General features: G+C 44.2%; 1 protein-coding gene across 1 annotated transcript; it reads right to left on the minus strand.

The window, feature by feature from the left end:
• Window positions 1-215: 215 nt before the first annotated feature.
• Window positions 216-35,673, minus strand: IQSEC3 (IQ motif and Sec7 domain ArfGEF 3). Its single transcript, XM_054988950.1, has 11 exons — window positions 34,586-35,673; window positions 26,890-27,051; window positions 15,980-16,102; window positions 13,344-13,510; window positions 11,134-11,273; window positions 9,868-9,993; window positions 6,542-6,641; window positions 5,868-6,029; window positions 1,895-1,987; window positions 374-417; window positions 216-290 (listed from the first exon to the last, which is right to left on the minus strand). Exons 1-11 carry the CDS (start codon window positions 35,671-35,673, stop codon window positions 216-218), a joined length of 2,280 nt encoding a protein of 759 aa, XP_054844925.1.
• Between the last annotated feature and the right edge of the window lie 36,416 nt (window positions 35,674-72,089).

Genomic DNA, 72,089 nt, shown 5'->3' on the forward strand with positions numbered 1-72,089 from the left:
AAGGGGTTCTGCTGTGGTGGAGGCCTCTCAGGGGAGCTCATCTCGGCTGCGTCTCTGATTTCTCCTGAAAGTGTGTTGGGTGGGGGATGAGGACGGAGCAGGTTAGTCTCCAGAGTTCGGGCGCTTGCTCCATGAAGGATGTGTTAACAATTATAGAAACGGCTTGAAAAAAAGCTTTGAAGTTTAATCTGGATTTGAAAGTTGTATTACCCGTCCTAGCAGTAACTTTTTATTGTATCTCTGGAAATTGGTAAAATTGTCAGTCTGGCTGGGGAGGCATTGATTAAAACCTGAGAAAAGAAACAACAGAGAATGTAAGAAGAGCTGAAGTGAGGGAGAATTACTTACCTCAGCTGCTCTGCATTCTACTTACCTCCACTGTGCTGTCCGGGATCTTTTCCCCCAAGTCTTTTTTGGCTGTCAAAAATAAAACAAATCCCCTTTTCAGTGATGAAAAATGTTTCTCATGTCAAGAGTTTCCTATGAAATAGGGCTTTCACCCAACAACGAAAGAAACAGAAAATCTTTGTATGAGTTTTATCAATTAACCAATAATTAATTGATGAAATCTACATCAATCTGCATGTGAATAAACCAATACCACTGAAGAGAAAAAGCATGCTTTTCTTGCTATTAGAAGACACACAAGTCCCTGCACTTTTTAGAAGAGGCTTCCCTCATGTCTGAACACATGAAATAATTAACAGGATTTTATAATATCTACTCCCCTATCAATCATAAGGCCCTGATCTGGATGGTCCAGACTAGCCCGATCTTGTTAGATCATGGAAGCTAAACAGGATCAGCCATGGTTGTTAGGTGAGAGACCACCAAGGAAGTCCAGGGTCACTATGCTGAGGTAAACAAAAGCAAACCACCTCTGCTCATCTCTTGCCTTGAAAGCCCAAACTATAGGGCACCTTACGCAACACACGAGTCATGGAAATTTGGAGACCTTCTGCCAGCACCTGTACTTGTCTGCCAAAGTTCCAAGCTGGAAACTCTATGGCTCTACCATAGAGTTTCTGGTAATTCCTGGAGCTACCCTTCATTCTCTTTGGGTTTTCCCTTGAAGTGGTGTAGCAGTGCAGACAATGTGCCCCCCCCCCACCATGACCCTGACAATGGGTGCCAGGCAAAGCAAAAAAATCTAAACTGAGAGCCAGTTTGGTGTAGTGGTTAAGAGCGCAGGACTCTAATCTTTTTGCCTAAAATAGATATACCCACTGAGGCTATAGAAGTCAGACTCTGTCCCTGTTGGCTTCCCTAGTTTATTCACTACAATATTGAAAGGTACATACAGATTTGCCCGAATAAATATGCATGATATTTTCAACTTTTGAATTCTGAACCACCAGGCAGCCAAAGGATAAGCCAGAGGCCTTCCAGGTCACATTTCAGACCTGGAAAAAGTACTGACTCTGAGGAAGTGGTCTAAGAACACATAGTCGTGTTGAATATATTCCTTGGCAAATAAGTTTTTTTAAAGAAAGGAAGGAAGGAAGGAAGTCTTCTACTTAGGCATAAATCAAATATTATATCTATAGGAGTATCCTTCAAAGTGATTGAACACACCTAGCCCTTCCTGTTTTCATCCAATTCTCCTATGCACCAAATCCAATCGTCCAAGACAATTAACTAATCAAGTGTGGCATAGTGGTTAGAAAGTTAGACTAGGATCTGAAGATGCAGGTTTGAATCCCCACTATTCTGTGTAAGACTGCTGGTGACCTTAGGCCAGACACACTATCACAGCCTCACAGGGTTGTCATGACGATAGAACAGAAGAGAGGGAAATGATATAAACTGCTTTGAGTCTCCAATGGGGAAAAATGAAGTAAATAAATAAATAAATCTTCTGGGTAGGAAATGAAGACCCAGAGAAACCTCTCACCTGTAGGAGATCCTTGCTTGGATTGTGTTTCCATCTGAGACCCATTGCTCCTTAAGGAAAGATGCTTTGCCCCATGCTGTTTTTCCAGCTCCCCTGGAAGCAGGGGGGAAACATCAAATGAATGGAGAGAGAAAGTCAAACAAAGTACAGCAAAAGGAGAGAAGGAAAGGGGAACATGAAAGCAAGGTAAAAGGCAAAAGAAGCAACTGGGTAGAGAAATAGGTTAGAGAATGCACACACCCTGTGCATGCGCATGCCATGCACATGTACACATATACACATATTACAAAAGTCAATAATGCCGGGAAAAGTGGAAGGCAGTAGGAAAAGAGAAAGACCCAAAATGAGATGGCTTGACTCAATAAATGAAGCCACGACCTCCAGTTTGCAAGATCTGAGCAAGTCTGTTAATGATAGGACAATTTGGAGGTCTTTCGTTCGTAGGCACCTTTAAGACTAACCAACTCATTTGTAGCATAAGCTTTTGAGAACCACAGCTCTCTTCAGTGAGGAGAGCTGTGGTTCTCGAAAGCTTATGCTACAAATAAGTTGGTTAGTCTTAAACGTGCTACTGGACTCTTTACTATTTTGCAACTACAGACTAACATGGCTAACTCCTCTGGATCTTCCTTCATAGGGTCACCATAGGTCAGAGGTGACTTGTCAGCACATAATGCACACACATATATTGAAATATCTAGTAGTAACTGGGGAGGCCTCTTTGGTGGCAGGCAGCAGAATCAGGCCACCAGCAGGCAAGGCAGGGGCTTTATACTCAGAGGATTTGTGAAGTATGCAGGAAAATATGCCTTAGTAAAGAGACCAAAAGGGAGGGGGAAGTCATTTAAAATGGTCTGATGAAAATGCTCCAAGGGGCCAGGACAGCTGCTGAGATTCAGTTAAGGGAGGAAAAACCAGAAGGGAGGGATGAGAGCTTACAAAATTGGGGGTGGGGGGGGGAATGAGAGGGTTCCTCTCGTGCAATTCTTCACGGGCCTCCGGCTTACGAAACGTAATTTCAGCATTATGTGGATCTACTGCAACCAGGGATGTGTTTATGATTTGGAAGATATCAAAAATTTATGCCTAATATCTATCTTCTATGCTAAGGAAATACAAATCCTGAAACCTGCTTAAATTATACACAAGCATATTTAGGAGCATTTGCTTGATTAGAATGCTTGATTCTGTATCTGCTGAACAAAGCAGCAGATCTAGAACGAGAAGGATAGCTGGGGAGCTCTGCGCATTCATGAAAACCAAAAGTATGTTTTTCAAATTAAAGTTGAGTTTCTCAAGGTAATGGCCATTTTCACACGGCCAGGTGCCGGGAAGATCGCGCGAAACTCATGCCATAAAAGTGCCTTCCTAGCGCAATTTCTCAGCACGATCCCATTTAATGGCCCTTTTTCTGACCATCATCGGGCCATTAAAGGGGATCCGCAGGGAGATCGTGCTAGAAAGATGCTTCATGCTGTGAGTTTGCGCGATCTCCAAGGGCGCATGTGAAAACGGCCAAGATGTTTGGAATGGTGCTCAGTTTGGGCTGAGCCACACTGCACGAGTGCTTTTAATGAACATTTCCCCATTCTGTCAAAAGTGCCCTCTTTCAGGAGATTTTTCATGGAGGTCACAATGAACATTTGCATACAGCTGTGCTCCTCTCTTCCCAGTACCTGTTCAGGGTGAGCGCAACGCCTCCTGCTGACACTCTGAATTGACTGTAGTATACCACTGCTAAGCCAATTCAGAATGAGGACAAGAGGTATTGGCCTCACTCTGGATTGGTTTTCTGTTGATAACATGTAGGCAAATCTGATTGGTTACATGGCATATCCCAAAGACTACACAATCCTCAATTGACTAGGATAATTTTTCTAGGGAGCTTTTGAACCCTTAAAAGCTCTAATTTCTCCATGAAAATCTACAGATGTAAACTCTCACTGCAAATTTAAAAATTGTGTTCATTCTCAATATTTACTATTTTTCCTATTTTACAGATAGGAAACTGAGAAAAATAATGAGTTGTCTAACACTGTAACATATCAACTCCATGACAGAGGTCAAACTGGAATTCAAATACTTTTTTCTGTTTCTTGAATGACACTAGTTTTTTACAGACACTAATTTTAAGAGAATGTTTTTAAAAAACAGGTAAATGTTGCTTTTGAACAGCTGGATGGATAAAAACTTCATGTCCGTATATTCCTGCTTTTTTCCAGCTGTCCTGCAGCTTCCTTCCTAAATATTTTCCAGGTAATCTGGACAAAAAAAGTCTGCATCTCTCCCCTTATACCTTCACAATGAAAAGAGCTAGAGACTTTTAAAAACAGAAGCTGGGAATTCAGAGGAACTAGTACATCATGACAATAGATCATTATTAACATCATTGTGTTATAGCACAATAGCAACTTCTGATTTTTAAAAAAGCCCCCAGAAAGCCTTCCAGTGGTACAGTGAAAACATTGGCTGTGAGGGACTGACAAATGATGTCAATGTGAGCAGGACCTCTGAAAACGTGCTTGGTCTTTCAAACAAGACCGTAGCAAAGAAGACTTGGCAAACCAGCGGAAAACCCAGAAAGGGGATGATTAGAGGATGACCTTGTAGATGCTCAAAACTAAAGCGCTTTGAGATAGAAGCAAAGGTGGAGCAAAACATCTGAGTGCAAGTAGCCTGATAAACACCTAGCAAGGGCATGAGGCACAGTCCCTTATTTAGGGCTGTAATTCCCTCCCACCTCCGGCCACCTTCTCCTTGTTTTGCAAGCAGATTCCGATACGAGGTTCTTTCAGACTAGTGGTCTCTTGCATGCAATCTGCAATGGTCCTGTAAGGCCCCTAAGCATTGCGTCTTAATCCCCTGTGACATGACTGTTTCCCTGATCCAAAGCCAATTATTATATATTTGTATTACTATTAAATTCCATATTTTTGAATATCTAACACACTGTGCTTCATGTTATCATTAAAAAATTAACGCAACAAGCACAAATGGGTTTCTGGTCACGTGGCCATTATTGAAAAAACATGGGTGCCCTGAGTTAGACGTGCAATGGAACATAGAATAGTTAGATTAAAGGTGGAAAGGGGCCACAGTATTTTCACCCTCTGCTCTAAGACAGTACTGTATATCAGTGGTCAGCAAGAAAGAAGCATCTGTACAATACTTAATTTTTGCACACTCCTAATTCAGAGCATTAGCTGAAGCGCCAGGAACTGCTGTGGTCCTGCCCCCTGATCTCCAGACAGAGGGCAATCTAAACTCCCCTCTGTCTGGAGATCAGGGGGTGGGGCCACCAGCCATGTGACCATTTTCAAGAGGTTCCGGAACTCCGTTCCACCGCGTTCCTGCTGAAAAAAAGCCCTGGCCTTTCCTGAGATACAAATAGCTTCTGAATGGCACTATATGTACCCTCATATCACAAACACACAGAATATTGTTGATTATATTTTTTTTCAAGAATAACTTCTAGTCAAATGAGTTAAGAACTTTCTTTTACCCAATGACCACATCACAATCAAGGGTGCCATTTTGGAGTGGGAGTTCAGATCACATGAGGCTATTCCTTAGGAGCATTTATTGTTTCTGCATACTGAGGGTTTAGTGGTACAGTCGATAAAGTGGGTCCATTTGGTAGACATGCATGCCAAATGTGTAAAAACCTTCACTTAGAAAACAAAGAGTGCCAGCCAGATTATCCTGTGATGATATTGCTATTGTTATTGTGAAGTATTACAAAGTTTTCAAAGTGGAGATAACAAATGCTGTTCAATTGTTGATTAGGAGATGATTGCAATTTAATATTGAATATATCCCAAATAGAGCCTAGCCAATAATCCTCCCTCTGCCCTCTTTTGAAATCAAAAATGGCACCCCTGCCAACAACAAACAGAAAAAGACCCAAGACACAGACATGTGTACATACAGATAGAATGACTGCATGAAGTCTGGACTGCGCCGGGAGCCTTACATTCAATGCGAATCTGTTCTAGCTCCATCACCTCTGCTATCGATTCTTTTAGGTCTTCCACAAACTTCTGCATTTCCTCTGCACCCAGAGCACAGAAATGGAGGACCTGCTTCTTCTCTGAGCCTGAAACTGGAGTTACCAAAGTGATGCCATGGGGGTAATCTAAGAAAAAGAGGGGCAAGGAGAGGAAACATGCATTTTAAAGTAAGAGGAGATTGACGTGATTCCACTAATTATAGATCAATTAGTAATAGACTTTGTCACCCAACTTTATGCCAAATGTTCCTAAGAATGAAACCTTAAGGTTCAAAAGGAAGTGCGTGGACAGTATTGTTAAGAGGGTTCTTTGAGCTGATTTTAAAAGATTGCAAAGAGACACAGGGGTGGGTGCAGTCAATTAAGTTTGTTGGTCTTAGATTATTTATTATACTTATATCTCACTTTCCCTTTAAGGAATTACAAGGGGCTTACGCACAGCTCCTGGTAGTCTCCCATTCAAGAATCTTCCAGGCCCAAACCTGCTTCTGTTCAGCAACAGAACTATGTCCAAACCATTCTCTGATTAAGCAACAGACTCAGCAGTTCCCCAAGTTTCCAAATGTATGAAAACCCCACAACATCAATCCTGTCCTCTAGTGCCATCTGGCAAATACCCAAGAGGGTGGCAAACTTACATTCATTCTCGAAGAGGTGGAACTGCATCCCTAACAAGCCAACCGATTTGCAAAAGGTGTAGGTGGAGGAGCTTTTCTTCTTGGGGCAAAGCTTAAGAATCTGTTAAAGGACAGAGTGGAAGAAAGAGAATTTCAGAGGCATCAGTGAAGACCTGTCGACAGGAGGGAGGTAAGCACGATACAAATTCCTTAGAAGGCAACTGAAGGGAGGGAGAGAAGCCCCACTAATGCATCACCAGAGTAATTTGGGCTGCTTTCACACATGCTGGATAATGCGCTTTCAATGCACGTTCAATGCACTTTAACGATAGTTTCACACATTGCATGAAAAAGTGCATGGAAAGAGCATTATCCAACGTGCGTGGAAGCAGCCTCAGTATTGTCAGGACAGGAGATCTTTTTGCTTTGACTTGCATTAAGGAATGCAAGGTTGGACTGCAGGTCCATTTTACTAATAGTGATCCTTCTCTCTGAGGCATATCTGCTTTGACCAGGGGAAAGCACAGCTATTAGTAGAATGGATTTATGGATCCAGCCCTCTCTACCTTGGTCCTCTCTAGCTTTTCCAGGTTGGGCCTGAGGTTGTAGAGCTAGATGCACACAAACAAATATGAAGCTGCCTTATACTTGATCAGACCCTTGGCCCATCAAGGTCAGTATTGTCTACTCAGACTGGCAACAGCTCTCCAGGGTCTCAGGCAGAGGTCTTCCACATCACCTACTGCCTGGTCCTTTTAGCTGGCATTGTCAGAGACTGAACCTGGCACCTTGTACATGCAAAGCTGAGGCTCTTCCACTGAACCACAGCACCTCCCTAATTTCTAATGCTGAGCATATCTCAAAGAAGTCCCGTCCTCCATCTTAAGATGTGACTGCAGATGGGTTTGCACATCCAAATGAGAATATAAGATCCCCTGAGAACAATGAAATATTATAGTTTTAAAATGCTACGAGTTAAAAAAAAAACCCACACAGACAGTTTCAAAAGAACTACGCTGCAGGCAGGGTTTTTATGTATACTGCAGGGAGGCCTGTCAAATCTCCTTGTCAATTTCATAGACATTTTTTCTTAGAAAGTTCACCGAGCTGCTCCAAAAAAAGCAGGATAGATTCAGGAGGTCCATGTATATTCTAACTTACAGTGACTTTTGCAGTCACCATGTAGTGGTATCTACACAGCAGTTCCTGGCGCTTCAGCTAATGCTCTGAATTAGGAGTGTGCAAAAATTAAGTATTGTACAGATGCTTCTTTCTTGCTGACCACTGATATACAGTGCTGTCTTAGAGCAGAGGGTGAAAATACTGTGGCCCCTTTCCACCTTTAATCTAACTATTCTATGTTCCATTGCACGTCTAACTCAGGGCACCCATGTTTTTTCAATAATGGCCACGTGACCAGAAACCCATTTGTGCTTGTTGCGTTAATTTTTTAATGATAACATGAAGCACAGTGTGTTAGATATTCAAAAATATGGAATTTAATAGTAATACAAATATATAATAATTGTGTGCCATCCAGTCGCAACCAACTCATGACAACTCTGGGAGCATGAGACTCTCAAGCAAGAGATGCGCAGAGGGGTTTTGCCATTGCCTTCCTCTGCACAGCAAATTCTGTCTTCCTTGGTGGTCTCCCATCCAAACCACGGTGGACCCTACTTGGTTTCACATGCTCTGACAAGATCAGGTTAGTCTGGGCTATTTGGTTGCTGTAATACAAAAACAGCCCCCAAATAGTTTAATCGGCTTTATTCAAAGAGCACAGCTACAGGCCTAGTGGTATTCATTGACCAATTTTGACCAAGTCAATGGGAATACTGGTATTTAACAGGCTAAACCATTATCAAGAATGGGGGGGGGGGGTATTCAGTCAGGGCCCATCTCAATTCTGACAGTGATTTACATCACTGATGGTGACTCTCAGCTTTGATATCAGCAGTTTCATGAAAGGGAAAGTACTTTCATAGAGTCAGATGGGCCCAAACATTGCCTATTGTTTGATCACACAGCCAGAAATTCCAGGATAATTTTGGGATTCGTATACTTGTCTCCACATTTCCAGGTATACTGCGTTTCCTTGGTGGGCATAGTTTGCTTCCACTTCAATCATTTCCTCTTGAAACTGAGACACACTGATAAGGCAGATCAGTGATTGTTCACGATGCCTCAGTTTTGTGATATAATTGTAGTGGAATTAAACTTGAACAGCTAAAAAAAAAGTTGCCACATGTTGGATGCCTGGTTATTAACTGGATGGGAATAACCCAATTCCCCCAAGATGTTTTCTCACACATGCTGTCAGCTGTATTTGTGACTACCAAGTTGTCATTCTTCATGATGGGAGCAGGCCCAGTAAAAGAAAAGACAGAAATCTGCTCTTAGAATTGCTGCTCCAGGGAAACAAATGTATAAACGTTTCATTACTTGTTGAAGCAAATCAATGATATGGCATCAAAGGTGCCATATAACACTGATACACTTGCTTGATGTCTTTACAGGCTTATTATTAAAATCAGTCCTTGGATGCCCCTTCCATGGTCTGTCCTTTTCTGGATAACATGAGTTACTCTGTTTGAAATTTTGGAGTAAAGGATTGTCACTCACGACAGGACACTGGACTAGATTGGGTGCAGTCCTTTTAGCATTCCACAAACCTAGAATATGGGAGGGAGGATTCACAACTGAAAGCTTTCCTGCACCAAAAAATGCTATGCTCGTGAAATGCCATTATGTCAGGGAGACATGGTCTGGAGTAATCTGAGGTATTTGCTTTCTATGTGGAGAAAGTTTTCTAAGAAGGGGAGGCTAAATATGGAATGCCCCACCTGCGACAGGATATGGTAAAATCCAGGGGAGAGACCCTCTGCTTTTTCTGAATGTATTCCACACACTGGAAGGGAAGCTGCTGAACTGGAATTCATATGTAAATTTGACTCAGTCAGATTTGGACTGAATAGTTCTCATTATCAGAAGTAACTGCCTCCAGGCATTCTATTCAGATTCTGCCATGGAGGGGAGGGGTCACACCCAGCCTGGATTGTGCATTCCACCTCTTTCATGAACTTATTTACATTAACATGGCCCTTACTCCTTGCACTCTCTCCCCCCTCCCTCACCACCTATATATCTCTGGCCAGTTTCTTCATACCCTCCATGCATCTGACGAAGAGAGCTGTGGCTCTCAAAAGCTTATGCTACAGTAAAGTTGGTTAGTCTTAAAGGTGCTACTGGACTCTTTGCTATTTTGCTACTGCAGTCTAACACGGCTAACTCCTCTGGATCTATGTTCTACACTCTGTGACCCTCAAAAGCCAAAAGCCACTCACCACCAGCAAGTCATTAAAGAGAAAAACCTCCCTCTGGTGAGCCGCTTGCTTCTGCACTTTGTTCACGTCCGTCACTTCATAAAGGCGGCTGCAGCAAACCAACCGGCGGTGTGGCACTGACAGGACCTAGAAGGCAGAGACTGAATGGGAAAGGTCCCCATCCTTATCCACCATTCCCAAGCCATTGCACACTTACGACCGGCAGGAGCTTGGAGCTGGCTCACAAGGAGATCCCCTCTCTCTCTCCCCTTTGACTGCCCTCACTGACAAACTTGTCAGGAAGGAGGCTGAACTTCACCCCTGTATAAGCTCCTCCTCCTGCATGGGGGGTGGGGGGGTGTTGAGTTTGCCTAGTAGCAGAGCTGCTCCTCTCAGCCACCCAGCTCAACCCTTTAAATCAGGCCTGGCATCCACCAAGCCCTGTCCTGTCCCACCCCCTGTGCATCAAGGCCATGACAATCTGGAAGGGATAAACCTCCCACCACAGATCCAATACAAACTCTTTGTCAAACCAACAACCCGACCCTCTGTAATCTCTTTATGCTTGCAGTCCCACATGTCAGAAAAGCCAGGAGCCCACCCATCCCCTCTGGTGTCACCAGGTATAGTTGGTGGGCTCCACTCAACTTGATGGGCCCACAAGGTGCAAGCCTGCTTCATACAAAGAGTGACACTTCAGGGCTTTCCCTGCTTTGCAACATCTCACCCTACCATAAATCAGAGGATAAGCTAGGAATCTGCACAGCTGCAGTAAAGAAATAGGGGCCTCTGATAGAGAATCTTTCAGTTGACTGGAGTCAAAAAACCAAGTTTCTAATCCTCATGACTGTTGAGAAACTAATGGAGAATATGAGGAATGTTACAAAGCAACATAAACATAAGCTATGTATATCAGGATAGACAAAAGAAAGTACTTCATATAAGATGTAACTAACTTGAGGAACTCTCTGCTATGGGAGATGGTGGTGGCCACTGGCTTAGGTAGTTTTAAAAGGGGCTTGGACAGATTCAGGGAGAATTGTTCCATCCATGATGGCACAACAGGGCCTCCGTACTCGAGGCAGCCTACCTCTGAATGTCTGTTGTTACAGGTCAGTGTCAGAGGAAAGCTTTGGCCCCTCTGCTCCTGCTGTGGGCCTTTCAGGGCACCCAGCTGGCCACCGTGGAGAAACAGGATACTGAACCTTTGGTATGAGTGCTGCTTATCTTAAATTTTGGGCGGAGGGGAACAAACAGGGCAAATACCCACGATGTGTCTGGACTCACCGTTTTCATTCCAACAATGGATTTTTCCACTTTGGTCACATAAGTCACATGATCTTCATTGGATTTGAGCTCTCTTTGCTGGATCCTTTCATAAATACCAACCACCAGTTCCCGGGGGATATCAGCTCCATCATCTACGCCTGCAAAGCATGAAGTAGAGCGAATTAGGCACAGGGAGCTACAAAGGCAGATGAGAGTCTAAGATACTAAAAACCATAATTGGGCAATAATATGCAACATTATGTCTGTTATTAGTTAAAACTCTGTTCCCAAGCCCTGCTCTCTGTGCTCCCGCTCATGGAGGCGAGGCAGGTGTAGACTACAGACAGGGCTTTCTCTGTAGCTGCACCTTGGCACAACAACGAGCTCCCCCTTGTAGCTTGCTTGGCATCTATTTTATTATCTTTTAGGTACCTGCCCCAAACATTTCTCCTTACCCAGGTTTTTAACTGAAGTGTTACCTAGTCCTTTATAGTTACCATTGTTAAGGCCCACATCTAGCCTGACACCTATTTTATGACAGCTATTTTATCAACCTCTAAGTAAAACCTTTAGGAGGAGTCATTCGCAGCTAGGGAGTGCGATGTCATCAATATGCAGATGACGCCCAACTCTATATCTCGCTATCCAGGTCCCCACAGGATGCGGTAGAAATCTTACATCGCTGCCTGACAGCTGTGGTAAAATGGCTGAAAAATAACAAATGGAAATTGAATCCAGACAAGACTGAAGTGATGCTTGTTGGGAAGGCAGAGATCTTGAAAGATATTGTACTCTCCACTTTCGATGGAGTTCATCTGAGCCTTGCAGACTCTGTTAAGAGCCTTGGAGGTCATACTGGATCCAGCGTTATTACTTGAAAAAAATTAAGGCAGCCGCAAAAAATGCTTACTACAATCTCACTTTAGCCTGGAAGATGGCTTCTTACCTTGACATGGCCAATCTGGCAACCTGGATCCATGCTATGGTAACATCAAAACTTGACTATTGTAACGCACTATACATTGGTCTCCCATCTAAGTTAACTAGGAGGCTCCAGTTGGTACAAAATGCCGCAGCTTGACTGTGAGCAGGAGTGAGCAGGAGCATGAACATCACTCCCATCCTACAGTCACTCCACTGGCTACCTATCAGCTACCATGCTCAATTCAAGGTATTGGTTATTACATACAAAACTCTTCAAGGCCTTGGCCCAGCATACCTATGGGACCACCTCCTTTCCTATGTCCCTCCATGGCAGCTTTGCTCATCAGAACAGGGTCTCTTGCAGGTGCCAGCCTGCACATGGGTAAAATCAACAGTAGCTCACACACGGGCTTTCTCTGTGGTGGCCCCTACCCTGTGAAACGGACTACTTGAGGAGGTCAGGAGAGCCCCTGCTCTCCTGGCTTTCCACAAACTATGCAAAACCGAATTAGTCAAAAAGGCTTTTTACTCAGATAGGAGGGAAGAATTGGAGGGAGGGGGTCTCAGATGCTTTGCTAATGAGTTAAGGACCATAGACTTCACCACTATGTTGCCTTGCATATTATCTGTTGCTCTGAATATGTACTCCTATATACTACCTGTGCTTCATTTTATCTAATGTCAGTCCTAGAACTGATTATGTTCTATTTCAGCAATTCTTCAACTCTGTATTGGATCCTTGCTATTGCTATGTCTTTGTAAAATCCTATGTCATTGTTTACAGAAATGTCCTTGACACTGTATGGAAATGTCCTTGATATTGATTGTACTATTCTCACTCTATGTAATCCGCCTTGAGTCTCAGTGAGAAAGGCAAACTATAAATGACATAAATAAATAAATAAAATTACATCTGCCCCTGGAATTATTTTATTGCTGTTTTATGTTGTCATAACAATATATTTAAGTTGCTTCATTTTTTATGCTTTTAGTGAGTTCATTGTTGGTTCCATTGCTATACATTGTAAAGAGAAATTCTACGATCTTGAGGCACTATCAAAAATGTATGAACATGTTTGACACGAGACCACAAGTTTCTTTTTAATTTCTTTGTTCTTTGTAAGGAACTTTAAATGTGGACATATTTACATAATGAACAATGCAAATAGGCATGAGAGGTGTTGACTTTGCTTTCTCTGGCTCAGACACAAAGTCAGCTTTCCCACTGTTGTCTAGATGCACCACTGCCTTGGAGTATGCTTCACATAGGACTTAAAATTTCAGGGGATATACCTCACCCTCACCTCTCAGGTTCCGAATAAAATCCTCCAGCATCATCTTCCTGTCAGGTTTGATGTTAGGGCTGTACATATCTGTGTTGAGAAGGATGATGGCAAAGGCCAGGATGAAAATGGTGTCTGGGTTATGGAACTGCTGGACCATATCTGGGTTACACATGCAGTACCGTTGGCTGCAGGTAGAAAAAGACAAAAGTCACGGTACTGATACATGTTCTGAAAATCAAAGGCCTACCTGCTACTACTATGCAAATATACCTCGCTGGGGATGCTGAGGCCCCTTACACCTTGGCAAGTGATGGGGAAAAATGTAATTGTACCTACAATCCCTGAGCTGTGCCTCCAAATAAAAGAGTGTGTTAGGTGTTGATTCAAAAGAACAGACCACACCTGATAAAATTTTGCCCCAGTTTGTTCATATGTGTTATCCAACCAACAAAAGGGAACCACTTCCTAAAGTACACAAAACCAAGAGAGCACCTGTCCCATCGTGTCATTGTTCTTTCGATATTGGAGGTTAAAATTGTAGAAACAGATATTGATAAGCAACGGCCTGAAGAAGGAAGTGGGCTGAAACGAGTGAAAGTGAAGGAGACCGGTTAAGCTCGTCGCCGTGAACACTGGTTTCAGTGAACTTAATAGCCACTATTGGCCCATTGTGGCATTGCTGCTACCATTGATATTTTATGGACATTTTGATTGTAAATACATCTTGCATTAGCGGTACATATTGAACTTATTCTCTTTCAATGAAACTTAATTCGAACCGGATTTACACTGGATATTGATTTTGTATTTCATCGGTCTGTAAACTGGGCGTTATGGTTTTGTAAGTTCGGGACTGTACGAGATTTAATTATCGGAATTACACTGTAATTATTGTGTGTGGTTGTGACTTCCTTGAGCCTGTGTGCTCTCTTGGTTTTGCATATGTGTTATCCACCAAAACAGATCTATGGTAGAAATTTTTAAATATGACATAGACAAAAACTAACATGTGAAAACAACACATCATCTGAATTTGCCCGCAAGATACATCCATACAGCCATATATTTTTTTCCAGGAAGCTTCTGTCACATGTCAGCATGACCTCATTGGCAAAAGGTTGAGTCAAGAATCTTGCTGTCTGAGTCATTACAAAAACACGGTTTTCCATCACATAATATTTCTCTTCCCTTTGAGCCCATGCGAGCAGCTCCCTTCAGTGGAAAGCTGGATATGCCTGCCATGGGCTCAACATTTAGTTGGTTGGCTGAATTCATTCAAATGTGTCTGGAGTAAACGGATCTCATAAAGGATTGACTGTTCTTCCAGGTCCTATTTAATGGCAGAAGGAAGGCTAACAGGATATATCTTACCTGTTTTAACCTTAACCCAAAGTCAGGAACTCTCTAGTAGTGCACACAACATGATGCAGTCAAACTCATGCAGCTGAGGTGATGCAGAAGTGTGAGATACAAGCACTGAACACAGTACACAGGCTGCTACTATCGCCTGCACTGCGACACAAAGAACAGCAATGAAGAAGCACCCCAGAAATCTCTTTTGAAAGAAACCAGAGGCACGAACATTACCTCAGCTCAGGAAAGTTTGACCTAAGAGATGTCAATAATGCAGGAAGGCAGGATACAGACTCCAATAACTTATGGTCAATTTGATACCAGGAGTGAGGCGAAAAACATCCTTTTATTTTCCATCTCAAAGATCATAAGTATTGAGTGATGAATGGGGTCTCCAGAAGGAAAGGGGACACTCTGATGTGACAGACTTGGCACAGGGACTGATTAGGATAACACGATCAATATGCCCGCAATGGGTAATGACTTCATGATTTTTGCTATGGCAATCAGTTTTTTTAGAATGAAAACTTCATAAACGGGATATACAGATGTATTTTACTAGGAAGTTTCATGTCATTATGACAGTCAATATGGAGTGCAGAAGGAAGGCTTGTTTATTGCAGTACAGTTTATTGTTTATTGGGCAGTACAGTGTATTGATGCCTGCTCTGCACACAAAGATAGACCTCACACACACACAAATGTGCTTATGGGATCTCTCGAGTGGAAGGCAGCCTGCTCCCATGTGCTCTACCCAAGGGAACTGGATATATTTCAAAAGCACAATATTGGAGTATGGGCATCAGAAAAGCATGCATCTTCTAAATATGTGGAACTGTCCCAATGAAGAACGTTTACGGCTTGAAATACATTGGATCTTTTACATTTTAAATATATTGATTTTTTAAAAATTCGTTATCTCCCAATTTTGGATTCCATTTTATAAATATCTCTATGTTGTACCTTGCAATAAAAAGAGTGAGCCAATGGCCTGGAAGATGCCTCCAATACACACTCACAATGTCACGGCTGAGAAGCCTATGACAACAGGGAATGGTGACTTCGTTTCTTTTGAGCTAATCCTTGCAAGTGCCTGCCTTTCTCTGACCACAGAGGACCACGTCATGTGGAAACTTACTATTCCCAGAAACTTACATTCCTGGGCCAGAAACAGTTCTTGTAGCACAGCTGCTTTTCCTCTACCGGGTTTCACAGTCTTGCCATTTGCCCGTTGTCCTTTCTGTTTTCCATCCCCATTTCCTCTTCTCCATTTAGGCAATCTCCAGCATTCTTGCTCTTACCTGAAGGCCTCAATTAGACGTTCCACCTTCTGGGCCTCTCCTTGCACTCGGATGTGGGCCTGAAATTTCCGCAAAGCTTCATCAAGCTCCATGCCAGAGAAGTCCATCTCATCTACAACACAGCTAAGAAAAAGGATAAATAAAATGTTTCACCATCAACCCTGTGCAGAACACTTTCTCAGAACATATCCAACCAAGGCTGGAATGGACTTAGGGTTGCAGCCAGTGGGCAAGCAGGCGTCTGATTAGATGGCGTGTTAAACTCCATGGGAAAACCCCAATCCAATCTGTGTTTAATGCGTGACCCAATGCTCACCTTTAAAGGGGGGGGGAGCACAAATTGACTCCAGAGCTGGAGGCAGGAGGAGCTTTATCATCCCCTCTTTTCCACCCCACATGCTTTAGCTAGCTGCAAACAGCTCTGATGAGAGGGCTGTTTGCCTTACTTCCAGTTCCATGTGTCTACCCAACAGATATATTGAACAGGCATTTAGATAAACAGCCTGCCCCCCACAGCCCTTTTCTGCCAGCAGAAGTGTGCAGAGGAAGGGAGGGAATGATGAAACTCCTACTGCTGTGTGTGCTTGGTAGCTGAAATCTGTCACATACTCTATTTTTAAGATGGGTGTTGAGTCACACATTAAACACAAGTTAGGTTGGTGTTTCCCCAACCCAGCTCACTTTTAACTTATTGTCTAATAAGACCCTGGAAGGGCCCTCTCTAGGAACTGAATGATGTCAGTCCTCTCTAGGAACTACCATAGAGTTTTGGCCAATTCCTAGAGAGTTTGAACTAATTTCTGGAGAGGTAAGACTTCACTTCCAGGTTTACCCAGAAGTGAGGTCACACCGTCTGCCAAAAGCCATTTTTTATTTTTCTCCTGCCACCGCTCTAAGCCCATAGGGGGGCTGGCAATCCTAGCTGGAATTCATCCCGTTTCCTTCCTGTATCTGCTGTTTTGGCTCAGGAAAATGGCACAGGGGAGACAGGAGCCTCTTCTCTTCCTGTGCCATCCCAAGGGCAAGCTGGCAGTATAAGACAAGTAGTTAGAAGTGCTTTGAGAGAAGCTTCACTTCATAGGGTATACACATATATTCTACTGTCACCTCGAGTAAGATACAAAAAGCAGTATCAATTGTTTACCAAAGGCTAAAGGGGAATAACTAAACATACTACAAGTAGCGATACCTGTTTTAAAGCATCTTCAACAGAGATCCTGGTTCTTTCTGTTCCTGGGGAACTGCTGATACTGAACTTAGCTTTAAAAGGGAGAAAAATCAATGTAACTGATCCTCCAAGACAATCTCTATTTTTCCCCTCAAGGGGCAGATCAGAAGAAGTTTGCAGAAGAAGGAGTGCTAAAGTGTTATCCCTCCTCTTTTCTGTTGATTGCTTTTATTTCACTAACACATACGCTTAGTTTTCCCAAGGGGGCATATCAAGGCTTCTTGCTGCTAAATGCTTTGCTTTGATAACAGGCGAATATTTCCTGGTTAATCAATAATAGGCTTATTGTGGCAGTCACCTTTGGAGACTGTAAGGTTTTGAAAAAAGAAATGCATCCAGAGTGTTATGGTTCGTTGCACTAAGGCACTATTGAAGCTTGAAGCCTTGTCAACAGAGCAGAAGCTCAAGATCCCATCTTCTCTCTCAGGGTAAACACTGGAGACTATACTCTCCACGCTACTTACAGGGCATGAATTGAAGATCATAAGATCATCAGGTAAGTCTAATATACACAAATCATTCTCAAGAATTCTTTTTGATTTACTTGCTGGATTATTGGCAGTACCATAGATGGCAAGACAAGTGAGCCAGGCGTATCCCCATTAGAGATGGGCACGAATTGAATTACAACCCAAAAAAACACACGAACCAGACCAGTTCGTGGTTCACGAACCAGTGGTTCATGGAAGCTCGTTTCCACGAACTTCCACAAACTGGTCTACTGGTTCATTGGGTCGTATTTAAAGGGGCAGTTTAAATGGCCATTTCTCCAGGGAAATGGCCATATAAACTTTTCCTGCTGCTTGCAAGTGGCAGGTCCCTTTAAACTATCAGCCAGCAGGCGGCAGGAGGAGATCCCCCCCTCGCCACCGGCCAGCTGATAGTTTAAAGGGACATGCTGCAACAGGGCCCTTTAAACTGCCAAAACCCCAGCTCCCTGCCAGCTGATAGTTTAAAGGGACCTGCTGCTTGCAAGGCAGGAAAGAGCCCTTTAAACTGTTAAATGCCCCCTTTTCCTGCCGCTGCTAAGCGGCCGGAAAGGGGCATTTAAATCCCACAAACCACGAACTGGTTCGTAACTGGCCCCAGTTCCATACCAGTTCATGGTTCCTGGTTCATGAAAACTCACGAACCTCATGGTTCGTTTTTTTTTGGGGGGGGGGGGTTCATGCCCATCTCTAATCCCCATTTGCTGAGTGCCAATAGTGTTGATATACAACTGTTCTTCTAACTGCTGGCCTGTGAGTCAATGGCAAAATACATGCTTTGCATGCAGAAAATTCCTGGTTGGCATCTGCATTTAAAAGGATCTCAAGCAACAGCTGTTGGGAGAGATTTTTTGTGCCTGCAACTCGGGAGAGCTGCTGCCAACAGAGTAGATAATCTAATAGTCTTAAACAGTGTGAGACAGCTTCCTGTGTTGATATGTGTATATTAGCAAGCCAAGTTTGATGGGGTGGTGGTAGGCAGCCACTTTGACTTCCTCTTCTGGCCAACAGAATGGGAGTCTTACTTGAAAAACTGAGGGACACAGAACTAGCATAGGGTTGGTAAGAGAAATTCTCTTAATTCCTCTTTACCAGGTTTCTCCATGAAATACAACAATCCTTTTATTTTCCTTTTTTGGAGTCCGTTTCTAATCAATTCCGTTTTGACCAAATTCAGAAGGAGAAGCAGCAGGAAAGGAAGTTCTGCAAAATTTCAGAATTTCATTCTGTAGATGCTCAGAGGCAGGCAACGTCTTCCCAAGCCTTCCTATCTTCCTGCTAGAGCACCACTCTGGGGTATATAACATAAAACAATGGCAAGGGCTCCAGTTACAAAAGGGCATCTTGATTTCTCTTAAAAGAGAGAATAAGAGGAATCAATGGCTATATCTAAAGAAGTGAATTTCAGAAAAAGAAATTCCCTACCCTATAGCAATCCATGAGCTAAGGACAGATTGGGTTCCCTACCCCTAGCACTTCAACCATGCAGCTACGGCACAGAATCCTGAAATCAGTTTTCTAGAGGCACCTCTCCCTGCGAACAAGAGCAGTTCTACGGAACTGGTGGTGACAGAGGCAGCCAAATAATGTGTAGCTGACTAACTGTTCCAGGAAACATTTTCTCCTATATAACCCCCTCTCCCATTTAAGAAAGCAGCCAGTGCTAAAATTTAGATGTTTGTGGAGGCTAGTTTGGCACCCACTAGGAGCAGGGCCTTTTCAGTAGAGGCCACGTTTTTTTAAAAAGAGCTCCACAGAGAAACTCACATTCATCTCTTCACCAGCTAGTTAGATAACGGTGTATGAATTTATATAGTTGAGGGTTTTTTTAATTATGTGTTATGGGGGTTTTATGGCATTAATGTTTGACTTTATTTTGAAAACAACCTTGTAAGAAAATACTGTAAATAATAATAAAAAATTGAACTGTTTTGGAGACAGATGGAGATGTGAACGATCTGCCAAGAGCTCTGCCTATATATTTCTGCTACCCATTAGTAGTACTGACTGGTGCTTTTTACAGGGCTATTCATCTGATTTTTAATTGGTTTTAGACATGGATTATTATTTTCTAAATTGCCTTGAAAATGACCACTAAAAGGGGGCTTATAAATTTTGTTTAAAAAAAATAAATCAAGCAAATCAGGCAATATTTTACCAATGTAGAATCATGATCATATATCAATGGAACCCATGTTTATGTGGAAGTTTTTGTAAATCAGGAGTTGGCCAATGAAGAGGCAGAGGGTCTCAAAAGGCACTGCAGGACAACATTTGAGTGACAGCTCTTAACCATTTTCTTACACCACCTTTGAGATGGTTCTGTCTTCAGACAATCCTCTGACATTACAGATGGGATGACACATGGGAACCTCAACCCAATACCCTAGATGACAGTGGGAAGACACAGGGAGGGATTCTGCTGGTGCATATTCGGCCCTGAGGCATCTTGATCAGGACTTGTCATGGCAATGAAGACTCATGGCCAAAGGGTTTGGGAAAGGCAGGAAGCAGCTGTACCATCGTGGGGCTGGGATCTGCTCAGCCGAGCGCAATGACCTATTTTCCAGTTTTTCTGCTCAGGTGACAATGCAGCAGGAGGCAGCTTGCAATGAAAAGCATCGGTAATGAACTCACAGCCCACGCTCAGGGAGGGAACAGAGGAGAGGCAGCCAGGTGGAAACACTTAAAACCACAAGACACCAAGGAACAGTCTCTCCCCACCCACCACCAAAGGATTTCGGGCAAGCCGGGAGCAAAGCGCTTCCCTTACACAAGTCAATTAGAAATCATGCTAATCAGTTATTCCCATACTGGAGCCATGATTCTGACTCCGCTCTTTTTGCACGAATCCACTCTGTGAACACTGCTCTCCTCGGGAAGCACGGCGCTTGTAGCTGCTGGTTGGACAACCAGACGCCCGAAAGGACAGGACTTGGGTATCTTCAGCAGTTGGGTAGAAAAGGGACAAGAGCCTGTGATGATGAGGAAAAAATGCCTCCCCACTTCAAGAATTCTCTTTCAAAGGCACAAGATCCTGCCCTTCTGGGCATCTGGTTGCTGTTCTGTTTCTTTTGTAAATGTCTGTTATGGTCTATATGTTCTGCATAGAAGAAGGTGGCATGACTCAGCGATAGAGCATATGCTAGGCAGACAGAACATCTCCAGTGAAATAACCAGGAATAAGATGCCCAGGTGAGTCTCCTTGGGAAAGGAATTCAATTGGGAAGGGACTGCTTAATGAGACCAGGTCTCTCACCTTGTCTTTTCATTGCCTGTTGAGAGCCAGCAGGAGGAAATTTTTTTAAAATAGCGCTGCGACATCACTTCCAGCAAATAACCAGAAGTGATGTTTTACCACAGAATCTTGCCCAAATCCTAGAGCATCATCTCGAAGACGTGACATGATGTCACTTTTGGCATTCATCAGAAGTCACGTTGCACCACCAGAGCAACATTATTTTCCCCTTTACCTTTGCCACTTTGCTGGTTGCCAGCCATTCTCTGGCAAGCCCGGCATTACTACTGAAAAGGACCCGGATCTGGTAGACAATAAGCAGTCTCTGATGTGCTGATCTTGAGACAGAAAATGATGCTCCTTCTTTTCCCCCAGCTCAAGTATCTCCTTTATGCCATCAACTCCTATGCATGGCCTAAAGAAGGCAGCACTTCATATCCATTTTTACCAAGCCTGCTTGATTGCATTCATCCAGTTTTTAAGCAAAGAAATGTACAAAATGTGGACAGTGAGAAAACCAGCTTGCCCTCCAGGATAATGCATCAGAATACACTCAGCATTCCCCATCTAACAAACAACCTGCTACCGTTCACTAGAACGTCTCTTACATTCAGAAGAACAACCCCTGCCTTGCAAACAAATTGAAGAAGACAGCTGTGTCTGACCTTCCCAGAATCTTTCGACCCACAGAACAAATAATTCATACAACCACCACTAGTGCTGCCTGCCCCATTCATGATATGATGTGCCATCCACTGCAGGAAAGCCTATAAATGAACCGAGAATGCGCGACATTCTTGAGACCAAACAAAAGGGAAGGGAATCAGGGTAACATGGGTGGCCATGAATAAAACAATGACATACAAAGAAGCCACAGGAAAGTGCAAAGAAGCACATGTGAACAAAGGTACAAAAGTCATTGTGTAAATACATTGCTCATCTCTTTACCCTGGTAAGGGTAACACGCTCCATTTTTCCTTTCATTTCTTGTGTGGCTTTCTCTTTTCCTTCTGTGTCAACATAAATTGTGTATCAGAATTAGCAGTGATTAAAGCTAACTGGTTCCCATTGTAACCAGAAAATACCAGTTAAGAAAGAATCTAGTTAGCATTAACTATGGTGAATGCCGGTGCAGAGTCGAGATGAAGGCAAATGGGGAAGTGGGGGAGATACAACATGGAAGGAAAGGTAGCACGCACACGTCCATGACCCACAGTTGATGTTTTTAAGAGACTAATGAAGTTGAATCAGACCATTGGTCTATCCTCATCTATACTGTCTGCTTTGACCAGCAGAAGCTCTCCAGGGTCTCAGGCAAAGGCCTTTCACAGCACTTATAACCTGCTCCTTTTTAACTGGAGATGCTGGGGTCCAACCTGGCATCTTCTACACATGAAGCAAACGCTCTACCATTCAGCAGCATGTGGTCCGCAGAAGTTCCGTACACAGATTATCAAGGATGGTAATGAATGGGAAAATTATCCTTTGGGCCTTTTGAGCTTCCAAGTCCTGTTTCATGTCCCTAGCATAGTTCTCCAAGTGATCTTACTGGGAGCTATCCACTCATCCCCAAGTCATTCGAAACCAGTTATTTGGGACTAATGTTTTATTGACAGTGGGTGAGCTTTCATAGGTCATTACCTACTTCATCAGATGACAGCAGAACTGTTGGGGAAACCAGCTGGTCGAATTTATATGAAAGGACTTTCAAACGGGTGTTCACATAGAAGACTTATGTGAACGAAGACAAGATCACAAAAATAAGATTACTCACTGCTCTTCGGAAGCGAGAAAAAAAGTACTTGAATGATTGACACAAAGGATAACAATATTGTTTTTTTGCACCCTTCACTACCCCATATATCACCCTTATTAGTGAATGTTCTTTGAGAGTTCTTGCATACACGTTCCACCATCTGATTTCCCTGGCTTGCAGTTAATCATTCTGCTGGTATCTGAGGAACAAGGTAATAATCCACAGAAGATCACACTCTGTAAATAAAAAAAATTACTGAGTCTAAAAAGTGCAGTGGGATTTCCTTAATATTATTTTCTATAAAGATTAACACGAGAACACTTGCATAGTTGAGTGATATTATAACGTCAAAGGCAAGGATTTATGGTAGAGGCAGGATGGAGAGCTTCTTTTAAAGGTGCTCTATTATTCATTCATTCAGGGGCTGATTAATTTAACAAGACTCCATTAGGAACAATGCTTACAGTTCACATTTCTGACACACAGAGAGACTTTCAGGTGATGATCGTGGGAGGCTAATGCTGGATCGGCACAGGAATAATTACAATTCATTAAAAACAGAGAAAATAGTACCCATCAAGGATTCTGAATCCTGCACATGGGCAATTTGCTAACACTGTTAATACCCTGTTAACCATAGCTGGGGATAAGTGCATGACCAACTATATACTGGGATTCGCTGCATGAGGGCAACTGTAAAACATGCAGTGATTAGCACTCCTCCGTAGCATGCAAGGACACTAGGCGACGGGGCTACTGAAGTTCAGCATCTCAATAAGGCCTTCTCTAGACATTACTTTTCTGCACGAGTTATGCACTCGTTTGAAAGTGCTTCCTGCAGTCACACAGCTGCAGGAATAGCTTCTTTAAAAAAGAGAAAGAGAGCCCAAACAGACCTTGCATGGCACCTTGTGGGTAAGAAGGGCTCCTGCCTTCCTCCCTCCAATCAGTTTTCTCATGGGCAAACTGCAATCAGAGATAGTTATTTCACTCCGTGTGTAGAAACTGTACATATGGATCAGAAAAACTGGCAAACTAGCTCCCTCCTTCCCGTGCATCATTTTTACCTGAGAAAACTGGAAGGGGGACCTTTCCTACTCCCCAGAGCCATTCTGAGCCTGCTGGGGGGGGGTCTCCTTTTATTTTTTATTTTTAGAAGCAACTCCTGCAGCTGCTGTGTGACTACAGGGAGCATGTTAAAACGAGTGCGTGCCCATGCAGAAAAGTAACATCTAGCCAGGATCTAAGAATGAAGACTATTCATACCCAAACGCTGTTTTACTTTCTTCCTCAGATTAATTTTGGATCATATTAGAAGTTCACACTGTTTATGGCAGTGAAACTCCACCACTAATGGGGACCATGAGACAGAGCATCTGGGAGGCATGGCTCTGCGAAGCTTTTGCTATCCTTCCCTCCACCGGCTACTGTACCTTCCACTTGCCCGGCCCACATTTCAACAGTCTGCAGCATTCTTCTGCCCTCTGCAGCCTCTTTGCTCTTCTCTACACAAGTTTAGCACTTCCTTTCGTTAGTACACTTCCCGTCGAGTCTCTCACCAAGGAGCTCCCTCATTATAACAGCGGCACTCTATGCTATTTCCTCCCACATACATATTCCCCACTGCCTATTCAAACACATCCCTCAGCTCTTGGGATGCTAGGAGCTCCTTTTAAATGTGGTGCTTGAGAATACTGGAGTCCACATGTGTTTTGGTGATCACCGGATCAATAGTTTTAAAAAAAAGCCAAAGAAGGATCAATATTCTAGTCTACCTGTTGCAACAAATTAAGCCTGATGAGCGGCAAGAAGCAGTGAGCCCTGAAATTAGGAGGCCTGCTTCAAACCTGCCTTGATAATCACTCCAAGTTCAGGGGTAATTTGCTCAGGTTTTTCCCCCCAGTCAATCGAAACCAACAGCTAGAAGCTGGAGGGCTTATTTCACAGGGCTGTTAAACCAGGGTGGTTTAACAGGCCAACAGGATCCAGGCCTAAGAGTGCTGGGTCTAAAAAAGTCTGGTGTGTGTTAGGTTCTGTTCTAATGGGCTAGGAAATGTTTCCTTTTCTTCCCAGTGAAATAAAATGGTTGTCGTTTTTTTGTACTGAAACTCCGGTGTAGAATAATGGAAATGTAAGCTATTTTTGGTAGACATGATAAAAGGAGCAGCGGGCCTGAGGAACCGCAAAGCTGTCACAAGAAGCGCCTTATAATGAACAATCTTCTGAGACTACACGCACATGAAGACGCCTTACACTGAGTCAGACCACTGCTCTATCAGGTCAGAATGTCTCCTCTGACACTCTCCAAGGTGTCAGAATGAAGGTCTTTCACATCACTTCCTACCTGATCCTTTTAATTGGAGATGTCAAGGACTGAACCTAGGTTCTTCTGCAAGGTGCTCTACCACTGAGCCATGGTGCGTCCCTAAAGAGAGACAGCCACAGCTCCCGATCAACTGTTTCTATGAGGTTTACAAGATAGAACCAGGGCTTTTTTTCAGCTGGAACGCGGTGGAACGGAGTTCCAGAACCTCTTGAAAATGGTCACATGGCTGGTGGCCCTGCCCCCTGATCTCCAGACAGAGGGGAGTTGGGATTACCCTCCGCTCTGCCAAGCGGGCAACCCACTGAGGGCAACCCGAGGGCAACCCACTTTTCTCTGAGGGCAACTCACTGAGTTCCATCACCTCTTTTCCCAGAAAAAAAGCCCTGGATAGAACCATGAAGTGGCTAAATGGTAGCAGAGGAAAGTGATTGATGGGCCTTCACAGGCTTGGCTGAAGGAAGGACTTGTAGGCCCACTAGGGTAAATCACGAAATTCTTTTACTAAGGTGTTCATCTTTCAGAAGTTATATAGAAGTTTCTCTTCAGAAACAGAAAGAGATGAGACTAAAATTGTATCCTCAATTCAAACTTCTGTTGCACCACCTGTGCTCCATGTTGTCTAATGTCAGTCCTAGAATTGATTATGTTCTGTTTCGGTATTTTTTTCTACTCTGTATTGGATTTTTGCTAATACTGTGTCTTTTAAACTTGTATCTATTTACCCTATGGCATTGTTCATGGAAATGTCCTTGATACTGTATTGAAATGTACTTGGATACTGATTGTACTATTCTTATACTGTGTAATCCGCCTTGAGTCTCAGTGAGAAAGGCGGACTATAAATGACCCAAACAAACAAACGTTAATTGCCATGGAGGAGACACCAGTGAACAGAAGGTGGAGCACTATCACAGGACTTCAGCTAATGTCTGACAGTAACGTTTGAAAACAAACTCAGAGCAGGCATGAAGGTCAGGCTCTGAGATCTCTTTGCATGTGCCTCCAGTCTGATTGATGCAGAACCCAGCAGCACCAACCCAGTGCTGAGAACTATGCCTACCATAAGAGCACCGCTTAGGTTCTCCTGGGTGTCTGCTTGCATCCCCTGCAAGGAATGATGGCACCAGTCTTCATTATGCCAATTAGAATGGAATTTTCTGAAACATCTAATCAATTTGGGAGCACAAGTCCCACTGACTTTTATAGGTGGATTCTTACCAGCCTTCTGCATTTTTCCTCAACAAGCTCACATATCCCCTTCTTTGACTCCCCCCCCCTGAACTTTTAATAATAAACCAGAACCCCCAATTGTACAGTCAGGTGTTTTCCCTCCTCCTCACATTTCTCTCCTGCGAGTTATTCCCAGTGTTTCCAAGTTGCAAACAAGATGCAGATACCTATTTTCTTTGCAGACAGATTGCTAGAGAAAGAGTAGCTGGGAAAGTGGAACACTGTTGCCGAGGACGATACTGACTACAATAAAATTTGCAGCCACTGGTGATTAAGGGCAGGGCTTTTTTCAGCTGGAACGCGGTGGAATGGAGTTCTGGCACCTCTTGAAAATGGTCACATGGCCAGTGGCCCCACCCCCTGATCTCCAGACAGAAGGGAGACAGATCTCCAGACATAGCCGAGCGATGTGGAGGGCGATCTAAACTCCCCTCTGGCTGGAGATTAGGGGGCAGGGCCACCAGCCATGTGACCATTTTCAATGAGGGCGATTTAAACTTTAAAACTCTCCCCCCTTGTTCCAGCTGACCCAAAGTGATGTCATTGTGCGGTTCCACCACTGAGTTCCACCACCTCTTTGTCCAGAAAAAAAGCCCTGATCAAGGGTACCTATTGGCTGAGGGATGGAGGGAACATATGCTTACTCTAGGACGTCCCGATTGAACTGCTTCTTGCTATTTCCGAGGAATTCTCCAATCATCTGGCGGCTGAGTCCTTTGCGCTGTAGCAGGAAGTGTGCCACTCCAATTGGTGTGTCTGGGATGAAGCCCCGAGAGATAAGGAATTGGATCCCCTTATCTGGATTTCTGGAATGTAAGGAGAGGTAATGGTGAATTGTATGTTTACATCAGAGTGTAGAACACTACTGTCTTATTTATTTACATTATTTAAAGTCCGTCTTTCTCACTGAGACTCAGATGGATTACACAGTGGAAGTTACTACAGTCATTTTTAACAATATTTCAATAAACAATGGAATAAGGTAGATACATATAAACTTGCGAAGATTTAAAACCAGCAGTAATCCAATACAGAGTTGAGGAAATGCTGAAACAGAGAATAAGCAATTCTAAGACTTACATGTTAAACAACACAGAACAACCCAGTAGGATCACATTTAAAGCAACAGACAGTACATAGTAGTAAAGTCTATGATCCCTATCTCTTTATTGGTGCATCTCTTTGAGATCACTTCCTTATAGTACAGCCCTCCTCTCTGAATAAAAAGCCCTCTTAAATAATTGTGCATCATTTGTGGAAGGTCAGGAGAGCGGGAGTGGGAACTTCTCTGACCTCTTCAGGGAGGCCACTCCATAAGGTGGGGGCCACCACAGAGCATCCCTTGTATTATCAAAAATAGGGTCTTTGGCCTGTTTTCATACCAGTGTTGTAAGGTAGAGTCAGGTGAGACCAGGAAGGAAGAATGAGACCAGGGCGAAAGATATATAACATCACTATGGGGACTCAGTTCCTTTTTTTTTTTTTGAAAAATTTTATTAGGTGAGTACAAATTACACATATAGTTTTCAATTAAAAACCTAAATATCGATTTCCCCCCACCCTTTCCCTCCCCCCTTTTTCAGAGACTTCCAACAGCTTTCCAACCCATATCTTATTCTATAACTTACTTATCTATTCTCTCTATGTGTTATATATTTCCTATTACATTAATAAACTTAATATTATCCCTTAAGATCAAATCTATTCAAAACTTAAACTTAACAATAATTAAAACTTCACTTTAAATGGTAAAGATCCCTATCTCTAGTAATTTCCCCAATTAATAAATTTCAAATTGCCATAATTTCCCCTTCACGTCCCACCTATGGGGACTCAGTTCCTAAAGTGGATCCTTGTCATGAAAGTCGGGATTTTGCTCCTTTGCTTCGATAAATCTGGTTCTGCTGTTATTGTAGCACAGACATGAGACAGGAAGGACCTCTTTCAAAAGACAGAACAATTTAATTCTTATAGCTTCCTCTTCAAAGGAATATCATCAGTTGTTCTTACATCCATCAGAGACTACAGTTCCCAGGATTCCCTGGAGGAAAACATGACATTTAATTTTTGCTTTATTCTGTCTGAGTTGCTGAAACGGCAGCCATAAAAAACTGTCTGAAAGAGTTTAAATGGTTTTGTTTTGGGTTTCAGAGGTTTACTTTTGTAATTGGTGTGGGGCTTTTAATTATTGTTGTATTCTGTTTTCAGCATAAGATCCTTTGAGCATTCATGGGATGGAAAAGTGCCATATACATTGCCTAAAATCAATAAACAATAATAAACAAAAGTAGAGCAGAGCCCTGATTTGTGGTCTGCCACTGAATCTGAACATTTGGTACAATATCTACGTAAAAGGGACCCACTCCTTCAATGAGAGTCCAGTCATTCTATTCTTGTCTGAAGCAGAGTTTCTGTATTACCTCAGCAGGACTCACAAAGCTGCAGTGGGGTATATACCATTTGCTATGGGGTATGTACTATTTGCCAGTATTGTCCTTTGTTTTCCTTTAGCACCATGCACCATACAATTCATACTCTAGTCTGTGCTGTCTCAGAATTTAGCTGGCAATATTCCCTCCTGTTTTTTTGAGGACTTCAGCAAGGTTGGCTGAGTGCTGTGGAATTCCTACAGCTCCCCTGGCTTCCCTTCCGCCTACAGAGATGGTCGCCCACACAGATAACTGCGATGAGAGCAACACTGCATAATGAGGTTTTCTCTATGCCAGGAATCCCACCCACTTGCCGTGGAATATGCTGTTGTTTGAAGTGCTGAGTTACAAATGCATTCCATCAATTCACAGGCGCTTGTCACAATTCAGAATATTACTCAATAATTGCTCATGAGGGGAGTGAGATGATTGACGACACGGAGAAGCAGGCCACAGAACAGACCTCTTGGGCCACATAGACCCAATTTCGTGTTGGGCAGCAGTTATATGATGGTAGGTAAACTACTGGTGTTATTAAATCCTGTCAGGTAGGTTTATGTAACACAGCAGGCCGGCATTTATTAGTGGGAGCAATAAGTATTGTTGTTCTGTGGGGACCATTTCCTATAACTGAGGACTCGTATACACAATCACACAGCGAAAAGGAATCACATTAAAGTCATTTGGCAACCAGGTCATTGTTTTTATTATCACTAAGAGTATTGCACAAGAGGTAATTAATTCCACTGGGGGAAGCTGGAAAGGAAAAAAAAACCAAGCTGTGATTGTGATTCAGAAGGAGGTGTATGGTACTGGGAGGGGGAGGCAGGATGGAATATCACCAGGCTGTAAGGGCTTATCAGAAGCACGGTTTTGCGTGGGCATGGCTGGGCCTCAGGTCAAATCAGAATTATGCAGCATTCAGTAAGCTGGCCATTTCTACATTTTAAGAAAGGTCCCTTTTTATCATTCAGCTTAGAAGTGGGGAGCTTGCTTCATTCACTTCATTTATACCTCTCCTTTTCTCCCCAGTGAGGCAACAACATTCTCCTCTTCTCCATTTTATCCCCACAACAACCCTGAGAGGTAGAACAAGCTAAGAGCATGCAGCTGGCCCAAGGTCACCCAGCTAGCTTCCATGACAAAGAGGGGAACTGAACCTGGGTCTCTCAGATTCTAGTTTGACCCTCTAACCACTACTCCACTCTGGATTTGCAGCAGGTGACCTTTATTCTCAGGATCAGTGCTAGGCAATGGGCAGATGTCAATTCCTATACGTCAGGCAATCAAAGTATATATTCATTACAACTTTCCTTCGTTGCAGGGTTCGAAGCAGATTTGCCATCCGGGGTTGTCTTTTGGACTCCATAGTGCTTCACACAGGCCCAGTAAGAACGATACTAATGTCAGATTGTTGACTCAATGTATAGGATACAGAGAAGTAGTCAGTTGGGTCATACCGTTAAGTACGCCCAGTCCTAGAGGTTGTCAAGCCAGCCTGACTGTTCCAATCCCAGCTTCTCCAGATCTCTCCCCAGTTTTGGCACAGTGCCTAGGACATTTCTGCCTCCCTACTCATTCCTTCACGGGATGGAAGACCAGCATCTACCTGCTTTCTCCAGGGCTTCTCACTCACCTGGAGTAGACTAACTTAACCAGTGCTCATACCTCTCCTCCTCTTTCCTCCTTAGTCCTTCTGCCTTGCCTTTTAAGGAAACATGGAGTGGCACTCCCCCCCCCCCCAATCTGAGACTTCCCACTTGCTCCCCTTCATCCACCAGTTCCTGTTTTCTGGGGAAACAATTCATCTCTAGTTCACCTCCAAAGTGACTTGTACTTTCTCTGAGAAAATAAGGATGATGGTGCCTACTACTTGGAAAAATTTCACTCATCTTATCAAACCCTTTCATTTCCCATCAAAATCCCATGAGTAGTTCACCTGAGGAAGAACTGACAAATTTGCTTTGCATTATTTAAGGGCTGTGTTTCAGTGGCAACTCTAGGCATCCTCAGGGCAACGATATTGGTGCCTGTTACGATCAGTACGGCCACCAGCTCAGGTGAATGTAGCTTGTCTGTCTTCTGACAAGCTCGCTTCAAAGCAAACCAAGCCACAAAGTAGAGGGACTGTCCATTTTGACTCCAGAGGAGGAAATGTTAGGAATACCCAAGCAAACCACAAAGCAAAACATTTCCTTTATGCCCCTTATGCACCTCAGAGCTGTTCCTCATATTATGATATTTAATTTCAAGCAATACTGCTGTAATTCTGTTACATAACTTAAAATCGTAGGCTGAGATCTAAAGAGCTATTTTAGGTACACCCAAGAAATTGGGCAGAAAATCGACCTATTCAAAAAGGACAGTGAAATATGAAAAGCATAAGCAGCGTCATGCATCTCTGAAATCTACTGTCAGTATGATTCCAACTATGCACAGACTAAGAGGGCAGGTATATGTCTGTGATATGTATGCAGTTGCCAAGTTTAGGCTTTTGGGATTAGAAATCAAAGCTAGAGATTATAATTATCATTCTCTTATTACTACATTTAATATGCAAACATTTCTTACAGTGGGCATGACCAAGCAAAGTTACATTACATTTCAGCGGAACTCTTGCAGTGCAATCCTAAAGAGCCAATGGACTTAGAACAGTCAATGGACTTAAAAGGGTGTGACTTTGTCTAGGATTGCACTATTAAGTATGTGTTCTTCTCTCTATCAACTAATAAATGGGACTCCGAAGTGTTCAACCGGGACAGATTTTGGCTGGTGGAGTTAGCCAGCCATTATTTGCTATTGTCACTGACTCCTTCTGTCCCAAAGGGAGGGGTCACTCTCCCTTCACACTGGGCTTTAGAGACACTGGGAAGAAACAAAAATCTGTCCTACTTCCCAAGACTTGGGAAGAGATGTACCCCCTCTTCCCATTCCCCCATGTTTTCTGAACATGCTGGAAAATTTAGAAGGAGGGCAGGGTCTGACTATCCTATCCAGAAGTAAGAGATATCTCTCACATCTAAATTCCCTGTGATGTGTAAATGTGTTGCATAAAAGAAAGGAATTCTTATTTAACAGCAGGTGACCAGAAAGACATTTAGGATTCTTGCTGGTCCCCTAGCAACTGCTTCTGTAGTCTTCTGATAATGCCCAAACTTTTTAGAAAACTTCCCCATGCACAATGTACATAGGTTACACTTCTTTCTAGTATACATTTCATCAAGCATCTAATTAAAATTAAAACCACAATACCATAACCAGAACATGTGTAATTCCATCAATTATCCTATAAAATGGGCAAAATATAATCACATAGGAAAGAAAACTTTACCATGCTAAATATTCCTATTCAGCATATTCTCTTTTTCCTCCCTCCCTTGATAAGGAATCCAGGTGTGTAGGCAAGAAAGAAGGATGTCTCATTCCTTCTAATTTCAAAGAATTCAGAGGAGCGATTGTGATGTATGAATGCAGTTGTTCGCCAGCCTGACTGTGAGAACTGTTGGAACCTCGGAACCTTCCTCAATAGGAACATGAGGCAGAGAGAGAACAGGGCTCCTTCCATCGCTCCACCGGGCCAGCTGTCCCTCATCTCTCAGGCTTGAGGGACATAGGCTGAGTCCACCCAGGGGTGATTCCCATTTCACTCAAACTGTCATTAAAGGCAACGAAATTCGCAGTGGAGCGTCTGTATGGATGTTTTCCCCTGTGCTTTCCTCACCAGCCTGCCATTTACCCCACCCAACCCCACCCCTGCTATCAGCAATGTGCTTTCTTCTATTTTTAAAAAAACATTTTCAGTAAAAACTATAGCAATATACCTACAGCCGATTTTTTTAAAAAATGACAAAAAGCTTACCAGAAACTGAGGAGAATGACGGGAGGGAGGGGAAATGGAGGCAGATATAGCACCAGGTATAGGCAGGAAGATGAGGAAATCTGCTCCCCCTCCACACGTTCTCCAAACCTATTTTCAGTATGGTCTTTCAAAAAAGACTGCACCAGAATAGGTTTTGCAAAATCTACAGTAGGGAGATCCGGAAAGATCATACAGAAAGTGAGTTTCAAGAAAGTGTGGGTGGAAAGCTATAGATCTACAGTGGAGCCAGGGAAAATCCAGAAGGGTGACAGAAGTACAACAATGCCACATGGAAGACAAAATAAAAAACACTCCGGTATGGTGGGATATGTACTGGTTAAAAACATAGTCAAATCTGCTAAAGAGGTTATCTTCCCCCAAAACTCTTTGAAATAAAACCATCTCACATGACTTCCTAAATGCAGAAAGTGAAGGTGCCCCCCATCCAGTCTGGTAGGTCATTCCTAATTCCGGGACCTGTCACAGAAAAAGCCTATAACCTAACTGTTGCATACAGACCATTCTGTGAGAGGATACCCCCAGCAGAAAGATGCCGGAAGAGCATAGCGGGCATTCAAGAGGAGAACCCAAACTCAGGGAATGATTAGCTGATATTTATTTTATGTTTGTATTTTACTTCACTTACTTCTCCCCAGTGAGGACTCAAACTGGCTTACAATCATTCTCCTTTCTTCCATTTTTTTCTTCACAACAAACCCTGTGAGGTAGTTGGGCTCGACATGTGTGACTGGCCCGAGGTCACTCAGCGAGTTTCCATGGCAAAGCGGGGATTTGAACCTGGGTCTCCCAGATCCTAGTCTGTCACTCTACCACTATAAATGTGAGTTGAGTTACCTTAAAAATCCCCAACCCAACTCGCATTTCACATATCATCTAAAGACAGACCCCAGTTTGCAGGGCTGTTGTGAGGGAAGGAAGAACCATATATGAACTTTCAGCTTCTCAAAAAAAGAAACATGTAAAAATATTTACAAGCTGGCAGGGACTAGCAAAAGAGAGGCCAATAAGGTTACATTTTTACTAGGACATTCTGAGCAAAAAAATACTCCACTGCTACTGGGGTTTTGCTGGGCAGCAAGGTCTGTGCATACTGGTGTCTCTTCACATGACTGCCTTCTACTCCTGATAATGGTGGTTCACTGTCGCCGTAAGCAAGTGGTTACCCTGCCCCCTGTAAAGGGGGCCATGGCGTTGCCATATTGCAAGGGTTTCTGGACAGCATGACAACAACACTAACACAGCCCTTGTGTGACTGCAATGCATTTCATATAAAGCCATCCTAACTCTGGTAGAATATATGAGAACAAGCAAACGCCAACATTCCCCGAAGGTTTGTTGAGGTTCAGACAGTCACACCAAGAGCTAACAGATAAATCCAAAGCTCCTTTTACAAATCCAAAATGGGATGTTTTTGACCCCTGCTGACTGGAGTTTCCAGGCTGCTGTGCCTGCAGTTTTTTACACCTACTGCTATTTTTCACAGAACGTTGCCCTTAGCGGAGAAACAAACTAAATTGTCTCTGTCAAGTGCAAAACTCTCCCAAGCCCATGAAAAGAAAAACAGCAGCCAAGATGTTCAGGCCAAAGTAGCAAATCTTTGTATAGTCAGCATGAAAACTGAGGTAATTTTTCTTTTTTTAAAAAAAAACCCAACTCCTTTTGTTTTACAGCCGCAGATGGTAATTGGGATATCTAGCCCTTATTCTCACACAATCCTATTTGGATGGCTACCAGAGATGTCTTCTGTGCTCTAGGAGCGAATCATATAGACATGCATTCTTTTTTCCCTCCCATGTCTGTAGCAGAGGATCAGTGTGGTAGCCGCCAGACCATAACAGAGACTTGGGTTCCCACAGGTTGCTGAACCTCTAAACATGAAAATAATATTACTGGATTGAGTCTACCCAAATTGTTTCTAGTAGACTATTGTTGTCATGAACTGAGGGAAACTCAAGAGGCACTGAACATCACTACTACTACTACTACTACTACTACTACTACTACTACTACTACTACATGTAAGCCACTTACATGTTAAAGAGGTTTAGCCCAATGCGGTACAGCCGTTTCCTCATGGTATCCGTGGAAAGAGTAGGAGATTTGCAGCTGGCTGGATTTTCACAGTGGTATCGTGGAAGGCTCAGGATCATGGCCTGCAGGGCTTCCTTCGAGGACAATTCAGAGGCGGACTTGGCTGAGGTGGAGGTGCTGCTACTGCTGAGCTGCTCTGAATTGTCTACATTTTCAGCCTCTGAGCCCTTGCTCTGCCCTGTCTCATTGTTTGAGTCAAACTGGAGCTTCTGCATCATCATTTGCTCCACCTCTGTCTCTCCTCCCCCCAAGCCATTGGTGTTGACATTCACCTCAGCTACAGTGTGACTGTTCTGGAGGACTGCAGATTCAGGCGGCCTTTCTGGGGCAGATGGAGGCTCTTTGGACTTTTCCCCTTCTTCCTCTGGGATTTCTTCGATTTTGGCAGATTGAGAAATCCCGGCTTGGGTGTTGTTAGCAAGGCAGTTTGCCATAGACACCGAGGTAGATGAGGAGACGGAGATGTTCTTGTTATCAATCTGGACAGTGACATCACGGAAGGCCATCATAAGGGTGCTGCTGCTCTTGGGCAGAGTATCTGGCAGCAACCCTTCCTCCTTCTGTTGGTCCTTCAGTTCAGCTTCTAAGTCTTGGTTTGGCTGCATCGCACTGGTACTAAATGTTTCTCTTATCTGGTAGGAGCTGCCATCTTGAAGGGAACACATTGTCTTTAGGCTCCATGTGCTGAGGGCATCGTCAATAGATTTGGCCAAAGACTGGACTTGCTCTGTGAAAGAGTCCTCCAGTTCAGTCAGTGCCCCACTGATTGTGGCGGGCAAAGATGGAGATCTCACCAAAGGGATGCCAACAAAATTGTATCCTTCGACCAGGGCTTTCTCAGCAGAAAAACTTTCAGAGTTCTGGACTCGGACTTTCCTCAGTGAAATTCGCCGAGGCATGCGGCTCTCCAGGAGCGAGTTCCGTATCTTCTCAAAGTTTTTGCTGAGCTGGTACTGGCGGAAGGCCGTCTGGATCGTGCAGGCTGCCCTCCGAGAGACCAGGTGACCCCCATATTTGTGCTCTAGCATTTCGATCTGAAACACACCAAACAAGATTTTTTTAATTGATTTCTGAAGAGTTTCCATGACCTCAATTTACAAACAGATTACTTCCTAACGATACTCTCAGGGACTCAATATACTGCATTTGTTTTTCCTGCACTGCGGTATTTTGAAAACTATCTGCTCTGCACGCAAATTCAGTAGTGAAGGGAAATTCAAGCTCTCTTCACCTCGGTGCTTTACTTTCTAAACAGGACACTACGAGCTTCAGAATGTTGACTGAGAGTTTGCGTACTCTGTAATTTCAGCTATATTAGTCCTGTAAGCTATTTTAACATATTTATTCAATATATTTTAAACCTAACCCAGCAACTATGCAGTGGGGGTAGTGCACAGTATAATATTAAATACATTAAAGGAGTAAAACAAATAAAAAATGTTAAGTATTCAAATCTCAGCCCCCACCAGCATGATGCCAACTAAAGCAAAGTCTTCTCTTGCTTCCAAATCTTATCTTTCCCAGACCGGTTTTGCTACAATCTTTTTGAGAAGGTGCATATCTTTGAAGACCCTGCCCACATCAACGCCATTTTCCTTCTGTCAGCCCCTCGTAGCTGCCGTCTTAATTACTGTACCACCACAGGGCTCTTGGAGGACTTGACTTTATAAAGGTAATTGCTATTGCATTATACCACGATAATGTTAACCATCTATGGCGATGATCTCCTAGTTCCTCTAAATTCCCAGCTTTCATTTTTTTTTTAAAGAAAAGGTAACTCTCTCTTTTCATTGTAAAGATGTAAGGGGAACTTTTTGTCTTGATTGACTAGAAAGGAAAGGGCGGGAATTAATTTCTTATCCAATTGTGTATATGCTCCGTTCCTACTCTGGATGTCTCTGCACTCTCAGAAGCAATCAAAGCAACGTGAAGCACTGTCACCATGTGGATGCAACCTCCTTCCAGCAAATTCAGCACCATTTAACCACATAACAGAATCTTCAATTAGTAGATGGGGGTCAACATTTTGAGTTGATCCGGATTTATCATGCCTTTCTCAAGAGAGATTGATCCTCTCAGATACTATCCAATCCCATCTGATCAGTATATCCGAAATTGCCGTTGTCCCTTACACCTCTAAGATATAAATAATGTTTCACATACTGATTAACAATGGAAAACCAATCAACCAGAGAAGGTAAAAAAAATAGTGAGGGGCTTATCTCACCCCCCCCCCCAAGATCTGAAAATTTGGTATGAACAAGTGAGAACATGAGATCGATTACAAGAGATGTGAAATTATAAAAGAACCCTAGCCGGGATGCTTAATGATATGCACGCTGTGATAAACCAGGAATTACTGAAAGCAACAATGACCAGACTGGGCACCTTCAACTGGCAGCTTCTGTTGGAAGGTGAACATGATGACTCAAGAGGCACCGGTTTTAATTCTCAGCCTTCTCCAGTTAAAAGGATCATGTAGTAAAGGATATGGAAGATCTACCCAAGACCCAAGAATAAATAATTCTGTCCTTAACAGACCACCAGTCTGACTTCATGTGTTCATGTGCCTCAAAATCCTGCTCAGTTTTTAATATTAATCCTTGTCCATAGCTCCTCTCTCTTCTTACTTGCTTATTAAAACTTAGCAAACAGAGCAGTGGAGGGTGCTTTCTGTCTTTTTCATAGATCATCCCAGCATTGGCCCTAACGAAGGATCACTAGACTGATGGTGGATGGGGTGGTGGTGTTGACGCAGATGATGGATGACGAGTCTGAAGAAAGCTGAGCAGAAGAATGCTAATGATCTCCACAGAGATTTACAGCTGATGTATTGAGATAGGGGCAGGTTCCTTTTTTTGCCTGATGAAGGACTTTGTTATTTTAAGCTTCATTGGAAGCGGGTGTTTGTCAAATTACAATAAAAAGTGAGGGAAGTGGAGAGGGAGGGCCAGGTAATGGAGGTCAGCCTTGCATTAATGAGCATCTTATCACAAGGATATTGAACTGATCGTGCTGCTCTAGGAAAATCGGCCTCTCCTTGCCCTTAATAATGATTCAAGACATCTTGGTACATGACCCTAAAAATTTATCAAGCAACACTTCAGATAGATTTCTTTGCCATCTCCCATCCAATGATTATTTAGTCCCTTCCTGAGTATATCAATTATTGAGAAACATTTTTTTAAAATAGAATTTTGATACCAAAAAGTGGGAAACTTAAGCATTTGTCTCCAGGAGAGCGCATAATGTATTGAATACAGGAAAGGAAAGGAAAGGAAAGGAAAGGAAAGGAAAGGAAAGGAAAGGAAAGGAAAGGAAAGGAAAGGAAAGGCATATCAGAAGCAGGAAAGATTTTTCTCCCCTAGTATGACACTGATCACTTCCAGCTTGACCATATTTACTTCCTAGGGCTGTCATATACCCCGTCACCAGCTGGTGCTTTCTGCCACCACTCAGCTGACTAGCAAGAGGGGGAAGGTGAGAAACTGGGGGAGGATGAACAGCATCCTGATGTGTTGACATCACTCCCTTGGGCCCTGAACTGATAGCAGTGCATCGCGGGGGGATGCTGATGACACTCTGGTATTTGGGCAAAATTCTATGGTTAAACCATAGAGTTTTGCTCACATTCCAGAGACTGCCACAGTGAAGTGCTGACACACATTGCTGCAGCAGTGATGTCAACATGTCATTGGCAAGTAACCTCACAACCCAGTAAGTACTCCCCCCACCCTCCACCAGTTTCCAAGGGGGACCTGGCAACCCTATTACTTCTAATTGATCCATCGATGCCACTGGGCTGATTGGCTCCCACAGGAGTACCACCTCATACAGCCATTTTATTTTTATTTTTATTTTTATTGTTTAAAATATTATATTAGGCAGCGAACAACACAATAATTTGCATCATATGTCCATTAACAAAACAAGAACTGCATACAAATTAAAAACACACAGCCAAATACAGAATCACAGAATCACAGAGTTGGAAGGGGCCATAAGACCTTCTAGTCCAACCCCCTGCCCAATGCAGGATGAGCCTAAAGCATCCCCGACAAATATTCATCCAGCCTCTTTTTGAAAACTGCCAGTGAAGGGTTTGCCATTGCCTGCCTGGTGTTCTTTGAAAGTCTCCCATTCAATTACTAACCAAGGCTGACCCTGCTTAGCTTTCAAGATCTGATGAGATCATGCCAACCTGGGCTGTCCTGGTATGGGTGTCAATCAATATAGTTGTTTTAAAATAGGTGAAGTGTATAGGTGTGTTTCTTTTGACCAGCCCCTGAGAGTGAGCTAGCTGCCACATTTAGAACCAGCTGCAGTTTCTGAGTTCTCTTCATGGCCAGCCCAACATAGAGTGCATTACAGTAATCATAGAATCATAGAGTTGGAAGGGGCCATACAGACCATCTAGTCCAACCCCCTGCCCAGTGCAGGATCAGCCTAAAGCATCTCTGACAAGTATTCATCCAGCCTCTTCTTGAAAACTGCCAGTGAAGGGGAGCTCACCACCTCCCTAGGCAGCTGATTCCACTTTTGAACTACTCTGACCGTGAAAAAGTTTTTCCTAATATCCAGTCGGTACCTTTGTGCATGTAGTTTTAGCCCATTGCTTCGCGTCCTACCCTCTGCTGCCAACTGGAACAGCTCCTTGTCCTCCTCCAAATGACAGCCTTTCAAATATTTAAAGAGAGCAATCATGTCCCCCCCTCAATCTCCTTTTCTCCGTACTAAACATTCCCAAGGCCCAGAAATACACCAGAATAGTTCACCCTTTGACATAAGCCTGTCTTGCATGCCTTCTTAAATGCAGCCAATGAAGGTACTCTATCCACCAACTCTTGTAGGCCATTCCAGGGGACTCAGGCTATCACAGTAAAATCTCGTGGCCTAACTGTTGTCATATGGACAATTTCAGGGGCTCAGTATATGGTATGCCAGATACATGCTGGATCATGGGTGTGCAACCAGACTCACAGTCAGACATACACGGGGGAACTCACCTTAAACAATGGTCATTCACTCAGCACTCCAAGGGGAGCTGTGAGGGGGAAGAAAGGCCTTCTTGTTTCCCTCCCACCCCATTTTTGCCTTCCCAGACAATGTGAAGCCAGAGAATAGGGGTGAAAAGCCCCTCCTAACCATTTCCACTGGCAAAAATGGAGCAGGGGGAAAATTGGAAGCTCATTCTTCCCCCACACAGCTCTCCCTCACAGTATGAGTGAATGAACAGTGTTTAAGGTGAGTTCCCTTGATGTACATCTGACAGTGAGTCTGGTCAAGCACCCATGACCCAACACCTGTCAGCAGGGCTTTTTTTCTGGGAAAAGAGGTGGTGGAACTCAAGACAGCACAATGACATCACTTTGGGTCAGCTGGAACAAGGGGGAGGTTTTTAAAGATTAAATTGCCCTAGGTGAAAATGGTCACATGGCTGGTGGCCCTGCCCCCGATCTCCAGACAGAGGGGAGTTTAGATTGCCCTCCGTGCCGCTGGGCGCAGAGGGCAATCTAAACTCCCCTCTGTCTGGAGATCAGGGGGTGGGGCCACCGGCCATGTGACTATTTTTAAGAGGTGCCAGAACTATGTTCCACCGCGTTCCCGCTGAAAAAAAGCCTTGCCTGTCAGGCGTATTGTATATTTGAGCCCCAAGAGAGGGCACCAAGAAGAGAAGGCTGTCTAAAGAATGCAGCTGGCTTGTGGGAGTATATCACAAGAAGCAGCTCTATGAGGGCCTTAGGGTATGAAGGGCTCGAATGGTAACAACCAGCACTTTAAATTGGGCTTGGAAACAAATAAGTAGCAAAGTGCAGTTAGCAGTGGCACTGCAATGAACAGGAACAAATTCGACCTTATTTTGACTTCATTTATACTGCACTTTTCTCCCCAATAGGGACCCTAAGCAGCTTACATCTTTCTCCTCTCCTCCATTTTATCCTCATAACAACCCTGTCAGGTAGGTTAGACTAAAAGTGTGTGACTGGCCCAAGGTCACCCAGCAAGGCAACCAAGACTTCTCCCTAGCAACAACACTAACCATTGGCCTGTCTTTTCTGTTATCTATTCTGGTAACTCTCCAGGGCCTAAAAAGAGTTTTCATAAAACTCCTATTAGCGATCCTTTATTGAACTTTAGACCTTCCGCATGTTCGGCATGCACTCTACCATTGATCCATGGCCCCCTCCTCTCTTGTCTATTAACAATACTAGAAACAGAGGCAGGCACCCCATTTGAAGAAGGCACATTTCAGTGCAAAAACTGCCCGCCCTCTTTGATTAGAGCTGCACCAGAGCCTGCACACTAAGGGCCACAGGGCAGTGCCTCTTCTCCTTGAATTCCTTTTGGAAAATTTAGTGGATGAGTTTTGCTCATGTTGGAATCTGCTGATATCCTCACTTGGCTGAGGATGGTCTGCATAATTAACACCCATCTCTCTCCAGCATGTACCGAATTAGGACTATGGACATCACGAATATTAACAGTCGAACTTACCCTGCTTGAAGGTGTCGATCAAACATGAGCTGATCACCCAGCCATAAGTGCCCGCCAAACAGGTTTGCCCTGGTTTTTTTGCTCATGCACGAAGATACTGCCAATTCAAACTGATTGCCAGCCGTTAATATCACTGAGAACTACTTAAATGAACACCGATGTAATTTTTTAAAAAAACAACATTTACCTATGACTGATTCGTGCATGTGAGTTGTCTGTTTCAAAGATTGCCTGCTGAATGGAATGGTTATACAGCAAAGATGGGGTGGGATAGTAGAGCTCAATGGGGCTGCGTGAAAATAAGCCAATGGCAGCTACTGTACTGCATGGGGAGGAAGGAATAAAGTGAAGCTACGTGACATACAGCCATGAACCCGGGGATGAAGAGTCAAACTGATCATCAAAAAATCAGTTCCCTGTTCCTGACTGGTGAATAGGACATGAGCCACACTAGCAAGTTTTGAGTATCAGACTGGCCTTTCTCTTTCTTTTCCTATTGATTAAATGTAGGACACCACTTTTATCATCGCAAACCTACTCATTCAGAGAAAGAGTAAGGAAGAAGCAATACATGCACGTTTTTTACATGTTGAGGTTAACAAGTAGCCTTTTCCAGAGATATCATTACTTCAACACATGTCTGGACTATGGCTTACCATATTCTGGGGAAAAAAATGCAGAATGGATCGAATTATATCATGTTGCATCACACTCCTGTAATGTGCTTTAAAAGCTTTGCAAGACTGGTTCACCATTATAAAACCCACTGAAAAGGGCAAGTCATGTTGACCAACGTATCAGGAAGTGGTCATGGGGTGGGGGTGGTTCAAAGGTAGAGAATTTGCTTTGTAGGCAGAAGGTCCCAGGTTCAAGCCTCAACATATCCACTTAAAAGGATTAGGCAGTAGGTGATGTGAAAGATTTCTACCTGAAACTCCAATAATATAGGAGAAGTAAACTGCCCTCATGGGTCCCCGTAGAAGCCTTCAGGACACTGTACTGCTTAGTTGTTACTAAGCTGGACAAAGCATACTTCCGAAATGATCCTGTGCCCAATATAAACTGAAACCAGCAACTATGTAATTACCGGAGGTTTCTAATGAATGGGCAGTTTCCTAGGAGTGTGAAAAAGAAATCGTTCAACCTCTCGTATTAGAAGTAGCGAGATGTAATTACCAGCTTGAAATAAAAGGAAAATTGCTCTTCGATACACAGCTGTGCGCAGAGGCAGGCAACACGACACCGCTGAAGTCGGGTGAGTGGCCCCTCTTGCACCGGACAGATTTCCAATATACAATATTTGAGCAGAACAATCCATGTCAATGTCGCTTGCCAGAAAACTCTCTCTGTGTGCGTCTTGATGAATGCAATGAGATGAGCTTAGAGGACAGAAAACTTTCCCCGGAGATGCTGATCCCCACGGCTCGGAGACAGAACGAATGCTTTGCATGCAAAAAGCCCTATGTTACATCCCCGGCATTTTCAAAGGAAAGGATCTTTTGGGGAAGCCCCACCTCTGCCTAAGAGCCTGAAACGCCACTGTCCATCAATAAGAACACAGGAAGAAGCCTGCTAGATCAGACCAGCGTGTCATCTAGTCCATCATCCTGTCTCACACAGCAGCCAACCAGCTGCCCTGGAGGGCCAAACGAACAGCGCACAGAGGCCAAGGGCTTCCCCAATGCTGCTTCCCAGCACTGCTATTCAGAGGCTTGCTGTCTGTGTATATGGAGTTTCCCTTCATTCAGCATGGCTAGAAGCACTTGATGGATCTTTCCTCCATTGATCTAACCCCCTTTTAAAGCCATCTGTGCTTGCAGCCATCAGTGCCTCCCCTGTAGCGAATTCCACAGTTTTATTACTTGTTGAGCAAAGAAGTACTTCCTTTTGTCTGTCCAGAACCTTCTCCATCAACTTCATTGGGGTGTCCCTGAATTCTACCATTATGGGATAGGGAGAAAAATTTCTCCCTATGGACTATCTTCATCCCGTGTGTGTGTTTTATGAATCTCATTCACATTTCCCCATAGCTATCTTTTTTTTTTAGACTGAGAAGCAGGGCTTTTTTTCAGCTGGAACACGGTAGAACGGAGTTCTGGAACCTCTTGAAAACGGTCACATGGCTAGTGGCCCCGCCCCCTGATCTCCAGACAGAGAGGAGTTTAGATCGCCCTCCACGCCACAGCGCAGAGGGCAATCTAAACTCCCCTCGGTCTGGAGATCAGGGGGCGGGGCCACCAGCCATGTGACCATTTTCTCCAAGGGCAACCCACTGAGTTCCACCACCTCTTTTCCCAGAAAAAAGCCCTGCTGAAAAGTCCTAGACTCTTCATCCTCTCCTCATAGGAAAGATACTCCAATCCCTTAATCATCTTGCTTTCCTCTCCTGTACTTTTTGTACTTCTGTACATTTTCCACTGCATGTATACAATATTGAGCTAGATGAACCAATGGCCTGACTTGATATAAGGCATGTTTGTCCATTCATACCAAGTCCAATGTCTGGATGTGCACTCATGTAAAAATAAAAATCCTCAAAACACACCAGTCATGAAGAAGACAAGACTAGAATCCATGTCACTGGGAAGGTTACTTTGTATGTACGTATTATTTTTATGTATGAGAACAGTGAAACATTTAGGGTTGGATCTTATTGGTGAAAGAGAGAAGAGGGTCACTTTTTGACCTCTGAAAATACTACACCAGGGATTGTGGGACCAATGGGGAAAAAAGCAAAGAAGAATAGGGGCTGCTGTGAGGAGGGGAATTGGGCAAGATTGAATGGGAAAGCTGGTAAAATCCAACCTTACTCCCCTTCCATCTACATTCTTAAGAGATATAGTACAGCAATTAAAAAACAAGCTGTACAGAAAACTTTATTTTAAAAATGAAAATTAGAATAAGGATCAAATACAAATTCAACCAGAAAAAAAACAGACACACACAGACACACAAAATTAATCCACCCCACAGATTCAGAGTGAAGGTTTGTGGTTCTGAAGGCCTGTGCTATGAAAAGAACTTTTGGTATTATCTCTTTGGATGTTCTGAAGCTGCTGTCACTGCTTGATGAGATCCCAATCTGTAGGCCGTTGGCTGAGAACAACAACAACAATAAATGCACCTATATATTTTTCTTCTAGACAAATTAGTGCCCAACTCAGAAGGGTGAACAAAGTCAGGGTTATCATTATCCCCACAGCTTGGACTAAGAAGAATGGCTTACCAAAGCCACCTGCTGAGCTCATGGCAGAGTGGAATTCGAACCAGCAGAGTGCTGATTTGCAACCCAACCACTTCTCTGCTACACTTACATCAAGCTCTGAGTTCTTAAACTTCACCATCTACAAAGGGGAAGGACAAATCCTCATCTCCTGCTCCTGTCAGGTGACTCCAATTCTCCTGACTTAGATATTCTTGTAGCTAGCCAGTCCCATCCTGTCTGGTGTTTGGAAGGATCATAGCTTATTTTCCTGAAATTTCTCTCTTTGGCAAGAGTGTTGACCAAGTTTCTGCCCAGCACCCCCAAAAGTCATCTTTGTTAGCTTAAATCTTCACATTGCTAAGAACTGGCCATTGCTGCCGTCATTGCTTTGTTTCAGTGAACTCCTTCACAAGCAAGGCATGAAAGTGACAACATGCCCTTGTTTTTGGCCTCCTGCAGCAAGTATTCAGTGGTATATTGCCTCTGAATATGGAAGTTTCCATTTGGCTATCATTCTTAATAGCTGCTGAAACACGCATGAACACAAGAAGCTGCCTTATACTGAGTCATCTCACTGGTCTAAGAAGACCAATATTGTCTACTCTGACTGGGAGCAGCTCTTCAGGATCTCAGGAAGAGATCTTTCACATGAAGTTTATGTAGACTGAGTCAGACCATTGGTCTATCCACAACAGCATTGTCTACTCTCCCACTTCCAGTGGCTCTCCCAGATCTCAGACCGAAGTCTATTATCTGACCCTTTCAATTGGGGGTCAAATCTAGGACCTTCCATAGGCAACACAGATGTTCTTCCACCGAACCACGGCCTCTCCCCATGATGGAATTTGTCCATTCCTTTTACAAAGCCAATTAATAATGGTCTGGAATGTCCATTTGTGCTCTGCTGGAGTAGCTATCAATGGAGATGTGTTACTTGCCTGGTTATGGGAGAGCCCTCCTTCTATCCACTTGCATGGAAACAAGGAAGATGACATTGCCTGTCTGTCACTCCTAATAAAATGGCAGACTAATGAATCAGAAGTAATTGCGCCTTCTGCTACTTAATAACTCCTTTCCTTGGAGTTCTCTTCTGAAAAGAATGCTTAAGTCAATACACTTCTGGATCCCAGCATACAAGCGTGACAGTTTTGAGTCTTGCAGTTAAACTAGTGGGAAATAGCTGTAGTCAAGGGAGTCTTCTGTCTTTTTCAAAACCAGAAGCTAATGGGATCAATCACAATAGAATCTGAAACATTTTAATCCCCCAAATCATCTCAAGCAGATCCAATGTGCCTATGGCTTATTGCCATAATGGGAACAATGTTGTGATTCCAGGCAGTTCTAACAGCAGAACATATTCCAGTTTGCCACAAGACACTGGCCCTTTTCAGGCATTATGATCATGCTTGGTCAATCATGAGACGACTCACTGGAAATAATGGCCGAATCCACACTTCCTTTTTGTTTCTGCACCTTTTTCGCAACCGCGGCGCTGTTTAAGCAGATACTCACATGCTTTCCCATTCCGTGTGTTCCCCACCATCACGGCGCCACAATTGCGCCTCCTTTCCATACCACGTGATAATGGCAGAAATCTGTTTTTGACCACCCCCTTTTTTTAAAAAAATGGGCTTTCATAGCGCATTTGCACAATAAAGAAAGGTCGGTATACTACAAAACCTACTTTAGTGAGCACCGGTTTGCGTGGGAAAAGAAACGGTCCCTGGAGCATGCACATGTCACCAACCAATTGTTAGAAAGTGGACTGTGACGAGCAAAAATGGGCCAATCAAAGTTGAGGGGGAGGGAACCCTGCCATTTCTTAAAAGTCGGAATATCGGTATAGCACAAAATTAACTTTTTTTTAAAAAGGGAGGGGAAGTGACCCGTGCCATCAATGCTGACGACAGAGGAGGGAACCGCCCACTATAACGCTTTACTCAGTGGCATGGGGAGAACTGATTGCGCCACAAAGACGCACTGGGAGGGTGAATGTGATGATGCACAGCTTGGTAGCGGAATGAACCCAACTGCCATGACTGCGCAAGATAAGCGGATGGTGAGTGTGTGTGGATTTGGCCAATGCTAGGAAAAGTTGAAGGCAGACCTAACATGAGACGGATTGACTCAATAAAGGAAGCCACAGCCTTCAGTTTGCAAGACCGAAGCAAGGCTGTCAGTGACAGGACACTTTGGAGGTTATCCATTCATAGGGTCACCATGAGTTGGAAGCAACTTGACAACACAAAAAATACATACCAGCTGTGCATATCAGAAGTACATTCACACATATCATGATCTTCCCAATAAGCACCGTTGCCATGTTGTCTGAAAGGGTCAACATGAGGATTTTTCCATGCGTGTACAGCCGCTGCACATGCAGCTGCATGTAACGCTTATTTTTCAGGTTTCTGGTTCACCTGTACCAAAGCTTAAAATCCATGTGTTTCCCTTTCCAAACAGCATGGCAACTGTGCATATCAGGAGGATCACTGCACTGTCACCAGCTTCCCAAGAAGTCCAATCATAGTTTCTGAAAAGTTCGAAAGGAAAAGAGAGAGGCCGTCGTCACACGGGCATCTCTTCCGTTAAATTTACAGCATATAGCGTCCTACCTGTTATCGGCACAGTAACGTTTCTTTGGGTCACCTAACGGCTCTTCGCGCCACCAGCTGTCCACACTGAAGCACTCTGTTCTGTTCTCTCTAACCACGCAGAAGCAGCTCCTCCCCCCCCCCTTTTTTTTATTATTCTGGCGTTTAATTCTGCTATAACGGAATAACAGCATATAAACATTCCGTTAGAGCAAAACATTACGACCCTTTTGTTTTTCCAACTTTGAAATTATATAAATAGCCCTTTGCCCGCAGAAAGCTCCCTGTCTGGCGTGATCCCCATCGCTGAAGACTCTGCCATGGCGATTGAGTCATTTTTACTTCAGCAGAAAGTTTGCATTGTGTTATGTCGTTATGGCGTTATAAGGACATAATAAAATAAAAAAAGGGGAGTCGCAGGAAGAAATGGATTCTGGGATTGAAGGGAGGGCATAGGACGTTGCGAGGCGAAATACATCGATGTGAGGCATTCACACTGAGGCACAAAATAGTGTGATTATCAAGCACAAAGCAGAAGAGAGAAAATCGCTACAGTGTTGGAATAAGGTGGGTGTTTGCCAGGAAATAGCACCATTTTAGCGCTAAATAAAAGCCCGTGTGATGACGGCCAGAGTCTCAATTGCTGTTGGAGAGCTGATGAAAGCAATCTCAAATGGCTTGCCCTGGTAAATAACACACCAAATGGGGATCCCTTTCCTTTATTTACTGGTGCATCAACGCTACACATTTAAACCAGTTTGAAATTAGTTTTGCTGCCCAAGGTCCTTCCAAAGAAACACAGGAATTGTAATTTGTGGAAGTTTGTTCTGTATAAACAAAAATCCCTATTCCACCCCTATCTTTTACTGATCCTTCATTATTTTGGGCCTCAACCCAATGTTTACTAGGAAAAAACTTCACTGAACACAGTGAGACTCATTTCTTTGTAAACAAGCTTGGGATCACACTCTTAGGGCCAAGCTACATGCAGCGCAAGTGAATGGCAAGTGAACAGGGAGGAATACATGTGAGTCTGTTCACTTGCCAGGCAAGTGTCATTCATCATTCGTCACTTGTAGCTTGGCCCTTAGTGTCAAGAAGGAAGTATGGGGAAAGGTGGCAGAAAACGAAGATCTGAATATGAAGAGGCACAAGGGAGTAAGTTCCCTCCGAGTCTCAAAGGAGAAGCTCGAAATTGCCAATCGTGCCCTGCTTCTGCAAAAATATATTTAAACACAGCTGGTTTATTTTCAAATGAGTTTTTAAAACCTTCATTTTTGAGGTCTGACCGCTCAGGCTTGTGTTATTACTTGCAACAGATCTGTTTATTGCTTTATCTCTCTTTTCTCTATTGTTTACCGCAGATTTAATTTGTTCATCTAGATTCATTACAAACCTGGATAATATTGTGCTATTCAGGACTTAAGCTTGTTTGATTTCACTCATATCCGGTATTTTCTTTAATCTCCCAATATACTTCTAATTATATGCAGTATCTTCATTTTTACTTTCATTTGGAAGAAAAAATATCCTTTAAACTTCTCCAGTTAATTCTGTTTTTTCCGGGTAAGCCAATAAGTAAACGTAAGAAAATCATGGTAGTGGGGAGGGAAACAAAAATTTAAGACTTCCGTCCATGTCTTCTAGGTAAACGTATGGCTATTTTCAGAGATACAGGGCTCCGTCTTGACCCCCCTCCCCTCTGCAACCCTAGCTATGCACATTTATCCCAGCCATACACAACATCTACATGAGTGCAGACAGGTTGTGTGTTGGCTCCGTCCTTGCAATGAGGAATGAACCAAAAGCTTGGTTTCTTATAGAAGGAACAGAAGCTACACAAGACCAGGGCCGTTTCCACACTACTCACCTTCTTCCAGAACGGGGCACAACATCACGAAAAAAACGCAGACGATAGCGTCTTCTCGCGCGAGTTTTACGCAATGTCGTGCAAAAATCGTGCGAGAAGACGCTATCTTCTGCATTTTTTTCGTGGCGCTGCACCCCGTTCTGGAAGAAGGTGAGTAGTGTGGAAATGGCCCAGTTTGCACTCTACTTGCTGACATTCAACAGTTCTTTGTCTCACAGGCTACATCTTTAATCAACCGGATGGTGGGCCGTGAGGTTCCTCATCTGGCATAAGGTAAAAGAGGCACGAAACAGACCAGTCTTCCCCAAAACAAGGATGATATTTCTGTTCACCGAAGAGGGGAATGGATCCACCAAATGCACTGACTACAGCTCAGTAAGCCAAACAAGCCAGAACTTTGCTTCTTTGAATTCAGAAAACATGTAGAAGGAGCCTGCGCTTGAAGTATGTCTGACAATGCAGGTGTATGGACAGTGGCCGCCAAATGGCCAAAGTGCTAATTATTCAGTTTAAGCTTTTTAAAAATAAGTTTTTAAGTCAGGCATGAGTCTGAAATGGCTGAGATTTCTTTCCCAGTGCTTTGCTAGAGGAACAAGACTCATGACTGGATATGAGCCTTGCAAAAAACACCCATAATAACCAAATCCCACTTAGGCCAAAATGCAACCTCTGTGAAAACAAAACATTTCTCTGACTGAAGGCAGGGATAACAACAATGACCACAAAGATGTGACGTGCAGGGGGACAAAGAGCTGGTCCCAGAGCCAGGAATGTTGAAGTGGTGGGGAACATCTAAGGGAAGGAAGACCATCTATTATAAGGTATATTCCATTAATTTAAATAAAGTTATTTAATTCTAAAATAACATTCTGTAAATAAAGAGGTAGCTTTTCCAGGACCAGAGCATGAGAGAGCTCTTGTACTTTTAAAAATCCCATTGATGGGAGAAGTCTAGCAGTTGCAGTTTCTCCCATCACTGTAATGAGGAAATCCCACGTCTGGTGAAAATCTAAGCTTACAAGCAGCCAGTATTAGGAGGCCGCCATTTTAAGAACAAGCATGCCGGGCAGCAATGCAACAGCTGAACCTTCTCCAGGCCTGGAGATACAGTGTTCCACAACTGTAGTGTTGTCTGTTATGCAAGCATCATGAATAGCCCGGACTAGTTCAAACTCATCAGAGCTTGGAAGCTAACAAGGGTTGGCCATGGTTAGGACTTGGATGAGAAACCACCAAGGAAGACCGGGGTTGCTAGGCACAGGAAGGCAATCGCAAACCACCTCCGCTTCTCTCTTCCCTTGAAAATGGCATGAGGAGTTGCCATAAGTCAGTGGCAACTTCACAATTATTATTCTGTCATGTTAGGAAAGATTGGAAGGGACAACTTGGATAGCTGTAAGAGCCTTGCTGAGCATTTGCTTTGCCCTTCTAATTGCAAGTATAACGCTTGGCCTAGGGTTGCCAGCTCCCCTCACCCTCCAGGCTGGAGGCGGGAGACCAGGCACTCCCTTTGGATGATGCCTTCTCATGTGGGTTTTGCACGTGCATGCTTCCAGGCCACAAGATGATGTCACTTCCAGGAAGCAGTTTGCTTTCGGACAGCACTTTTGGGCTAGCTTTTGAGCAGCGCAACTGACCCTTGAGTGCTCCTGCACTTCACAGCGGGCTGATTTCAGCCCTAAATGGGCCTGATTTGGCCTGTTGCAGAGCACGGGAGTGGTGTCAGGAGGGCCCTGGAGAGCTCTTGCACTTCACAGCGGGCTGATTTAGGCCCCAAACGAGCCCAATTCAGCCCGTTTGGGGCCCAAATCGGCCCACGGCAGAGTGCAGGTGTGCGCCACACCACCCAGGAGTGTGCCCTGGGAGGCGTGTTCCCCCACTTTCTTCCGTGCCAGCCAAGTAAGCAGGGGTGGGGGTGGAGGGTGGATGCAGGGGACCCCCCCCCCAGCCCCCAGCGGGAGACTGGCTACCCTAGTGTGGCCAGAAGCCTTTGACAGGGGCCAACAGGTAAGACCAAAGGCATCATGGTCCTCTGTGCCTTTGGATGAGCCAGCCCTTGGATGAAGTACTGGCCCAGGACACTGTTACTTGCTTGGATTCGTTGGTCTACTTATATGTTTTCCTTATTGTTGTAAGCAGCTTTCGGTCCCTTTGAGGAGAAAACTGGGGCTCAAATATTTACATAAATATGTAATAAAAGTCAGAGGAGACTTATCGATTAGACACAGGAACCTCAACTTGGACCTGCAAGCTGTTGAGCAGTGCAGCTCATCCGATGTAATTAGATGTCAGATGTCCATCACTGCTGCACAGATCCATGGACCTTAATGATTTAATAAAGGTAGGAGGCAAAACGTACAGGCACTACTGTGCCCAATTATTTAGTGACAAACAAGCCCACTCTCACTTTGCATCATTCTAGCCTATAAGGAAAGTCAAAGCTATAATAGACACCACACATCTCTCCCCTCTGAGCTTTGCCGTTGCCTAAAGAGACAGCATGAAAAAATCCTGGTCTGGTAATTTCTCTCATACTTCCTCAACATTTTATTGGTAGTTGCCAGAAGCAAACACAAAACAGATGAAAGACAGCACAACTGGTACGGTCCTCAACCTGCACAATCAACAAAAAATGAACACTATGCCAATTCATCTATAGCAACCCTACATTCCCCACCACCACCCATGTCATATACGGAGGAGGCAAAATAAACAAAACACCCATCTACTTTTTCATATGAGTGAGAGAACTTGTTCAGAATGGAGGACAATGGCTTGCAAGGATTTGTGGGATTAATGTTATACCTCTGTGCACTGTGAGCTAAAAATAATAAACACTGAGAGCCAAGCTACAAGTGACGCCTGACACAGGTTGGACACTTGTCAGCTTCCCTCAAGTTTTGATGGGAAATGTAGGCATCCTGGTCTTGCAGCTGTAATGGAGAGCCAAGCTGTAAAACCAGGACGCCTACATTTCCCATCAAAACTTGAGGGAAGCTGACAAGTGTCCAACCTGTGTCAGGCGTCACTTGTAGCTTGGCTCTGAGAGGCACCCTATATTTTATTTTTGCCATGGAGACTGGTGTCCCTATGGTGAAACAGAAGACACCACATGAACTGACAAAGAGCCATCACAAAGGAAGTATGCTCCACTCCCAGTTCACATTATTGGTGGCTGCCAGCAGGGTGGTTGATGAACATGGAAACTAAGCTAGAGAGTCAAAAGAGAAATGGCCCCGGCCCACCCCGAACCCCTCTCCCACAGCATGAGGAGAAGCCGGTGTACCTGTTTATTCTTTAAGTCAAGGGAGAGCTCATAATCGGAGGCGGCTGCATGAGAACAAGTGGCTGCCCCTTTGCTGCGCTGCCCTCGCACGGGGGAACCCGTGTGGTGGAGGCTGGCCTTCTGCACCAAAGGGGAGCACCCCGCTGCCTCATCCACCTGCTCTTCCCGCAGCTCCGCATGCTGGGCTTTTAACTTCAAGGTGTCGGACCTGCCTTCCTGGCCACTGTGTCTGCCGGCCTCCTTCGGATCCTCCGTGTCACACCCGGGTTTCTTGCTGGCTGAACCGCAGGGATCGTCACTGTGAACAAAATGCAACGTTTCTCTTTTTTATTTGCTTTTTTTTAAAAAAAATTCTCTAGCCTGCAGTAGCTAATTGGCTTCACAAACATCCACAGAATATGAACTGTGGTAGCGCAGAAGCAGGGATACTCCAGGGAGTGGATTGAAGTTTACTTCGAGGAGGGAATCTGTTAGGGCAAGACTATGGGTCTTTCCTTTCAGATAGCTGCCACAGTCCACTGCTTACAGCAAAAGCTTTTTTATACATTACGGAATCAGGATCAGGACAGCCGTACAAGCCTAACTTGAAGACTTCAAGGAACGTCTTATTTCTTTTTGCTGCTTGCCTGGCTTTGCAAAAGCAAGAAGGTTGTCAAATATAATATATGGCTGAAGAGCTATGTTTAGTGTGGGGGAGGGGTCATAAGTTGTGCAGGCCAGAATTCGACAGTTCTCTGCATCTACCCATCATGTAGTCCCATAACATTAGATATATGTCCTTTTTAAAAAATGTGGCATAAACACAAAGAAAAAGATGCGTGACTCAGTCTAACATACACCACACGTACGTGAAGTGTACCAGCCAAACTACAATACAAACTGGCCCTGTTCAGATCAGTCACGCAACTCTTGACCATTGCACATCTGGCTCCTGGTACATTGCTGTGAAGTAACCAGATGCAGAAAGGCCAGCATTCATTGCCATTTCTTCACTTGAACACTCTAGAACAGTATTTTATATAAAGAAGCTTAATATTTACTTGTTTTTTATCATGACAGAGCATGGGGTGTTTAGTTTCTTTGTGCTTGTTTTTATTAGTTCTTTTTTAAATGAAAGATTGGGTGAGGGTGAAAGAAATATTGCAATTTGATTAGTATGGCAAAACTACTGTTGTTAAAACTGCTGGTAAATCAACTGTAATGTTGCTGATTTATGATGGGTAGCTACTCCCTCAGTAGCTAAATATGTTTAAGTTTGTTCTTTTCATTTGTGCAGCACTGTGTTCAAACTTACTCCATAAGGCACATTGTGTTCAATGAAACTTACTCCCAGGTAAGCGTGCATGGTGACAGTTCTAACACTAGACGTTCGCTTTCCCAACAGACTTCTAAAAATGGCAGATTCCAAAAGCGCTTCTGTACTCACTCCTTCGAGTACCAAAAATAAAACAGAAAGTACATAACTGAAACGTACAAAGGCCATGACTCATTAGTGACATTTACACATATACAGGAAATTGAATATGCACAGATCTAGGTTCTTCTTTCATCTTCACCAACGCAACACTCTTCAAACTACGGGTTAAAAAGTGGTTTGTGGTTTAGCAGGAGAGTAATTACAATTGTGAAAATGAAAGGAAAAAAATCACCAGGCATAAACATATGTTTTAATAACCTCTTTTGGGGATTACAATGATCAGAGCCCAACAACTGAGAAAGTATTCTGTTTTGCCCTTCCCATAATTAGGCTCTTTACTGCTGATTCTTACCCATTGCTCCTTTACTTCTGATTTTCACAGCAAGTCACACTCTGAAGCATGCTCTGAATTTTGCCTGCCTTTTCGGTGATTCCACGATGCTAATTTTTATGACATTACAATTATTTCCATGGCAACACATCGTGATGTCATGAAGACAGAACACTAATGTGCAGCAAGATTATGCAAGGGGCAGCTCGGGGGCAGGGGGGGAGAGAAAGAGAACGTTCTTCCTAACTTCTCTTGCTATGATAGCAAGATGGAGGAAACAAGGAAAGAAACTTCATGCAACAACCCAGGGTAAACTGAGGAATTTCTGAATCAGCTTCATTTGGGAGACAGCATAGGTAACTTTCCTGCAGCTTCACTAAAGAGGAAGCAAACGGGCAAAGGTTACCAAACATTTCATCCGTTTTTCAACCTTTCATAGGGCTGGAGAGTTGGAGACCTCCCAGAATTACAGCTGATCTCCAGACCAAAGAGATCAGTTTCCCTGGAGGAAATGGCAGCTTTGGCAGGTGGAATCTACGGTATCATATCTCCATTCTCCACCCCCCTCACCCCCCCCAAAAACCTTCTGCCTTCCTCAAACTTCCGCCTCTAAATCGTCAGGATTTTCCCAACTTGGAAATGGCAACTATAGTTGCCAACCTCCAGGTGGGGACTGGAGATTTCTCAGAATTACAACTGGTATCTGGATTACAGGGATCTGTTTCTCTAGAAGAAATGGCAGTTTTGGAAGCAAACTATATGGCATTATGCCCTGTTGAGGTCCCTTCCCTCCTCAAACCTCATCCACCACAGGCTCCACCCCCCTCCCCAAAATCTCCAAAAATTTCCTACCCCAGAGATGACAGTCCTAGTTTTGTAGAAGAGGAAATTGGGGACAGAGAACAAGAAAACTTGCACCGACTGAAATCCCATCTTGTCAGCAGTTAGACAAAGGATTCGAGCACTGCCCTCTTCTGCATCCGGTTACTCATCACTTGTGCAAGGCAGCCATTTTATTCGGGCTGTGAGTTCCCTTCCTGTGCTTTTTGTGAAAGAGGGGGGACTCTGCATGCCTGGACATTGGAGGGCACTATATTTTCTCTTTTTGCGTATGTGTTATCTTCCTGATGAGCAGGATGCCTCTCTTTGTCTAAAGTGGGAATGCCTCTTTGACCCCCTCCTTTGCTTCCTTTTTTCCCTTCCTCCTTTCCTTCCTGTGTTTCATTGTCCTCTCTCTTTCTCTCCTGGCTCTCCAATGAGCAGGACATGCGCACAGCTCTCTCCTCCTAGAGCCATGCAGCATACCTTCATGCACAAATGATGCCGGGAAAACTGGCCATGTGACTAGGTACCTTTTTAGATTAGGCTTTTCTCTTCTTTCCTTTACAAGCAATGCTATGAATTAGAACTACCATGATAAATTGAAGTTTTATCTTTTTTATAATTTACTTGCTAGTGGAGTGTTTTTCTGCACGTGGCCCATGGTTTCCTGACTGGGTAAACGCTCCTAAAGTTTCACAATACTTTTAACACCAGCAGTTCAGCCGCGGAAATTTTCATGGAGATGCACCTGCTGCATTTCTACTTATCATGCAGCTTTTCAAGACTTAGGTGTCCTGCCAGAAAGAAAGTGGGCAGGCCTGTCTGAATCTGCTCTGTTCGAGATACAGAAAGTTCTGTGCAAAATCAGAGCACAAAGAACTCCTCTCCAGCTAACAAGAGCTTAAGAAGAGAAACTTATCCTGTTGACTTGAGAGATTCCAATTTCAGTCTTGCTCCACCAGGGGGGAAACTGGGGGAATGGTCCTGGAATAAGCTGAGCCAAGTAGGTTTTGTGGTGTTGTAGGGTGACCTGAACTCAGTGGTGGCAATGGTGACAGCAGTGATGTCACCTTCCATCACAGTTTGATTTTATAGTGGGAAAGTAGCAACTTCAGTCTGAACCATCCTTCTCTGAGTGTTGCAGTCCATATATTTCAGCTCCACACCCTGGGTTGGCATTAAGAAAAAAGAGAAAGGGGTTCATGGTGTGGGGGGGCAGATTTTCCCAGATCTGGATTTGTGCACAAGCTAAGTAAACTAAAGTTTGGGGTCTCTAAAAAGAAGGGCCGTGGCTCAGTGGTACAGCACCTACTTTGCATGCAGACGGTCCCATATTCAGTCCCCGCCATCTCCAGTTGAAAGAATCAGATAGCAAGTGATGTGTAAGACCTCTGCCGGAGACGCTGGGGAGCCACTACTCAATTAACATTACAGACCTTGATGGACCAAGAGTCTGATTCAGAGTAAGGCAACTTCACATGTAGTAAATTACCATTTTTAGTAATGCTGTTGGCCTCTTACCCTGACCTGGATGGTACAGGTAGCCCAATCTTGTCAGATCTTGGAAGCTAAGCAGGGTCAGCCCTGGTTAGTGCATGGATGGGAGACCATCAAAGAAGTCAAAGGTTGTGACACAGAGCTAGGCAATGGAAAACCACCCCTTAACCTCTTGTGCCTTGAAAACCCAGGGGGGGGGGGGTCCACCATAAATTGGCTGTGACATGACAGCACTTTACATACATGCATTAGGCCTCTTAAACTTGACATAGCTTAGGGCCTCAGAATACCTTAATCTTGTCCTGCAAATCTCACCCCCATTCCAGCTCAATTTCCCCTCTCTCCCACCAGTTCTTCCCCTCCTCAGGTTCTACTTCCCAGGCTCTACTTCCTTCTTCCTCACCTCATCGTCCTTTTAGTAGGGTTGACACATGCCTGGTGCAAGAGGAGAAACCCTGCCAGCACTCCTTGTCCCCCTGCTAGAGCTCAATGAAGCAGCAGAAGTATGGTTTAGCATGATTCTACAATGTCACTTCCATCTAGGCACCCAGAACTGATGATAACTACATCACACAACACTCTGGGAGTTTCCTTGATCTCTGTGTTTTTTATCATAGAGTTTCACTGGAATCCTAGAGCATCGTTTGATGTGGTGACATCACTTCCAGTTAAGCAGTCAGAATTGGCATCACATGATGCTGTTTTCTCCTGGTTCCATCCCTGTAGTCTCTGACTGCTTGCCAGCACTAGGCTAGCAACTGTACCTTCTAGTGGTGTTGGCCTCTGCTGCAATTCTGGGCACCATTTTGGATTAGTACAGCATGCTGAACTCTGCGAAGTTTTTTTCATGTGCAGACATTGATTTTGGGAGTTTTAACACCATTTCTTTTTACAGTTCAGATTTTGTTATCAACCTTAGTCTTGTGTGTATTTTTAAAATCTGTATCAGTTCCAGACCTTGGCTATTAGATAGAAGGATGTAAACCAGAGGGAGATACTGTCCGGGGTCTGAGGCACAGCCTCCGGCCTCAACAAGAGGAAGCAGGGGGAGGCAGCCAGGAGACAGCAGTCCTGCCACCTCAGCCAGCAGCCAGGGCCAGAACCTGCCTACACCAAAGGGAGAGGGCAGAGGCAGGAAGAATTGGGACCCAGCAGCAGCCCAAACAGGGCCCTTACCTGCAAAGGGGGAGAAGCAGCCACAGCAACTCAGAGCCACGCCCCAGCATCCACCCCAGCTTGAAGAGGGCAACCTGACTCAGGAGGTGCTCAGAAGCCAGTCCCTCCAGGTGGAGCTGCTGAGGGCACTCTGTGGGAAGAGCTGGGCAGCCAGCCAAAGGGCCGCAGCTGGGCCCACCTTCCCTAGTCAGCTCAGCCAGAGAAGCCCAGTAGCCAGCCAACATGGTGCAGCTGTGGCTGATCCCGGCAGCCCAGCCAGCTACCCCTGCTGCAGCAGCTTGAGACAGCCCAGGGCCACGCCAGGGCTAGAAGACAGCAGCCTGGCTCAGGAGTTGCTAGAAGCCAAGCCTCTACAGTGGGGGCTGCCACAGGCATTCTGGGGGAGGAGATGTGTAGCCCCGCCCAGCATTGCCAAGCAGGCAGCACGGAAGCTGGCTAAGGCAGCTCCTCGTGAGCAAGGCCAGGCAAGTTCAGTAGCTCAGAGGCTGGCTGGGGCAGCCCCTCGTGAGCAAGGCCAAGGAGCCCTCAGCTGGGGATGGCTCACACTCAACCCCACCCTGCCAGCAAGGCAAAGGAGTCCAGAAGGGATTAGTGGTTGGAGGGAAACACCTGGGGGAATGCACAGCTGGGCCCGGTCAGGAGAGGGAACAAGCCTGGAAAGAGGGTGGGGTGGAGACAGGAAGCCCTATAAAGGGTGGCTGGGAAGAGCTCTGGGGTGGTGGGTGTGAGTGAGGAGTGATGATGTGGAGTGAGAGCAGTAAGATGCAAGGGTGGAGGCTTGGAGGAGAGTTCTGGAAGGAGGAGATGGAGGACACAGAGGGTAAGCAGGCCAGGTTGAGCAGGCCAGCGAGTGGACTGAGAGGGAGTCTGGGTGAGGTATACCACCCCTCCTTCCACAGAGCAGGGTCCTGCAGAGTCCCTGGCCCCCCTGTGACGTCAGGAGCAGACCGCCCAGTGCCACGCCCAGCGGCAGCCGCGGCAAGCCCTGACAGATACAATCAGAGATCTCCAACACACTGAGTTTGGCCCTTAGCCTGCACAAATGAACAGCACAGCACAACAGTACAAGACAAGATGCAGCTCTTTTCAAGATCGGAGATGATGGCTGCTTTTAAAAAACATGTGAAAGTAGGCAGTTTATATCCGCTAGCATATGTTCACGTCGCACTACACTGATCTCTTGTTTATATATGATTTATAGTCTATTTCCAGTGTTGCTATTAAAAAACCCCACCATAACATTCCAATCCATTGTACATGAAGCTATCATTCCAGAGTAAGCATCATAACGCAGAGACATTCAACAGGTGCCGCTGTTCTTGGCGTGACAGGGATTGGGAAGGCTGAGTCTACTGAATTTTTGCATATCTAACTGTACTCCAAGGTCATCTAGTATCCTATCAAGAAAGCCCGGGTTCTTCTTTGGGATAAAAACCATGTGTGGGATTTTTGCACATTATCATGCAGTTCTCGAAGATGCAAAGCAGGATTGCAATCCCTGCCCCTGCTTCTTGTTTCTCACCACCACTCTGAACAGCAGGGAGAAAAACTGCTGTTAGACCAGGGAAAGCCAGGAAGTGACATCATACCACTCTAGGAGTCACCAGAAAATCTATGTTAAAAAAAACTAGAGTTTTCAGTGATCCCTAGAGAGGACTGATGTTACTTTGGGGGGAAACCCCAGAAGTGACATCATACATCTCTAGGAATTGCTGGAAACTCTATGGTTAGAGCTTTCAATGATTCCTAGAGATGTGTGATGTCACTTCCAGGCCTCTGTCAGGAAAACAGGTGGTAATCCTGCAGCTGGCTTAATTTGCCCTGTGCTTCCAGAAAGGAAGCTTAGAATGGACACATGGAACTGCTTTATGCTGAACCAGACCATTAGTCTATCATGATCAGTATTATCTACTCTCACTGGCAACACCTCCCCAGGGTCTCAGGCACAGGCCTTTCATATCACCTCCTATCTGATCCTTTTATTTGGAGATGCCGGTGGTTGAACCTGGGGACCTTCTTCATGCAAGGCAGATGCTTTACCACAGAGCCACAGCCTTCACTGGAATAAGGGTAGTGGGTCTACTTTAATTTAAAGATGTATTAGCCACTTAAGCGGCTGTCCATTTAAATAATAATTATTTTAAATAAAATGGGAGGGAGGGCGGCTGCAACTGCTGATCAAGGCAGTTTCCCACTGTCAACCAGCATTTAAAACTCCATGTGATTGAGCATCAGGGCACCTCTGTCTGTGGTCAGCTCCTTAGTCCTACAAGCAGACTATCATGATATGTATGCATTTATTTAAAATATGCACATGTCCCAACAAGGGATTTGGTAAGGGTCAAAATGCGGTTAAAGAGAAACCGAGTAAATGCAATTATGCTTGGAGGCATTTCTCAGTTTGAGTTATTTCCATGCTATATTTAAACTTTCTAATCCCCTTCAAGCTGTCTGTATGGTGAGAGAATACTTGCAAAGTGTATCTTCAGAGCATGAATGGTATGGAAAACATCTCTCTCTTTTATTCACTGTACAGGAAAAAAAAAGATTTCAGACCCATGTTTATTTAGATTTTCTGAAAGCCATAAAAAAATACTTTCTTGTCCTCAGGCAAGAGACAAATTCAGCACATGTCAGCTTAATACATAAAAGGGGCCATAGCTCAGTAGTTGAATGCAGGCACTGTATGCAGACAGCCTCTATCTCGGTCCTTGGCATCTGTAATTTATAACAAAATAGAAACTTGGAGTGAAAGAGAAATGTTTGTGAACCTTTATTGCAACATCAGAGGTCTAGTTGTTTAACTTTTTTTTCCTGACAGAGGCCAAGAGACTTCAATGGCTGCTTCAAAGGCAGAAATCCAGCAGGCATAGCTTTCCCCCATTATTGTATCCCTGTGCTTGAAAAGCCTTCACTATTTCTGAATGATTCCAGGGGCCTCTAACCCACAACATTTATGCTGCATCTGCCAAGCAGGTATTTTGCATCTTAATGTTAGGCACAACTGGGCCATTTCCACATGGCTTACCTTGTTCCAGAAAAAAGCGAAATCTCGTGCGAGAAGATGCTGTTATAGCATGAAATCACACGAGAAGATGCTGTTATCGCGTCTTCTCACGCGATAACAGCATCTTCTCATGCGATTTTGCGCAATAACAGCATCTTCTCGCGCGAGATTTTGCAGTTTTCTGGAACAAGGTAAGCCGTGTGGAAACGGCCCTGATACTACATTTCCCAGAGTGCACCACATTGCCTTGGATGCTGGTGAAACAGCATCTGAGGTAATAGAGAGAAGCAGGGGAGAAGGAGATGGCCAACATCATCAACCACGGCAGTCACAAGGCAAGTAAGAAAGGGGGAGGGGAATTCCTTTATGGCTTTCATATTGAAAGCAAACATTATGGTAGAATTTTCAGTAATTCCTAAAGAGAACTAACATTCCTTCTGGGGAAAACCCAGATGTGACATCAGTCTTCTCTAGGAATTGCTGGAAACTCTATGGCACTTCTGAGTTTTCCAGGGAGTAAAGTCGTACATCACTGACATTTTTTTAAAAAAATTCTTTCTCCTGCCACCTCCTATAGTGCCAGATCTCCTCCTCTCATTGGGCACATGGCCATGTTATAAGCCACTGAAATTTCTAGTCAGACCTGCAAAGTCAGTGTGCAAACTTGCCCAGGTATAAACAGCCACTCCCAACAGCTAAGGTACAGGATAGATTTCCTGACAGCATCCCACCAGTGGCTCATGTTCTGATCTAGGCCCAACCGTCAACACAACCCCCTCTCCTATCATTCCAGAAATTTCTGGATGAATCTCGTGCAGTTTATTTTTTAAAATGGATACTCCACTTTTTTTCTGCGCAGTCACTGAGAACCCACAAGTGCAAGCCAAAAAAGTCCTCACTGTACTGATGGACGGAACTAGAAGCAAAGCTTGAGGTGATTCAAGAAGTTATATGGGCTCTTATATGTGGAGAGGGTCCCTCCTATATGAAAGCCCCAGGCTGTGAAGAGCTTCAATAATGGGATCCGTGCCTGTTCTCTCAATGTATAGGAGCCGCACTCGTGAGACCATCTAATGAAGCCCCAGTTCAAGCTGTCTTTGGAAAAAAAATATTTCAACCCTCCATCTTACTTCCATTCTGCTAACTTGTTATGCCTCTACAGGTGCCAGTTCCAGGTACTTTAGAATCTTAGTTGATACACGTTACTATCACTTAGCAAATCTTAGCAAACTTGTCTCCTGGGTCTGGCCCTCACGAAGATGAATTCGGAAAAGGCAGTCCATTGCATACTCCCACACCAGCAATGCATTTCACTTGGCTCAAATCAGACGTCTTACTGGCAGGTGGATAATGTCAGGGCCCAGTGTTACAATCCGATGTGATTATAATCATCAAGCAGTTTGAGCAGGGCAAGCACCAGGGGATGACACTGTCAAACAGTTGCTAGGGTTCGAGCAAGTTGGGAGGGCCAGGAGGACTGGGCCTCCTTGTGAAGAATGGACCAAGTTATGGTGGTTGCAACTTCCTTTCTTTCTCCTTATTCTGGACAGGGTAAAAAGGGAAGTCAGCCTAGGGTTGCCCCAAAATTGGACCCAGCAAATAATGGCTTGCATCTGTGAGGGTGGTAAATGCACAGCCATACACATAGCAGTGCAATTTCTTGATCCCAACAAGAACTGCTAAAACCTCTTTGTCTAGTTGAGAATATTTCTCATCTGCTAGACCTGTGGTGTGGCATCCAAATCCAATTTTTTCAGCATGCAAAGGAGGAAGTGTTAGCGGGCTTTGAAATATGCCCAGATTATCATATAATTAAACGAGAACTTTGGATATCCCAATAATACTTCCTCCCTTGCTTGCTCAAAAATCTCAGAAGCTGAAGACGCTCCAAAAGGGAGGCAAGCATATTTGTGTACGATAATGATTAGCAAATGCTCGTGCACCCTATTGAGAAGCAGCTGCTCACAGACATGATTTGAATCCGTTTTGAAAAATAATTCCACCACACACACATACTCATAAATCTTCCATTTTGGACAAAGGACAACAGTTGTCAACAAGATCACAAAGCTGAATCCCTATCCTTTCTCCAAAATGGAAGATTTATGAGTATGTGTGTATGGTGGAATTATTTTTCAAAATGGATTCAAATCCATCCTCTACTGGTCAGATTCTGAAAAGGGGGGCAGGGATCTACATCTGATTAATATGGATATCTACTGTTTTTTCATTCAGTCCTTATATCACTAACAAAAACAAATTGTTTTGTTTCTGAATGACACTAGCAGGAATATCCTTTGAGGAAGGGGAAGAATCTCTAGGGTGAGAGTTGCAGTTAGGCAAGGGTGTGGCTGTTACTCACAGCGTGTACAAACTCTCCTCCAATTATCAAGCATGCTGCTTTAATGTCTACTAGGGGTGTGCACCAGAAAAAAATTAAGGTTTCCCTCTTCGGGTTTACCTGAAGCGGGAAAAAGCTTCACAAACACCCGAAACTCGAAGCGGCAAGCCACTTCGGATTTGGATATTTAAATTGCTTTGGTATGCTCTGTAAAGATTCGGAGCATACCGAAGTGAAGGGAAAGTTTCCAGTCCCCCCACCCCCACCGCCCCCACCCCACTTACCTGGCACCAGAAAGGGGTATTTAACCCCCCACCAACAGCTGCTTGGGCAGGATTTCCCTTCCAAACAGCTGATCCCGGGGTTTATATGCCCCTTCCCATGCCATTGCGTAGCAGCATGGAAAGGGGCATTGTAAACCCCGGTCAGCTTGGATCAGCTGCTTGGTGGGGATTTCCCTGCCAAACAGCTGATCCCAGGGGTTAAATGCCCTTTCCCATGCCACTGCGCAACTGCACGGAAAGGGGCATTGTAAACTATGGCTGGCTTGGATCAGCTGCTTGGCGGGGATTTCCCTGCCAAACAGCTGATCCCAGGGTTTGAATGCCCCTTCCCATGCTACTGCGCAGCGGCATGGACAGTGGCATTGTAAACCCTGTCTGGCTTCCATCAGCAGCTTGGCAAGACGCTGATCCAAAGGGGGAATTCCCTTTCCCTGCTGCTTTGGAGCGACAGGGAAAGGAACATTTAAATGCTCTTTCCCTGTCGCTGCGAAACTGGCTTGGATCAGCTACTCGGCAAGGATTTCCCTGCCAAACAGCTGATCCCAGGGTTTAAATTTCCCTTTCCCTGCTGCTTCACAATGGCATGGAAAGGGGAATTTAAACCCCTTGACCCGAAGCTTCCCAAAGTGATACAAATTGCTTCAGGAAGCTTTGGTTTGAGGCTTTCGAACTGGGTCCAGCATGCTGGGCCTGATTTGAATCGGGTCTGATTCGGGTACTATCTTTTCTATAATGAAACCTGAACAGAACATTATGCTTGTTTGGTTGGTGAATGGCTATCACTCAACATATATACAATTCTGATATTCAAGCATACACTGCTGCTGAGCGTGGAAGTTGTCTTTACCTATTAGAGGTAATAGCCACTGATCATCCTCCATGTATTTGGCTAATGTTTCTTTTTTTTTATATAAATTTTTTTATTTTTCATAACTACAAAACACTACACCAGACTATCACAAGGAAAGGGAAAGGACAAAGGGGGGTGGAAAAAGAAAAAGGGGGGGGAATGAACTACAAACACTAAACACTACACTTCAATGTTTCCCTTCATACTGTCATAATACAAAAATAGCTCCATAGAATAATGATGGAGTGGTTAATCATACAGAAAATAAACATTTCAAATTCTGATTAAACTTTCCTCCCCCTTCTAGGTCCCGGACGCAATTCTCTCTGTGCAACTGCTGTTGCGATGCTCTCCTCCTCCCCCCCCCCCTCCGGCTCCTCCTTTTCTTCGTTCTTGGTGCAGCAGAGTTCTGGGTTTTTATTCTCAAAATCCTTTAGTTGATCTTCTGATAATATCTTATAGGCCTGATCTTTATATCTGAACCATATTCCTTCCGGGAATAACCATTTGTACTTTATTCCATGGTCCCTCAGAAGAGCTGCAAACTTTTTATATTTAAAACGCCGTTTCCGGACTAGAAATGGAACGTCCTTCAAAATCTTGACTTTCAAACCCATAAAGTCCAAATCCGCATTGTATGAGTTATATAGGATGGTGTCCCGAATCTTTTTAGTTGAAAAGTCAATAATGATCTCACGAGGCAACTGTCGCTTTGTTGCATATTTTGAAGAAGCCCGACGGACCTCCAAAATGGCGCTTTTAACCTCTTCTTTAGTCGTCCTCGCGGGTGTCGCCAGTAGTTCCGAGACCAAATCCCACAGATCCTCATTTTCCTCCTCTTTCACGTTTTGGAGACGCAAAATTGTCTGCGTTCGTTCCACCTGTAGCCCGATCAGTTGGTTCTCCACCAACTTCAGCTCCTTTTTTGTAGCCTTCACAAGTGACGCACTTTCCAGAGCAGACTTTTCTGCCCCCCCCCCCCCCGCTGCTGCCTTAATGGTTTTCACCTCGCTTTCAATTAAGCCCACCCTTTGATCAGTTTCGTTCAGCTTGTCAACAAAGGGTTTTATGGCTTCCACCACCGCCCTGCGCACCAACTCTTCGAGCAACTCCCCTTTCTGCAAGGTGGCCGAGATTGACTTACCGAGAGCGGGACTTTGCTTCTTTGCTGCCATTTTGGGGGGGGGCGCCAACAAAATTCTGGAACTCCACGAAGGGGAAGAGCGAGTCTTCTTCAGATCAACCTCTCCTTCACAAACGCTTGTAGAACAGAAGGGATTCGCTTGTTTACAGGCTTCCGCCTGTTTCTTTTACTTGCCGTTTCTCGTTGCCCGGCGGCACTCGAGGCGCCGCGCACATCTGCCGGCCTCCATAGGGACAAACGGGCAATTCCCCCCCCCCCCCGCATTGATTTCGGGGAGTTCTTCCCGCCGCGTCCCGGACCCTGGCTCCCTCCCTGGGAGTCCTGGGGGCTAATCCTTACGGATCAGCCGCCCGGTCAGGGTGCCCGGTCGTTTCCTCCCGGACCAGCCGAGAGGAGCGTCCGGCATGGCTGAGAAAACGAAACCGAATCTTTGGCTAATGTTTCAACCTTCTAACCTAGTGATCATTGTTACTTGTCGTGAAATTGAGTTCACTGTAAATGAATTATGCATTACGTGAATGACTTTTCAAAATGAAATATCACCATGTGAGCAGCTTCTAGTAGGGTTGCCAGTTCCGCTTACCCTCCTGGCAAGGGAGGGGGGGGCCCAGCACTCACCTCTCCAGATATTTGGGGCCCAAATCAGCCTGCTGTGAAGTGCGGAAGTGCTCCTCACTCCTGCGTGATGATGTTAGTCCTGGGAGTGACATCATTGCACCACCCCGGGAGCATGTCTGGGAGGCCTAATCCCCCACCTTAACCCTCTTCTGGCCATGTAAGTGGTGGGAGGGGGGCAGGGGGAATCTGCCACCCCCACCGGGGGACCTGGGATCTCTAGCTTCTAGTAGTGTCACTAGATAGACTGAAGAAAAGAAACCCTTTCTTCTACATGTTTATTCTTCCCTTCTCAATCAAACACAGAGAACTGAGCTGAGTCAAAACTGCCATCCCAGTGTATTGCATCTCCAGCTTCCCTGAGGACATCCGTGACATATGGCAAATGGTTGATCAAAAGTCAGAGCAGGAAAATGGTTCGGGCAAGACAGGGAACATATGAGTTGGTCTTTTTCAGGGTTCAGGGATTCTTTACTATTATTTTCTTTTTATGAGATATAGACCATTTTTGTATTTTGAAATATTATCTATTTGTCAAAGTTATAGCGGTTAGGTAGTGATTAGGCAGAAGTGGCAAAACTTTGTAAGACTGAATATGCAGTAAGGTTGAAATTATCAAAGCGGGTGCAAAATATATTAGCTGTGAAATCAATAAGAATTTGAAACCTAATGTCCAATATATATGTATTCTAATATAAGCAAGTATTACTGCATTTAGATAGTGTCTTAAAAATTTAATGAAGGAGATGTTGGGAAGAAATATTCTTTGTTTCAAATATTTTGTTATATATAATTGTTCTGATCCATATAACTATGTTATGTAATCCCTTTTTCTCATTTTGTGTACCCCCTATCCTATTACTTTGTCTCTGCAAAATAAAATTTGTAACTGATATAGGACCAACTATGGGAAGTACTTCTTCCACAATGCATAACCAGCTTGTAGAATTCATGGAGAAGTCTATCAACAGCCATTGTGTGCATGTAAAGTGCCATCAAGTCACAACTGATTTATGGCAACCCTAGCAGGGGGCTTTCAAGGCAAGTGAGAAGCAGAGGGGGTTTGCAACCCTTCCTCTGCAGCGCCTTCCTCTGCAGAGTCTTCCTTGGATAGTCTCCCATCCAAGTGCTGACCCTGCTTAGCTTCCAAGATCTGATGAGATCGGGTTACCCCATGCTGCCTTCCCTAACCCTATCAACAGTCTTTAGCCACTAAAATGGATCTTCAAGGCTCTTGAATATGTATCTGAATGCTAGAAGCTGAGGACCAGCTACAGCCAGTGACTTCATGCCTTGCTTCTGGCCTGCCTGGAAGCCTCTGTGTGACCACCACAGGATGTTGGATTAGCTGCTTTGATCCCTCTGGGGCCTTCTAAAGTTCTCGAACTGTTGACAATTACTAAAAAAACATTTTAGCCTCAAGCATTGAAGGTGATTATGAGATAACTATTGTTGAATGCAACATATACAAATAAGTTTTGCCTGTTTTCAAAACACGGCAAAGCTTAGGGTTCAGTCTCATCTCAGACCATGTTTTGTTTTGTCGATGATGTTTCCCTCCAAAACAGACCATAGGTAGACAGAAGAGATTAGGCAGGAGCAATGCAAAACTTTCCCTAAATTCAGTCTTCACTTTGAAAGCGAACACCTGAGCGCATGAAGCTGCTGGATACGGAGTCAGACCACTGGCCTATCACAGTTAGTGTTGCCTTCTCTGACTGGCAGCAGCAATCCAGGGTCTTGGGTAGAAGTCTTTCATATCAGCTCTTACTTGTCCCTTCCAAGTCCAGCTGCCAGGGATTGAACTTAGGAACTTCTACATGCAAAGCAGACGCTCTCCCACTAAGCCACAGCCTCGCCCCTGCTACTTGAAAAGCAAGACTATTATTATGAACGATTACACATAACTGTATATTACTGATGAATGCCTGTAGAGTCAGATGCAAATTTTTCAAGCAACAAATTGATTTTTCCTGTGTTTAAGAGAAAAAGCTCCATTAGATAGAATATGGCTTCTAGTGATATGGTGAGGCTGTAATATTTGTTTCAACACATTTACTCATCAACAGCTTCCATGAAAGAGCAGAACAATGAATCAGCTAAAAAGCACTTAATCAGTTGACAGTTCCATTAGAAACCCATAGCACCTGTTTAAGAATAAGGTAACAATGTATTCATGTACAAAATTGTTACGTCATTTAAAAATAAATTTAACTAGGCAGCATCATTTATACACTGTCAAAAGGAGTATGTGCAACATATATGAAACAGATGCGGAGAATTCAATGGTGTCTTTTAGCAGAAGGAATTCCAGCTCTACTATACCTCTTATAATATAAGAGCCCTGCTGGATCAAGCCAAACCCATCTCGCCCACGATTCTGCACCCTGCTAGCGGACAGCTAAATGCTTTCCCATTATCTGCCTCTCCATCACCCTGTACTCAGATGTATACTGCCTTTGAACCTGGAGATTGCATTAGCTATTAGGGTTAGTAGATCTATCCTCCACAAATCTGTCAAATCTCCCTTTAAATTCACCAAAGCTAGTGGCCGTTATCCATGTGGCAGTGAGTTCCATAAATTAATGACATATTACAATACTTTTGCTTTTCCTGAATTTATGGGCAATTAACTTAACTGGGTGACTCGTAAGTTCCCGTGATATGGAAGAAAGAGAAACATTCTTGCTTCCTTCATAAGTTTTTAAACCTTAAACCTCCTCCTCCCCCATTTATCCGGTTGCAACAGCTGCTTCAATTGTAGGATGGAAAACTCTCTCCACTCCTCTCTACCTTATTTCTGTGATGATGTCTTAGGAGTATCTCATGTAAGAGCAACCCAGGTAAACAGTAGTCCCCATTTCCCAGGGATCCTCACACCTCCGACATGCCATAACAGCATTGGGGGTGGGGGGCAGAGTTGAGATGGAGAGAAGCATGAAGAGAGATCCACTTACAATGCAATAGATTTTGGGGGCAGAGTTTTTTCACAACTCCCCTGGCATGTTTCACCTGAAAATGAGAGAGGTTGAGAACAGAGAGAGGTCCTGGGCAGAGTTTTTCAGAATTACACACACACACACACACACACACACCCAGCAAGTTCCATAACCTCATAAGAAATGCTGGGCTGCAGGTAGGGTGGTGGTGAAGTGCACAATTTTACTTGGGGAAAAAATCGATTTATTTGCTACTTGTATTGTCGAAGGCTTTCACGGCCAGAGAACAATGGTTGTTGTGGATGTTCCGGACTGTATAGCCGTGGTCTTGGCGTTGTAGTTCCTGACATTTCGCCAGCAACTGTGGCTGGCCTTTTCAGAGGTGTAGCACCAAAAGACAGAGATCTCTCAGTGTCACAGTGTGGAAAAGAAGTTGGCAGGTAATTTATATCTACTCAGGAAGGTAAGGTTGGGCTGAGTCATCCTGTAGGAGTTTCCCAGGGTGTGGAATGCTAATGGAGGGAGGCTTCACTGTATCCTGAGGAGGTTCTTTTGCATATGGTTCTTTTGCATGTGGTTCTTTTGCATCAAGCACCAATCCATATGCAAAAGAACCTCCTCAGGATACAGTGAAGCCTCCCTCCATTAGCATTCCACACCCTGGGAAACTCCTACAGGATGACTCAGCCCAACCCTACCTTCCTGAGTAGATATAAATTACCTGCCAACTTCCTTTCCACACTGTGACACTGAGAGATCTCTGTCTTTTGGTGCTACACCTCTGAAGATGCCAGCCACAGTTGCTGGTAAAACGTCAGGAACTACAACACCAAGACCATGGCTATACAGCCCGGAAAATCCACAACAACCATATTTGCTACTTGTTCAGCAAAATAGTTCTATTTTCTGGGCCTGGTTCCAAATCAAGGCCAGAGAGTATCACCGATAGCTACAGAGATGCTCTGGTTCCTTGATAATTAATTTTGGTTCCCTTTCCTTTAACTTTCAGTATCATTACTAAAATTTCAACTTCCTGCTGATGAACCAGTTACCAATTCATAAGAGGACCCGTTTTGTTATTCTAGGACTGTCTATTGACTAGGGCACATTTAAAAAACAACAACAACATAGCAGAGACTTTTAAGAGGAACCATTGTCCTAAGACAATTCGAAAATCTAGAACTACAGCCGTAGGCCTTTGCAGACTCTTTTGGGTCATTCAGAAGTCACTGCAATTTTGCATGAAACTCTTAACTCCAATAATGGGAAACAATAATTCTTTTATGACTTATTTGGAGAGAAGATTCTTCATAGGCTTCATTCAAACATTTGTAGGGAAGAGTCCAAGTTCTGCTTGGCGGGTTCTCCATGCTGCTGCTGTAATAACAGCAATCGACGCCAATACAGGTTGGTCTGATAAATTCCCAGGCCAGCATCACATACAGCCATGGTGACTGGTAACGTAGGATCGTATTCAAAATAAGCAAATGTATACAGATATACTTGATTCATTTAGGCAGGTCACAGGATCTAGGGGCTATGGTACACGACACAACCAACTCTTAGAAGAAAAAGCATATCTAAAAATAGAGCGCATACAGCAATGGCCACTGCATTGTCTTGGCATGATGCTAGAATGAGATGCCACTGTGATTTGCACATGCATGGCCCTTCGATGCACCAGTGGGGTGTGAAAAGCATCAGAAGGGCATTAAGGAAGAGGACGGAAGGAAGAAACGTCTTCTTTGCTGCAAGGTTTAATTACTTTCACTTTAACCCCAAACTCCTCTTGCCTTTGCATGATGTGGTAAGCATGACCTTTTAGAGGAGGAAGAAACAGATGGCAGCCTGAATTAGTGTTAACCATCCGCTGGGTGCCCAGGGAAAGAAAAACTTGGCTTCTCAGCAGCAGTCTTTCTGCCACTTCGATTCATATCTCTCCGCTCCTGGTCCCCAAGGCACACTTGAATATCCCAGATTTGCTGACAAAAGCCTGGCGGTGCAACCAAGCATAAGAAAGAATTTCACTGTTGTGACGAGATGAGGATTGCAAGGCAGCAAGGCCCCCCAAAAGAAGGGAAAACATGAATTCCATCCAACAAAAAGTATACTTGTCTGTCAAATACATTGCATTGCCACAAGCTCTTTTCATTTTTCAGTGGCCAAATACATATGCTTCAACTTGTTCTCCCCTCACAAGAGTCAGTGAAGTACATTATTCCCAGACAGCCAGTGTGGCATAGTAGTTGGAGTGCTGGACTGGGATCGGGGAGACCCGGGTTCAAAGCCCCATGCTGTCATAGAAACATGCTGGGTGACCTTAGGCCACTTCACACTCTCAGCCTAACCTACCTCAAAGGGTTGTTATGAATGTTACAGGTTGGGGAACTGAGTCAGAGGAAGAATGCCATCTCAAGCACGCTTGTTGGGAACTAAGACCCACTCATCATAATGGGATTTACTTCAGAGAAAACATGTTCAGGATTGCACTGCAGTTTATCTGAAGGCATTTCCAGGGAATCAGGGTTGACAACCAGCAGGAGAGGGAGGGGGTGGAAACAAGAGGAATGCCATTGTAAATACCCGGAAATGACATCATGTCACCAGTGTGATGCTGATGTGACACTCTAGGATTTGTACAAAACCCTATGATAAAATCATAGAATTTAGTCCGAATCCTAGAATACTGCATTGCATCAGATCAGTTACATGACAGCACTTCCGGGTATTTGCTAGAAGTAATGTCATGCCATTGGTGCAACACTGCTTTGGGGGACATTTTCCCCCTCTGTCCCTTAGCAGGGCAGAGGGCAACAAAGAGAGAGGTTTTAAGTGGGGAACCTGATCTCCCTACCTTGTATACACTGCTAATTAGGAATATAAAGGCAGATCTTCCAAAACTATGGACAATCACCTGTATATTATATGTGATTCTACATAATGGGGACAGGAATGGAAAGGGGAAATCTGTGGAAATCCCTAGGTTTGCAGGCAAATCCACAAACTAAAGATAAATTGGGGTGCTTAATCCCTCCTCACAATGGTGAAACAATTTCGATGCTTGCATGGACATCATAACTAAAAAAAATGCTGAACGAGATCTGCTTGGCCCTCTCCCCTTTCACCAAGGCAAAAGGTGACCTATGCAGGCACCAGCCACTGCTTCTTGCTGCTAGCTGTTTGTTCACTCAGGGGAGGTTGCTGCTGCTCCAAGCCTCCAACCAGGGCAAGTGAGCAAGTCACAAAGTTAGCTGCACTCACAGTAACTGGTGTAGTATCCCCTGGAGTTGAATGTTGTATAGGAATGGGTTTACATACCCAGTCAGTACACAGGAGAATTAAACAGTTCCAGTAACAAGCTTTTTTGTTGCTCCTAATGGGGAAGAACACTTGCGTGCATGGACTGCTATATCTAACGGTCACATTGAGCTGGAGCTCTAATAAGGCCCCTCCCATACCTTAAGACTGATTCATTAAAAATGTGGTGCTGGGGGAGAGTTCTGCGGATACCATGGACAGCCAAAAGACCAATAAGTGGGTTCTAGATCAAATCAAGCCTGAATTCTCCCTA

Source organism: Eublepharis macularius, chromosome 9 (assembly GCF_028583425.1).
Source record: "Eublepharis macularius isolate TG4126 chromosome 9, MPM_Emac_v1.0, whole genome shotgun sequence".
NCBI classification, from domain to species: Eukaryota; Metazoa; Chordata; class Lepidosauria; order Squamata; family Eublepharidae; genus Eublepharis; species Eublepharis macularius.

Bases quoted from the DNA above. Each gene is read 5' to 3' on its own strand.
- IQSEC3 (XM_054988950.1), bottom strand. From the start codon at position 35,673: ATGCTAGAGCACAAATATGGGGGTCACCTGGTCTCTCGGAGGGCAGCC. The intron at 13,511-15,979 runs GTAAGAGCAAGA...TTCTACCTGCAG, and splicing joins CGTCTAATTGAGGCCTTCAG to CCAACGGTACTGCATGTGTA. The intron at 418-1,894 runs GTGAGAGGTTTC...TATTTTTGACAG, and splicing joins CAAGCAAGGATCTCCTACAG to CCAAAAAAGACTTGGGGGAA.